Source organism: Gossypium hirsutum, chromosome A03 (assembly GCF_007990345.1).
Source record: "Gossypium hirsutum isolate 1008001.06 chromosome A03, Gossypium_hirsutum_v2.1, whole genome shotgun sequence".
Classification (NCBI taxonomy): domain Eukaryota; kingdom Viridiplantae; phylum Streptophyta; class Magnoliopsida; order Malvales; family Malvaceae; genus Gossypium; species Gossypium hirsutum.
Window position 1 is genome coordinate 93,357,214 of NC_053426.1, and position 69,451 is coordinate 93,426,664.

General features: G+C 33.6%; 2 protein-coding genes across 8 annotated transcripts; both read right to left on the reverse strand.

Annotated features, from left to right (window-relative positions):
• Positions 1 to 31,336: 31,336 nt before the first annotated feature.
• LOC107886515 (pentatricopeptide repeat-containing protein At3g04130, mitochondrial) lies at positions 31,337 to 35,286 on the reverse strand. Of its 3 annotated transcripts, none has more exons than XM_041098581.1 (3): positions 35,089 to 35,286; positions 32,817 to 34,383; positions 31,337 to 31,704 (listed from the first exon to the last, which is right to left on the reverse strand). In XM_041098581.1, the coding sequence occupies exon 2, from the start codon at positions 34,339 to 34,341 to the stop codon at positions 32,827 to 32,829; it is 1,515 nt and encodes a 504-aa protein (XP_040954515.1). In that variant the 5' UTR covers positions 34,342 to 34,383; positions 35,089 to 35,286; the 3' UTR covers positions 31,337 to 31,704; positions 32,817 to 32,826. The 3 variants fall into 3 exon arrangements, with proteins under 3 accessions (XP_040954515.1, XP_016665992.1, XP_040954506.1); XM_016810503.2 differs by lacking the exon at positions 35,089 to 35,286 and adding an exon at positions 34,812 to 35,064; XM_041098572.1 differs by lacking the exon at positions 31,337 to 31,704 and having other exon boundaries at positions 32,325 to 34,383.
• A 413-nt stretch (positions 35,287 to 35,699) lies between these two features.
• Positions 35,700 to 46,259, reverse strand: LOC107886514 (glyceraldehyde-3-phosphate dehydrogenase, cytosolic). 5 transcript variants are annotated; one of them, XM_016810501.2, is made up of 12 exons: positions 46,128 to 46,259; positions 45,479 to 45,834; positions 37,716 to 37,748; positions 37,507 to 37,607; positions 37,307 to 37,422; positions 37,115 to 37,214; positions 36,826 to 37,033; positions 36,636 to 36,739; positions 36,404 to 36,546; positions 36,226 to 36,309; positions 36,043 to 36,132; positions 35,700 to 35,950 (listed from the first exon to the last, which is right to left on the reverse strand). In XM_016810501.2, exons 4-12 carry the CDS (start codon positions 37,507 to 37,509, stop codon positions 35,899 to 35,901), a joined length of 900 nt encoding a protein of 299 aa, XP_016665990.1. In that variant the 5' UTR covers positions 37,510 to 37,607; positions 37,716 to 37,748; positions 45,479 to 45,834; positions 46,128 to 46,259; the 3' UTR covers positions 35,700 to 35,898. The 5 variants fall into 5 exon arrangements, 4 of the variants coding, with proteins under 4 accessions (XP_016665990.1, XP_016665989.1, XP_040954523.1 ...); XM_016810500.2 differs by having other exon boundaries at positions 45,479 to 46,023; XR_001680784.2 differs by lacking the exons at positions 45,479 to 45,834; positions 46,128 to 46,259 and adding an exon at positions 37,919 to 38,114 and having other exon boundaries at positions 36,540 to 36,546.
• Between the last annotated feature and the right edge of the window lie 23,192 nt (positions 46,260 to 69,451).

Genomic DNA, 69,451 nt, shown 5'->3' on the forward strand with positions numbered 1-69,451 from the left:
TATTACTTAATTATGGAGTCAGTCCACAAGAAATACCATGATTAAAAACTCCTTATTGTATACTCTATACGAAAACAATTCATCCAACATATTTCTCTAATGACCTCGTCATGTGGGTGTTACCCTCATATGATATCATTGATTCATTTGAGTTGAATCCGTTTACTCAATACAATTTTATTTTATCTCATTGTCACCATTATGTCTTCTTAATGATTAATACGATCAGTGCCAACAAATGACTGTGATAACTTGCTCGTTCGAGAACAAGCAATCCGTGACCACGTTTCATATTTATCAATCCACACAATGCCAATGAGAGGATATCATTAACTCTTTAATTGAGCTATGAATTCCACTGTTGCTAGTAAAGCTATGCCATACACAAGTCATGTACCCAACATACCGGCTATGGGCTCGATCATCTTTAGAGCATAAGCCTCCACTTATATCAAAGCAAATGGGTTGCATACGCATGGTCAGTGATTAACTCAGGATTTATGTAAATCATACCCTCAATGTCACAAGTGAATTAATTCACATACAGATTCAGAATTAATTCATCTTTGGTCCAATCAAATGTATCATTCAACCAATGAATACATCTATGTCTCTACTCATAGAGTCAAATGCTCCAATAGCAAAGACTATCCATCTCCCCAATTGGAAATGTAGACGGCATAATAATCTTTATCAGTATTTGAATCAAATGCTCACTTTGATTCTTTTACAGGATTACAGACTCATTTAGATTATCAACATAACTAAGTTATCTTTCTCGCAATGTAAACATTTTTTACAATGCCACTTATCTTCAGTTTGAACTTTAGACAATCAATGAGCTAATATTTGCTTATCACAATTTCATTATGCATGCAAAATATAAAAGACAGAAAATAAAAAAAAACATAATAGTGAAATGTGAAATTAACTTTATTTATTTATTCATCATTCAAATAAATAGAAAACAGTTACATGTTTACTACAATATGGGCACATTTCCTAACAATGCCTTATATTATGTTTTGGGTAGGGTCTCACAGTCTAGGTGCCATTCTTTTGATCATTATCATAAAAATGTATACCTTTATTTTGTTCAATTGATTTTGTTTTGTTCAAGATCATTTCGCTTCACAATCTAGACTTCCCAAGTTCATTGTAGTCTTATCCAACAAGTTCACTTGGTGTTTCGTCATTGTATATCTTTGATTTTTCGCAAAGCCTACCCTTTTTAACCTTACCTACGAGACCTTTGGTTGTCGAGTGAGTTAGATGGACATAAGGTGGCATTTTTATGCAATTTGTTTTTTATTTTCTTTCATGTATTTTATTCTAGAGGGGATTGGGAATTTAATTGTTAGGCTAAATGTTGTTAGGGTTGACTTGGTCTTTTTTTTCTATTAGTAGTCTCCCAAAGTTTGCATTGTACGCTAATAATTAGTCTACCACCATAATTCAACTTCTATTGTTATTGTAGCTCACTGTCACCCATAGTTATTGGCAACCTATTCAATTAAGCACTTTGATCAGTTGGTTTGTGCTGCCAAAAATGGGGTTCGCTTTTCATAATTTATCTTCAGGCACTCTTATTTATTTGAAGACCTGGTAATGTATTGTTTTCATTGTACTACTACCATCTATTACAATCCTTAGATGTGCTTACGAACAAGATGATGTGTGATTGAATTTATCTCTTAGAGTTGGAGGACACTCATTCCTCTAAAGTACATACGATAATGTGAATGACTCCCCTAGTGAATTTTTTCATTTCTGCTTTGTCATCTCTACCACATGACCCAACTTTTTCTTTTGCCCTCTTTCTATCCCTAAAATGTCTAATTAAACTTATTGAATAACTTCTTTAATCACGCATTTTAAGAATACATAGTCCTCTGTCCTATGACCCTCTGTCCTATGACTACATTAACCATAGCATTTGCACCATTATGAGGATTGCCTTATGTACAAGACTGGTCACATTAGTGAGGGAAACTCCAAAATACCTTCCTTCTCCACTTGATGTAGAATGTGCACCTTAGTAGCCTCCAAAGGCTTACATGTCTTGAATCTATTGTAAGGGGCTTTTGGTTATTGTTCTTGGCCATTTCTAAAGTGGAGCTGCCTTCTAAGCTCGTTTATGTGAGGCCTTTTCATTCGCCTTTGTTGGTAGGAGCTGGGAGAAAATTGACCCGTCCCCATGTTTACACGCAAGGTTAGATTCCTTTTATTTTGATCCTTTCCCTATTACTTTCCCCTTTGGGTTGGGTTACATCTCTACAATAGTGATAAAGAGCTTTAGTCAAAGTCAAGGCGAGTAACTCATGCTACATTTTTTGTTTCTATAACCTATTTGCTTTATCATAAACTTGTCTGAGCTACTTTGGCTTTTCATTGGTTATGATATACTAGAGATGCTTACATCTCAAACCCATTTTAAAGGCTTAGACACTATCTTTTTTTGTTAGGTTAAACCATTCAACTATTGTTGCATTGAAACAAGTGAAAGCCCTAATGAATTAACCATGTCGATGACTAATTTCCAATAATTTGGTAATTTTTTGCCGACTCTTTGTTAGCGAGAAAGTTCCATATGAATTCACCCATCTAACATCAACGAATATCAACTCTTGGCATGTATTCTTTAGGTTATTGGAAATATTCTACACTTTAATTTATGTAAAACCCCTAAAATTTCCATATAGTCACCATATTTCTCAATTTGTTCTTTAGGTTCCTTAATGCCAATATATTTTTCTTTGGGGAGCCTAAAAATGTAAGGAAAAAAGGTGTTGGGTGTTTAGGGTGCTAGGGGATTGTTAGCACTCAAAACGTAACTTGCTCTACCTAGTTGGGCTATTTGCATGCCATGAGGTGCTTTCCTTAGTTTTTATACTTTACTTTCTAAGTCATTGCTTTGGCGGAGTTATACTTAAGGGATGTATTCTTGGTCTTTGTGAGTTGGTCTATGCATTGGCTACTCCTACTCTTGATTGGACATCAGAGATATCCCTTCATCTGCACCTACCTGGCCTTACCTATAGGGAGATCATTGTGTTGTCCTCAACTCTTTTATATGCTTTTGAAAAATTCTTGTTGTTAATGGTCATGTTGGAATTCTTGTTTTTACAAACTACAAAGTTGTTCTCGGAGATATAAGACTTGTTGAGAGGTTGGGTTTTGGTTCAAGACCTAGTGTCCTGCAGCTAGTTAGGGGCTATTTAGGATAAGGGTTGTAGTATCCATGCTAGTGATCGTACTGGGGATAATATTATTGTTGACTGGACGGACTGTAAGGATTTTGGTATTGTTAGTTGAAGTTTTATTCTATTTAGTTTTGATAATTAGGAAGATTTTAGTTGTTGAGAAAGTTTAGGGAAGTTCTTATTGTTGGGGAAGTTGTTGGGAAAAGCTATCATTTTGGTCTTAAAGGTTGGGAGTGACTCCACGCTCATTACACTAATGTTGATACAAGACAAAGGTGGTGGTGGTTTGTGACGATTCACTGAAAGGATAGAGAGTTGTAGGGAGATAAGGGTGATAGAAATGTTGGTTGGCAAAAAGGATTGAGATCCAAAAAGAGTAGAAGAGATAGTTGAAAGCGTTAGAGGAGAGAAAGACGTATGTTTTTCTGCTCTGATATCCATAGGCCTCAAAAAGAGGCTTTTAGTCATTCCGAATATGTCACATGTCATCCTTGCTTTGGTTTCATACTCCTTAGAACTCAACCAACTTATCGGTGTCTTACCCTCATAAGTATGAGCTAGTATGTCAGGGTAATAGACACGTGTGATGTATGAGTGGCAGATATTTTGTCTATTTTAGGGGTGTGGTCCGCATGGAACATGTAAGACCTTGCGATATTAATAGCTTGAAATATCTTGAGCTCAAAAGGGTTTGACCTTGTCAATGCCCTTACCTTGCAATATCTAGGGCATTAACTCTCATGGTTGGTGGTATGCAAAACAGGCTTGCGAGGTGTAGGTATGATATTTCTATAAATATCATGTATGTTTACAAAGCTTGACTTGAAATATAAGTTTCAAGTTTTGTCCAAAAAATTTTAAAACTTATCTCATTTTATCTAGTATTTAGCAATTTGATATTTTTATATTTTATTAAAATTGAATCATCAACAACATAATATATTTCTAAATATTTATATTGTTGATTATACCTTAGTTCAGTTGGCACCCATTGTTGTTGGCGTATATTATCTTTTGATTTAAGAATTTAAGCTTATGAGTAATAATGAGAATTATACCAGAAAATTATATATGTTAAAACAAGACTAATTGAATTTGGGACTAAAATGTTAAAATCCAAATTTAATCTACATTTTAAATAGTTTTTTATATGGAAGCCCATTTTCTTGTTTGATATTTTTATAAGGGTATTCATTATTCGATTTTAAGCAAATAAACCAATCTAAATTTGATTTGATTTGGTTAATGGTAAACCATAAAAGAAAGATTTGAGTTAAAAGAAAATTATTTCTATTTGATTAATTTATCTATAACCAATTTTAATTCAATTAAGTGTTAAAAGATTTTAAATTTTAAATTAATTTAATTAATAAAACAATCAATTTAGTTATTAAGGACGGTGAATACTTAAACAGATACATCAAATCTTTGAAAGAATCTAAAGTGAATCAATTAAATTAAACCTGAAATTTCAATTTCTACTATTTTTATTCATTAAGTAAGATATGAAAGTGAATTTGCTTTATATGAGATGAGGGGTATTAAAGTATTTGGTGGGTTAATCTTAAATTAACAACGTTCCATATGCAAAGCTGCTGAGTGGTTGGTTTATTATAAATTATGATATGATGGCCCCATAAAGCTGCTGTGATCCTTAAATGTGAAATAGTGCCATATCATACTTTGGTTGTACCAACTTAAAGGAAAATACAGCTTGTGGAATATGCTAAAATTTACAGCTTGATGATTGTCCAATAAACTTTAATGTCGGAATTTAAGTATGGACCTTATAAATTTTTGGGTGAGCTGGGAACTAATTGGAAAACACTACTTCAAAGATGTAGAAAAAGTTGTTATAGTGTCAACTATAAATATGTATTTAAAATGAATATTTTATTTTTTTTATATATTTAGAAATTTATACATTTATATTATATTAATATTTAAATATATGTTAATATTATTAAAAAAAATAGGTGACATAACTTCATTCGGAATTACCCCATCTAAAGCACGTGCATAGTGTTCATTTTATCCTTTTTAGATTATGCATTAAAGGTAGAACTATGAGTGCAACATAGTGTTTTTACTGTAGTATTGTCCATTAGTATTAGTATGCCTATCATATTTTTTTTCTTTTTATATTCCATGCTTAAATTATTCATAATTTCATCCCTTTCTCAAAATTTAAATGGAGGATATAATGCACTCAAGTGCACTCAAATCCACATCATTTAAATTGTGCTAAATAAGGTAAGATTTTTCTTTTTCAAATTTCGGTTTCTTCCAAAATTCTAACGTGCTTTTTTTCTTGCTTTCCACCCTATTCGATGCTTCCAAATCCACTCTTTCTTTTCAATCTGTGTTTTCTTTTGCTCTTTCAATTCATGCTTCACTCCACAGGGATTGTTAATCGTCTTGGCAAGAGGGATGTTCTTATTCTGTAACTTGAAGTTTCTTTTCCAAACGTTGATTTGGGTTATATCTGTGTTTTGGGCAACAACTAGCCGAGGAAATCGAGATTATACTCCTACAGGATCGTAGTTTATACTTTGGTGTGTTGGAGTAAGCAGTAAGTGCTTGAGTTAAGTTGTGGTTGATTTCGGATTTAATGGTTGATTATACATCAATTTAATGGTTAATCATCATTTAGTAAAATTCTGTTAAAGCATTTACATGTTGTCATACATGTGTTTATTACCTATACTCATGTTACACCAAGTTAGACATTCCAATTCACATTCTACAATTGTCCATATTCAATCATTATCAACTTACTACCATGCCACACATTCATTCCATGGCCACGACCACCTCGAATGGTCTTAGAGCATTCATCATGTACATGAGTTATACTAATAATTCATAACAACCAATTATAAACACATCACAAACATTAACACATAGCAAGAATAATTAGGCTTACAAGCCATAACCATTTAAGCCACATCTCATGGCCATAAACAATAAATCAATATAAGTCGATACATTTGGCTAATCATAACAACATCTAACATAAAAACTAGTCCTTATACATGCCACTCACTTGAAAGTATTTAATACACATATGACAATACTCCGGAGTTGTTGGCTTGATAGTGTGATGCTGCCTCCGACGGTCTCCAACACCAAGCTAACTTGAGAACACTAAGGAAATGGAGAGGAGGGAGTAGGCTTAAAGCTTAGTAAGTCCATATGAAACTAATAAGCAAATCATCAACATGATTCCATGAAAATGTAATCATAATTACACTTTTGCTGATTTTCTAGTCATGCTATTTTCTCGAGTCATACTTACTTATTTATTTATATCCGGAACTACGAAACACAAAATTAAGATCCATTAATTTTTTCTGAAACTAGACTCATATATCTTCTTACCGTAAAATTTTCAGAATTTTTGGTTTAGCCAATTAGTACAGTTTATTCATTAAATATACCACTGTTTCACTATCTGAAAATTCTGACCTCTCTTGACTAAAAATTACTGATCTCATGGTACAGCTCTCAGATGTTGTTCCCATCAATTCCTCTTGAAAATAGACTTATTAAGATTTTAATCATGCAAATTATGACCCATAATTATATTTTTACAATTTTTAATTATTTTTCCAAATCAAAATAGGGGATTTCAAAATTATTCTAACCCTGTCTCACAAAAATCCAATTATCAGATAATATGAAATTCTTTTGCCTTCACCGTTTCTTTTATGAGAAAATAGACTCATTAATTTTTAATTTCATATCTTATTCAAACTCTAATTCAATTTTTACCATTTTTGGTTATTTTAGAGGTCACACAACTGCTGCTGTCCAAAATTGTTTTATTACAAAATTTACTTTTACATAATTTCACTTACTCCATTCTATCTTACCAAAAGATTCGCTCAACTATCGAGCACATTATTCACAACTTTTCACATAGTCATGTACATATGTATTTTCACTTAGTAAATTTCCCGTTGAACTCATCAGAATAATAACAGATACCCGGTGGCCTGTACATATACCACCCTCATAATCGAAGCTCTCTGGTACCCATAGTAGCCTACACTTAGTACTACACATGTGACCTATCAATCTGGTACACGTAGTAGCCTGCACTTAGTACTACATACGTGACTTAACCATCTAATGCACGTAGTAGCCTGCACTTAGTACTACACATGCGACCTATCAATCTGGTACACGTAATAGCCTGCACTTAGTACTACACACGTGACTTAACCATCTGATACATGTATTAGCCTACACTTAGTACTACACACGTGATCGAAGTTAACGGGTACGCATAGTAGCCTGCACTTAGTACTACACGTGCGACCTATCAATCTGGTACACGTAGTAGTCTGCACTTAGTATTACACACGTGACTCACAACGAATCATTTTTATCTCTTCTATTTCAAAGGTTCAATCGGGAAATTCTTCAATTTTCAACATTTTACTAACTCGTTCTTAGTCAATTCTAATTCGTAGTTTACATCAATTGATCATTCTATAGGCAGCCACATCTCATATAATAACAAAAGATAATAACATAAAAAAAATTGAAATATTATTTGCATACAAACTTACTCGTTTCAAAGAAACATCATATTCCATCAAACTTCCAAACCTTTACTGGACATACTCGAATTGTGGCTTCATTCACATAGCAATATCTTATAATCACATGGCATTACAACATTTTCATCATAATAGCAAAACATCAAGAACAGGTTATATCATCAAAATACTCACATAATATCAAATTATTCACATATATATACTTAAAACTCGTGTAATATAGAAGCATTAGCATTCAAATACAATATTGCATTATTAAAATCACATGAACTTACCTCGGGTACGAGTACGACTCTATATTCTGATTTAGTCTATAATCTCATTCATTTCCAATCTATGCCCGAATCTCATTTTCCTTGATCTATAATACCACATTTAGCTTACTAATTAGTCAAATTATTCATATGGGTCCAAAAATCATACTTTTACAAATTTTTATTTTGACCTGTAAACTTTCACATATTTGCACTTTGGCCCCTAGGCTCGTAAAATGATTTTTATTCACTTTCCTTGAATTTTAAGCCGAGCCAAATCATTTTCATAACTGTAGCAGCCCCTAATTTCCACTAAATCACACTTTTATGAAAACTTTTGTAACATTTACAAAACAGTCCTTTTTGACAATTTCATCGAAAATCACTTAGTAAAAGTCGTTTATTACACACCGAGCATTCATATTCTACCATTAGACATCAAAACACATGCATGTAATCCATGGTTAAATTTTTAAACACAAACCCTAGCTCAAAATATGGGTAGAAATGAGTAGATATTGTTACCATGATTTCAAAAACGTAAAAATTATTAAAAACGGGTCTAGAATGGACTTACAATCGAGCTTGGAAGCTTGAAAAACCCTAGCTATGTATTCTCCATGAAATTTTTGGCCATGGCGTAGAAGATGGACAAAAATTGGCTTTTAATTTTGTTTTTAATTCATTTTAATTATTAAATTACCAAAATGCCCCTAAATTAAAAATATTCTATTTCACCCATTTCATGTCTATTTTTTTCCAAAAAATTATTCAATGGTCTAATTACCATTTAAGGGCCTACAATTTAAAATTTCATAAAAATTAGACACCTTTAACATGTAGAACTCAACTTTTGCACTTTTTACAATTTAGTCTTTTTAACCAAATTGAGTGCCCAAACGTCAAAATTTTCGAATGAAATTTTCATGAAATCATCCCATAAATTTGTATACCATAAAAATATAATAAAAAACTTTTATTGTGTCGAATTTGTGGTCTCCAAACCACTTTTTTGACTAAGCCCTAATTTGGGATGTTACAGGGCCAGGCCGTGTGATCCACACGGGCAAGGCCAATCTGGGTATGTGGGCCCACACGGGCATGCCACGCGGGTGTGTGGGCCTATTCATCTATATTTTTCCCTAGGGTTGCACGGGTCGTCCCAAACGACTGTGGGCCTACTGTAGGGTCAGTAAGGGCTAACGAAACCCTAAACTGTGTGATCTATTTGACTGATATTCTATACTGAGCATGATAGTATATGCATGATATATCTATATGTAAGCATGTAAGCATGGTCAATCTGTATGTCTATAACTAAATATTTTGTATCTGATATTGGGGTTGGGATGATATATATATATAGATGAAGTGTTCTGCAAGGCGTTTATCGCCTATATTCTAGTAGCTTGGCTGCACTTAATCTGTTATGTACCGCATCGGTACAATATGGTATGTAGGGCTGGGTAGGTGTTTTAAACCCGACATGGCGTGTAGGGATGGTCGAAGATGGAGTGTAGAGGATGGGGGAAGGATATTTAATTTTTTATTCTAATTTATATATATGTAACTACATCTGAGATGGCCTTGGGCCCGAATAAGGATTGCCCCTAACATGTGGGCCCACACAGGCAGATCCACACAGCCAAGGCCAATTTGGGTTGTGTGAGCCATACGGGCGTGTGGGCCCACACGGGCAGATCACAGGGGCATGTGAGCCCAATTTACTAATTTGTTTGCTAAGGTTGCACGGTCGCTTGAGTCGACTATGAACCTACTGTGGGGTCAGTAAGCAATGCTTTGATTCCCTAATTGACTGAATGATATATGTATGACTGTTTACTAAGCATGATTAGAATATTGTATTGATTATATGCATGACACTATACAATAGCATGCATTGACTATATGTTGCATTGCATGGGGATGGGATGATATATGTGGAGGAAGTGTACAAAAAGGCTTTAAGCCTAATATACTGGCAGCTCAGTTGTAAATTACTGTCTAATGCCACTTTCGATACTATTTTGGAATGTAGGGATGGGTGGGTTGATTATATCCCCACATGGAGTGTAGGGTTGGATAGAGATGGTGTGTAGAGGCTGGCTAGGTAGGACTTGTTTACTTGATAATCTATTACTGTACTGATTACTGATACTATAATGGGCCAAGGCCCAAATGCATGATTGTTTTTGTACTGAGATGGGCTAAAGCCCTAACTGATACTATTACTGACACTGAAGAGGGCTTAGGCCCAGACTAAGTTTATTTTGTATACTATCTGTTTTTTTGCACGGGGAATTACACACTGATTTTACGTATACTCACCCCTTCTTCTTAATCTGTGAAAGTAATCCCCAGACTTGACGAATTAGTGCAACAGAGGACTTGATGGTGGCCACACGAACCTAAACTTTTTCTTCAACTTTGGGTATATAATTTTTGGTTATATTCTGGGGCAATTTTTTATGTAAATTGTGGACTTTCAGGGACTTTTACATAATTTGGGTTATTATTTATTTTTATGGATTTATAACTGCTAAGACATTTAAAAAATCAGTTTTTAAAAACGGCTTTTAAAAGCTTCCGTAATGAAATGTGTAAAAATGTACGACTAGATAAATAACGATTTTGGGGTTAACAAGTGTAAACAAATGAAAAATTATTTTATCGTAACAACCTAGTTTCAAACGCTATCATGAGACACCGCCAGATTCGGCCATAACGTCTAGGCTGGGTTTGGAGTGTTACATTAACAGCCAAAAAACCATTGTCTAATATTTTTCCGGAGCATCATGCTACTAGATTTCCAAGAAATCTAGAGCTAAAATTCCTAAAATACCATTAAAACTCCTAGGCTCAATTTCGGGGTGTTACAACACTTAAAGTAGTGGTTGTAGTGGTGCGCTTCACATAAATCCCTTCCAAGACTACAATGCAACATGGGTGTGATGAGGGAAGCTTTAAGACCTAGTTACTACATCAGCTTGGTATTGTTTTGTCTAGGTCATAGCTACACTTCTGTAGATGATGAAGAACAACTCTTTCATCATTGTGCACCACCCAATGCATCCAGTGCTAATCTTTGACTCATTGTAGCTTGGTGTAACATCCCTTGCCTATATCCGGAGCTAAGACAGGGTTTGAGGCATTACCAGACTTAAACATTCACAAACATGCAAAACCGAGCCATAAAATTTCATCCGAATTAAAACTTTTCAAACACATGTAAATCGTCCCTTATAAAGGCCTTCGAAGCCTAAAACATACATCGGGGTGGTTCGAGACTAAACCGAAGACTTTAGAAAGCTCTGGGAAAACTTAGAGAAATTTTCATGAAATAGGGTCACACGCCCGTGTGGACACAGGGACACGCTCGCGTGTCTTCAAAACGCCCGTGTCCTCAGGCCGTGTAACTCTCTGTTTATGACGTCAGCAAAACAAATTTATCTACACGGCCAAGCCACATGCCCGTGTGCTAGGATGTGTCCTCCACACGACTAAGACACATGGCTATGTCTTTGCCCGTGTAGCCAAAACTTAGGCTATTTTCCAAGCCATATGTTGTCCTTAATTCTCTCTCATACTTATACACATTATAGACGCACATTTTAACATCAATTTAATGGTTAATTATCCTTTAGGAAAATCCCGTTAAAGCATTTACATGTTGTCATACATGTGTTTATTACCTATACTCATGTTACACCAAGTTAGACATTCCAATTCACATTCTACAATTGTCCATATTCAATCATTATCAACTTACTACCATGCCACACATTCATTCCATGGCCACGACCACCTCGAATGGCCTTAGAGCATTCATCATGTACATGTGTTATACTAATCATTCATAACAACCAATTATAAACACATCACAAACATTAACACATAGCAAGAATAATTAGGCTTACAAGCCATAACCATTTAAGCCACATCTCATGGCCATATACAATAAAACAATATAAGTCGATACATTTGGCTAATCATAACAACATCTAACATAAAAACTAGTCCTTATACATGCCACTCACTTGAAAGTATTTAATACACATATGACAATACTCCTGAGTTATTGGCTTGATAGTGTGATGCTGTCTCCGACGGTCTCCAACCCCAAGCTAACCTGAGAACATTAAGGAAATGGAGAGGAGGGAGTAGGCTTAAAGCTTAGCAAGTCCTTATGAAAATAATAAGCAAATTATCAACATGATTCCTTGAAAATGTAATCATAATTACACTTTTGCTGATTTTCTAGTCATTTTATTTTCTTGAGTCATAGTTACTAATTTATTTATATCTGGAGCTAAAAAACACAAAATTAAGATACATTAATTTTATCTAAAACTATACTCATTTATCTTCTTACCATAAAATTTTCAAAATTTTTGGTGTAGCCAATTAGTACAGTTTATTCATTAAATATACTCCTGTTTCACTATCAGACAGTTCTGACATCTCTTGACTAAAAATTATTTATCTCATGGTACAGCTCTCAGATGTTGTTCCCATCAATTCCTCTTAAAAATAGACTTATCAAGGATTTTAAGCATGCAAATTATGACCCATAATTATATTTTTAAAATTTTTAATTATTTTCCCAAATCAGAACAGGGGATTTCAAAATCATTCTGACCCTGTCTCACAAAAATCCAATTATCACAGAATATGAAATTCTTTTGCCTTCACCATTTCTTTTATGAGAAAATAGACTCATTAATTTTTAATTTCATATCTTATTCAACCTCTAATTTAATTTCTACCATTTTTGGTGATTTTAGAAGTCACACAACTGCTGCTATCCAAAATTGTTTTATTACAAAATTTCACTTTTACATAATTTCACTTACTCTATTCTATCTTACCAAAAGATTCGCTCAACTATCGAGCACATTATTCACAACTTTTCACATAGATATACTTGCACTTATTCATCACATAGTCATGTACATATGTATTTTCACTTAGTAAATTTCCCATTGAACTCATCAAAATAATAACAGATACCCGGTGGCCTGTGCATATACCACCCTTGTAATCGAAGCTCTCTGGTACCCATAGTAGCCTACACTTAGTACTACACATGCGACCTATCAATCTGGTACACGTAGTAGCCTGAACTTAGTACTATACACGTGACTTAACCATCTGATACATGTAGTAGCCTGCACTTAGTACTACACACGTGATCGAAGTTAACGGGTACGCATAGTAGCCTGCACTTAGTACTGTACATGCGACCTATCAATCTGGTACACGTAGCAACCTGCACTTAGTACTACACACGTGACTTAACCATCTGATACACGTATTAGCCTACACTTAGTACTACACATGTGATCGAAGTTAACGGGTGGGCATAGTAGCCTGCACTTAGTACTACACATGCGACCTATCAATCTAGTACACGTAGTAGCCTGCACTTAGAACTACACAAGTGACTCACAACAAATAATTTTTATCTCTTCTATTTCGAAAGTTCAATCAGGAGATTCTTCACTTTTCAACATTTTACTAACTCGTTCTTAGTCAATTTCAATTTGTAGTTTACATCAATTGATCATTCTATAGGCAGCCACATCTCATATAATAACAAAAGATAATAACATAAAAAGAATCGAAATATTATTTACATACAAACTTACTCGTTTCAAATAAACATCATATTCCATCAAACTTACAAACCTTTATCGGACATACTCGAATTGTGGCTTCATTCACATAGCAATATCTTATAATCACATGGCATTGCAACATTTTCATCATAATAGCAAAACATCAAGAACATGTTATATCATCAAAATAATCACATAATATCAAATTATTCACATATATATACTTACAACCCGTGTAATATCGAACCATTAGCATTCAAATACAATACTGCATTATTAAAATCACATGAACTTACCTCGGGTTCGAGTACGACTATATATTCTGATTTAGTCCATAATCTCATTCATTTCCACTCTATGCCAGAATCTCATTTTTATTGATCTATAATACCACATTTAGCTTCATAATTAGTCACATCAATCATATTGTTCCAAAAAGCATACTTTTACAAATTTTTATTTTGACCCCTAAACTTTCACATATTTGCACTTTGGCCCCAAGGCTCGTAAAATGATTTTTATTCAATTTCCTTGATTTTAATCCTAGCCAAATCATTTTCATAATTGTAACAGCCCCTAATTTCCAGCAAAATCATAATTTTTTGACAAATTTGGTAACTTTTACAAAACGGTCCTTTTTGACAATTTCACCGAAAATCACTTAGTAAAAGTTGTTTATTACATACCGATCATTCATATTATACCATTATACATCAAAAAACATGAATTTCATCCATGGGTAAATTTTTAAACACAAACCCTAGCTCAAAATATGGGTAGAAATGAGTAGATCTTGTTACGAGGATTTCAAAAACGTAAAAATCATTAAAAACGGGGTAGAACGGACTTATAATCGAGCTTGGAAGCTGGAAAAACCCTACCTATGTCTTCTCCATGCAAGTTTCAACCATGGGGTAGAAGATGGACAAAAATTGGCTTTTAATTTTGTTTTTAATTCATTTTAATTACTAGATTACCAAAATGCCCCTAACTTAAAAATATTCTATTTCACCCATTTCATGTCCATTTTTGTCCAAAAAATTATCCATTGGTATAATTACCATTTAAGGGCCTCCAGTTTAAAATTTCATAACAATTAGACACCTCTAACATGTAGAACTCAACTTTTCACTTTTTACAATTTAGTCCTTTTGACCAAATTGAATGCCCAAACGTCAAAATTTTCGAACGAAATTTTCAAAAAACCATCACATGAAATTTTAGACCATAAAAATTTTATTGTTTCAGATTTGTGGTCCTGAAACTACTGTTCTGACTAGGTCCTAATTCGGGATGTTACACTTAGGGTTCAAATCGGCTATAAAATTTGTTTGTGGTGAATCATCACTACTTGTCTTCTCACTTGATGCAGACTCTGTAAACAAACAAAAAATGACAATAAAGAAGAATAAAGATAATACAAACCAAAACTAAGGCTTTTGGAACTCAAATCCTTGATTTCCTTTATAGTCTACTTATATAACCTTTACTTAGCCCAAGGGCTTAGCCTTGTTTAATCATCATAGCTCATGTCTCACTTCAAAAAAAGCATATTGAGGGGACTCCTCATCATCGAAGCTAACTTCTATTATATGGTTAGGAAAAGAGCTTGCCATGAAATCTCATTACGAGATTAACAACCCTGCATACCTCGTCATATGCTGTTACATGATCAGTAACAAAAACATTAAGTTGCACATTATAACCTTTGACAAGGAACTTACATTGCACCCCACCACTATTAACACTATTGGTGAGATCAACTGACACTAAAGAGCTCATGCCATTAACCCTTCAATACATCCTTTGTCATTCGAGGCAAAAGGCATAAAACACAAAGAATCTACCGACTCCTCCAATTGGATTATAAACATTCTTCTCAACATATCATCTCTATTAGAGTAATTAGGTTACATGTTACTGTAAGCGAGCTTTGCATCTTCTTCCTTAAACCACCTCTCCAAGTCCTTATCTTTATATCTATTGAGCTCTTCCCTCCAAGCAAAGCATATAAACACTCCTTAAAGTGATCACCTTCTCCACCTCCAAAGGGCTACCTAAGCACAACCTATGAAACTTATTCCTTACGAATTCATTAGCCAAAAGCAGCCTGAGTTCACAGGTACCATCGTTAAGGAATTGTCATCTCACGAGAAAAAGGGAACTCCTTGGCTAACCAATATCAAATTAGAATATACTTATCTTAATTTAGGCAAGGATTGATAGTATGGTTATTTAATATATGTTGAATTACTATTCAGTCTCTACCTTGTCCCTTTGTGAAATACTACATCTTTTGCATACCTCAATCCTCCCTCTAATTTGTCAGCATAAGTTTGAAAAGGTTTTATAAAGAAAAAAAGCGTAGGGGCTCTGTAATAATACCATAAAATACCATCAAGATAAATATGGGAGCTATCTAAAAGCTATGTGGTATGATTAGAACACTGCAACAATCTATTTTTCAGTGGGGTCAAGAATAGTGGTTTTGGGACCACAAATTCTGGCTAGTAAGTTAGTTTTTTTTTATTTAATATTTATAGAGTTTCTATAAAGTCGTATTACAAATTGGTTTACAAATTTTAAAGTTTAGATAGTAATTAAGTAAAACGGACTAATTCGTAAAAGCTACAAAGGTTAGCTTCTATTAGCTAAAAATGTTAAATGGTTAAAGTAATATGAATTTATGGACTTAATTGGTAATTGCACCATAAGTGTTGATGGTGGACGGTTTTGGACAATTGTTATATTGATTATTTAAATTATAATAAGGGCAAATTAGTAAATAACAAAAGAAAAAGAACATCTTTTTCTCCATTATGCTTCACCACCGAAAACACCATTGAAATTGGGCTTGGGATACTCAGTTCATGCTTGAGCTTGCATGTAAGTAATTTTGATACCCGTTTTTAGGAATTTTAATGTTTTTATGATCCTTGTAGTTTAATTTAACTAGTTTTTGTGATCCTTGTAGTTTAATTTAACTAACTCGGGTGTGAATCCATTAAATTATTAAATGTTTTGAAATGTTCCATTGTTGAAATTTTGCGATTTTTGAAGTTTTATGATAGTTTTGTAAGTTTGATAGCTAAATAAGATTGTTTTGTAAAGTGATTTTTAGTTATTTTGATGTTTAAGGATTTATTTGTTAAAGTTGTAAAATCTCATGAAAATATTATGAAATAGAAAATTATATGGACTTTTCATGGGAGATATGAAAATCGACTAGCTTAATTTAAGCTTAATTGTACTCAATTTCATAGTTTTGGGTTAAGAACTAAATTGTATAAAAGGTAAAGTTTAGGGGTAAATTTGTAAATGTGACTATAAGGACTCAAATGCATAAATTGATTTCTTATTTGATTTGAATGGATATAATTAAACTAAATTGTGTTTTAGATCAAGAAACTCAAATAGTGGGAGACATACGAAGAAAATGGAAAAACATCAATTAGTCCTTGTTAGTCAAATCACTTGACAAGTAAGTTCATATGGTTATTTTGGTTATAATTTATTATTAAATATTGTTATTGATGTTTATATATTTTTGAAACTGCTGAAATGAAATTGGTCTATGTTAATTAAACTGAATTTCTAAAATGATTTCAATGGATCGAGTAAAAGTTTCATACATGAGATTTTTGCCTGAATTTTAAATCTAGACCGAGCTCTTGCATGTGTTACAGACTCAGATATACATGAGACTCAGATTTAACATGGATTGGTAATTCGTTTTCATTTTACATGTATACATAGCTCTGGCCAGGCTAGTTTTTCTGTGTTGTCATTGGTTTGCTAGAATAGGTAACCTGACATATTTAATTTGTATCTGATTAGCTCTTGCGAGCATTATCTATTTTTGTACTTATGTATTAAATACATTTACAAAGATCCATCAGAAGAATAATGGTTAATTGATACAAAATTGTTTTAATGAAATAAATGATTTATGAATTCTATTTTTCGTACATTTAAATGTTATTGACATGAAATCGTTGGATTATGTTGTAATAAAGTGGAGGTTGAATTACTATGTACAAATAGCTATTAAATGAGTTTGGTATGTTAATGTGTTAAATTTTGGAAGCTTACTAAGTAATTCACATACTTACTTTTATTATTATTTTTTTGTGGATTTTGAACTTTTGGATCATGTTGATTGGATCATCAGAGCTCAAACATATCATCAACTATCATCAGTACATTTTGAAGTCCTAGTTGGTGGTTACATGTGGCATGTACACAAGATACTTCTTTTGTGAATGTTTGGACATGTTTGCAAATTATTGTTTATGTAAAGTTGTTTCATGGATTGAAAGTTTGGTTGTTTTGGCAATGTCTGATAAAGGTCAAGTTGAATTGGTATTTAGGTTATTATATGGAATCATGTTGTGATGAAAATGTTGTTACTTCTTGATGTTTGAATGATGAAATGTATGACTTTGTTGAAATTGAATGCAAATTTAATTGATATTGAATTGTGAGGGCACATTGGTCAGATTTTTAAGTGTTTGATTAGGTGATATTATTGTCTCTTGTGTGATAGGTTAATTTGGCATGAAATTAATTTTTTGAAGATGAGATTTTGCCATTTTTGAACTTAGGTATCGATATTTTGGCATCTACTATCGATACTTAACCATATAAACAGTTTTCAAACAAACAAGATGCCAAAATGGCATCAATCTTTATTTGATTATCGATGCTTTTTCATAAAATATTGATACCATAAAATAATTATCGATGCCCTTATTTTCCAAAGAAAACATAATTGAATTTTGGTATCGATTTTCAAAAAGGTATCAATACCAACTGCAGATTTTCGTTATTAACTTTAAAACTTTAAAACTTTGTAAACCTATCCTATTATATGCTTGGAATTTATGATTAGGTATTTATAGAGTTTAAATTTTTAATATGTTTTATTATATAGGATCTCAATTATATATAATTGAGTTTTTGTTTAGTAAAGTAATTATCGATTGTTGAATTTTGCCATAGCATCTTTTTACTCAGGTCCGGCGACTGGGTCGGGTAATAAGTGTTACATTTAGTGGTATTAGAGCTACAGTTTAGTCGATTCTAAGACTAACATAGTGTGTTTTGAGTCTAGAATTACATGTCACATTAACATGTAAACTGCGTGATGCTCATGATCCATTCTGACAATGTTTTCTTTTATAGATTTTCAAATGGCAAATAGGAATAATCCTGTTGATAATGATGAGGTTGAAAGTCATGCTTCAACTTCTAATATGGGAGCAATTCAGGATGTATCTGGATCTCAAACACTAGGAAGTGGGGATCATAGTGCCTTCTTCCAAATGTTGAATGAATGGTTTGCACAATTTGTACGGAACAATCCGATGGCTTCACAAACTCCACCCTCTCCTGTGCCTTCCTCAGCACATGTTCATCCTAAAAATATAAATCAAGTATCTGTTCATCAACATCCTACTGATAAAATTCGTAAATGTGGAGCTGAAGATTTTTGTAGGTTGTATAGTGAAGATCTGGCGAAGGTTGAGTATGGGTTAGAAAATGTTTAGCGTGTTTTTAATGTTCGCCTAATCATAGTTTGAAATGTGCTATTTCACTACTTAAAAAAGATGCTTATCAGTGGTAGGTTACTTTAAATTCTATAGTTCCAAAAGATTGAGCGATGTAGGAATTTTTCTAGATTGAGTAAAGAAGTATGTCAGACAACTATATATGGAAGACAAGAAACATGAGTTCTTAGATATGAAGCAAAGAAGCATGTTAGTTGTTGAATACGAGCATAAGTTTGTGAATCTAAGTAAGTATGCTCGGCAACAATTAACTTCTAAAATTGAAATATGTGCTAGGTTTGAAAGAGGATTGAATGAGAACATTTGAGCAATGTTGGGAATGCTTGAAATTAAAGAATTTGTGGTATTATCTGAACGTGCCCAGAAAATAGAGGCAATCTGGAAAGATAGTAATCAAGCTAAAGCTAAGAAGAAAACCTCAAGTAAGCATAATGAATTCAAAAACTCCTCTACACCTCCCCCAAAGAAAACGAGAGATTATAGTATTCAATATGTTCCTATTAGTAGGAATACAAGAAAATTACATTGAGACAGTTTCTTTCAAAGACTCAAGCTACCTCAGTAGCAAGTGCTATTAACATTCAAAATTCAGGTACGTTTGCCTGCAAATGATGTGGCAAGATTCATCTAGTGAGTGTAGAATCAAATCAGAGGCATATTTTCGATGTAGGTCACATCAACATTCAATACGAAAATGTCCAAATAAGACTGAATTTGATTCAGAACAAGTTGTTGATTTTGCAATTGTATCTCAAAAAAGGTTAGAAAACCAAGAGCTGGAAATACTTCTGGAACGAGCCATAATGAATTGTGCGATACAACTTTTAGATCTAAAGGTCGAGCACCAACTAGAACTTATGCGATTCGAGCTAAAGAGAAAGCTACTGCACCTAATGTCACTACTGGTACTTTCACTCTTTTTGATGTTATTGTTATTGTATTAATTGATCCTGGATCCACACATTCTTATATATGCACAACATTAGCTTAAAAAAAGAAAGTACTAGTAGAATCCACTAATTTGATGTTAGAGTGTCAAATCCGATAAGTTAGAATGTGATAGTTAATAAAATCTATAAAAAATTTCCACTGAAAATTTAGGGTTATGAATTTCCTTCTGATTTGATGTTGTTGCCCTTTGACGAATTCGACGTTTTTTAGGGGATAGATTGGTTAACAATTCATGATGATGTTGTTAGTTGCAAACAGAAATGAACTGTTTTAAAACGTTCGAGTACCGATTTGGTTAGCTTTGGAAAAAATGATTTGATTGTGCATCTAGTATGATATCAGCTTTAACTGCTCAGAAGTTTATCCAAAAAGGTGCTAAAGCTTTTCTGGCTTATATTCAAGACACTCGGGCACCTGAATCGAAAATAGATCTGGTTCCAACTGTATGTGAATTTGTGGATGTTTTTCCAAAAGAATTAACGGGATTACCACCAAAAAGAGAAGTTGAGTTTGGAATTGATGTTGTACCAAGAATTGTTCCAATATCTACAACACCGTACAGAATGGCATCGACATAATTAAAAGAATTAAAGTCTTAGCTCTAAGAATTATTAGATCGTGGGTTCATTAGACCAAGTGTATCACCTTGAGGAGCTCCTATTTTATTTATCAAAAAGAATGACGGCACTTTGAGATTGTGTATTGATTATCGGCAATTGAACAAAGTGGCAATAAAAAATAAATATATGTTACCGCGAATCGAAAATTTGTTTGATTAGCTGAAAGGAGCGACTGTATTTTCAAAGATTGATTTACGGTCAGGCTACTATCAATTGCATGTTAAAGAACCAGATGTTCCAAAAACAGCATTTAGAACCCGATACGGCCATTATGAGTTTCTTGTTATGTCATTCAGTTTAATGAATGCCCCTACCACATGGATTTGATGAATAGAGTGTTTCAACCACATTTAGATCGATTCATGAAAGTGTTTATTAATGACATTTTGATTTATTCGAAGAACAAAGCCGAACATGATCAGCATTTGAGAGTTGTGTTACAAACTGAACGTGAAAAGTAGCTTTACGCAAAATTTAGCAAATGTGAATTTTAGTTATTTGAAGTTGGATTTTTAGGGCATGTGTTATCTGTGGATGGTATTCTTGTTTATTCGAAAAAAATTTCAACAATTATAAATTGGAAATCACGGCGAAATATTACTGAAGTACATAGTTTTCTGGGTTTTACAGGTTATTACTGATGTTTTGTGAAGTGGTTTTCAATCATTGCTTTGCCGATGATGAAATTACTACTGAAAGATGTTTGATTGATCTAGATAAAAAAATGCCAACAAAGTTTTGAGCAGTTGAAAAAATGTTAATTGAAGCTCCAGTGTTGACTCAACCTAAATCCATGAAAGAGTTTACAGTTTACAACGATGCCTCGTTAAATGGATTGGGTTGTGTACTCATGCAGGAAGACAAAGTGGTAGCTTATGCCTCTCGTCAATTGAAAACTTATGAAAGAAACTATCCGACACATGAACTGGGATCCTGGTAAAGTGAATGTTATTGTTAATGCTTTAAGTCGAAAATCTTTATTTAATTTGAGAGCATTGAATACTCAGTTGACTTTAGCACGCGATGGTTCGATTCTAGCTGAATTGCATGTTAGACCCACTTTTATTCAACAAATTTCTGAGTTACAGAAAAATGATCCTAAGTTTAAATAAAGGCGTGAATTGGTGGAAAATGGTTAGATTGGAATTCAGTATTAGTGATGATAGTAATTTATATTTCAAAGGTCGATTGTGTATTTTGAATGATATAGTATTGAAACAAGACATTTCAAGTGAAGCTCACAGCAGTATATATTCTATTCATCCAGGCATACGAAAATGTATAATGATTTGAAGCAAATGTATTGGTGGTCAGGTATGAAACGTGAAATATCTAATTTTGTGACTAAATGTTTAGTGTACCAGCAGCTGAAAACCCAACATTAGGTTCCGTTAGGTTTGTTACAACTTGTAAAGATTTCAGAATGGAAATGGGAACATGTCACATTGGATTTTATTTCAAGATTACCCCTAACTCCAAAAAAGAAAGATGTTGTCTGGTTGTTGTTGATAGATTGACGAAATCAACACACTTTATTCTAGTCATAACAAATTGTTCACTAGAAAGACTAGCTAGGTTGTATATTTCTTAGATTGTCCAATTACACAATGTACCATTGTTGATTACTTTTTATCGGAATCCACGTTTCACCTCTAAGTTCTCGAATAAATTACAAAAAGCTCTGGGAACCAAATTAACTTTTAGCACATTATTTCATCCTTAGATAGACAGTCAGTTCGAACAAGTAATCCAAATTCTTGAAGATATGCTGAGATATTATGTTATTGATTTTGAAGGCAATTGGGAGAAATTTCTATAGTTAATTGAATTTTCTTACAATAAAAGCTATTAAACATGTATAAAAATGGCTCTGTACGAAGCTTTATACGAAAGAAAATGTAGAACTCTAAATTGGTTTGAATTGAGTGAAAGAAAAATAGTTGGTACTGATTTGATTCGAGAAACTGAAGAAAAAGTTTGAGTTATCTATGATTGTTTAAGTGTTGCCTCTGATCGATAGAAATCATATGTTGATTTGAAACGAAAGGATATTGAATTTTAATTCGAGGGTAAAGTATTCTTGAAAGTCTTGCCTTGGAGGAAAGCATTAAGATTCGAAAAAAAGCGAAAGCTTAGTTTGAAGTTTATTGGGTCATACGAAATTCTAGAGAGAATAAGACTTGTAGCATACCGATTGGTTTTACCACCAGAGTTGGAGAAAATTCATAACGTTTTCCATCTTTCGATGCTCCGTCACTACTGATCAGATCCGTCACATGTGTTATCTACGGACTGCAGTCTGATTTAACTTATAATGAGGAACTCGTTAAAATTTTAGCTCGGAAAGTGAAAGAATTATAGAATAAATGTGTTCCGTTGGTTAAAGTATTTTGGCATTGATATAGAATTATGGAAGCTACATGGAAAATGGAAGAATCTATGAAATCTCAATACCCAAATCTATTCTCAAGTAAGATTTTCGAGGTCGAAAATTTTTTTAAGGGGGAGAGTTGTAGCATCTCATTTTTCAGTGGGGTTGGGAACAGTGGTTTTGAGACCACAAATTTTGACTAACTAGTAAGTCAATATTTTATTTTTATTTAATATTTATAGAGTTTCTATAAAGTCATATTACAATTTAGTTAAGAAATTTTAATGTTTGGATAGTTAATTAAGTAAAAAGGACTAACTCTAAAAAGCTACAAAGGTTAGTTTCTATTAGCTAAGAGTGTTAAATGGTTAAAGTAATATGAATTTATTGACTTCATTGGTAATTACACCATAAAGTCTAATGGTTGACGGTTTTGGACAATTCTTAGGTTGATTATTTAAGTTATAATAAGGGCAAATTAGTAAATAGCAAAACAAATGAAAATTAACAAAAGAAAAAAAAGAACATCTTCTCCATTATGTTTCACCACCGGAAACACCATTGAAATAGGGCTTGGGATATTTGGTTCATGCTTGAGCTTGCATGTAAGTAATTTTGATACACGTTTTTAGTAATTTTGATGTTTTTATTATCGTTATACCTTAATCTAGCTAACCCGGGTGTTAATTCATTAAATTATTAAATTTTTTGAAATGTGCCATTGTTGAAATTGTGATATTTTTGAAGTTTTATGATAGTTTTGTAAGTTTGATAGCTAAATAAGATTATTTTGTAAAGTGATTTTTAGTGATTTTGATGTTTAAGGATTTATTTGTTAAATTTGTAAAATGTCATGAAAATATTGTGAAATAGAAAAGTATATGGACTGTTCATGGGAGATATGAAAATCGGGTAGCTTAATTTAAGCTTCATTGTACTCAATTTGATAGTTTCGGGTTAAGGACTAAATTGTATAAAGGGTAAAGTTTATGGGCAATTTTCTAAATGTGACTATAAGGACTCAAATGCATAAATTGATTTCTTATTTGATTTGAATTGATTTAATTAAACTAAACTATGTTTTAGATCAAGAAACTCAAATAGTGGAAGATGTACAAAGAAAAGGGAAAATCGCAAATTAGTCCCCGTTAGTCGAATCACTTAATAGGTAAGTTCATACGGTTATTTTGGTTATAATTTATTATTAAATATCTTTATTGATGTTTATATATTTTTGAAAGTGTTGAAATGAAATTGGTCTATTTTAATTATATTAAATTTCTGAAATGATTTCGATAGATCGAGTAAAAGTTTCATACATAAGATTTTTGCCTGAATTTCTGATCTGGACCGAGTTCCTGCATATGTTGTGGACTCAGATATACATGAGACTCGGATTTAGCCTAGGCTGGTAATCCATTTTCGTTTTACATGTATACATAGCCCTAGTTAGGCTAGTTTTTCTATGTTGTCATTGGTTTTGCCCGGACGGGTAACCTGACACATTTAATCTGTATCTGATTAGCTCTTGCAAGCATTATCTATTTTTGGACTTATGTATGAAATAATTTTGCAAAGATCCATCAGAAGAAAAGGTTAATTGGTACGAAACTGTTTCAATGATATAAATGAATTATGAATTCTGATTATTCGTACATTTAAATGTTACTGACGTGAAATCGTTGGATTATGTTGTAATCAGGTTAAGGTTAAATTACGATGTGCAAATAGCTATTAAATGAGTTTGGTATGTTAATGTGTTAAATTGTGGAAGCTTACTAAGTAATTCAGATACTTACTTTTGTTATTATTTTTTTCTATAGATTTTGAACATTTAGATCGTGTTTATTGGATCATTAGAGCTCACACATGTCATCAACTATCATCAGTATATTTTGAAGTCCTAGTTGTTGGTTATATGTGGCATGTATATAGGATGCTTATTTTGTGAATGTTTGGACATGTTTTGTACTTAGGTCGCAAAAGCTTATTTGTGTAAAGTTGTTTCATGTATTGAAAGTTTGGTTGTTTTGGCAATAACTGATAAAGGTCAAGTTGAATTGGTATTTAGGTTATTATATGGTATCATGTTGTAATGAAAATGTTGTTACTTCTTGATGTTTGAATGGATGAAATGTATTACTTTTTTTTGAAATTGAATGCAAATTTAATTGATATTGGATTGTGGTGTCAATGAGGGCACATTGGTTAGATTTTTAAGTGATTGATTAGGTGATATTATTGTCTCTTTTGTGATATGTGAATTTGGCATGAAACGAACTTTTTAAAGATAAGATTTTGCCATTTTTGAACTTAGGTATCGATATTTTGGCATCTAGTATCGATACTTGACCATATGAACAATTTTCAAACAAACAGGATGCCAAAATGGTATCGATTTTTATTTAAGTATCGATACTTTTTCATAAAATTTCGGTACCATAAAATAATTATCAATGCCCTTATTTTGCAAAGAAAACATAATTGAATTTTGGTATCGATTTTCAAAAAGGTATCGATACCAACTACGAGTTTTCGTTATTAACTTTAAAACTTTAAAATTTTTTGTTTAGTAAAGTAGTTAACGATTGTTGAATTTTATCGTAGCACCTTTTTACTCAAGTCTGGCGACCGGGCTAGGTAAGGGGTGTTCTTGTAGAAAAAAGATGCAAAGGTAGCTGAAATCCTACCTCAAGGATGTACAATAGAAGAATGAAGCTAGGAGCCCTACCAAGATTGTAAGGTAGGTCATTGAAGCGGTATATACCTCGAGGACAGACAAACTCAAACTTGTAGTTTTGAAAGTGCAAACCACTACATCGTGATAACCTCTCCAACTCTATATTGTGGTCCAAACTTTTCTTGAACCATCTCTTCACCCTCAGAAAATTTTGAATTCAAAACATTGATGTGAAAAGAAAGTGCAAGAAAACCATAAAATGGAAAAAAAGAGCAAGAAAACTATTAAAGCATGGAAACCCAATTCCAAAAACCTCTTTTAATAAAGGCTAAGGAGCAAAACTTGCTCTGGAAGATTTGTGAGCATTTCGTAATGCCTTAGCATGTGGTAACGCTCTCCCAAATCTGCCACTCCTCATACCAATAAAAGTGACACATTTCCCACCACTTAATAATAGTCCTTTCTCCCACTCCTTAAATTGGCATTTATTACAAATCTTTCAAATATTTGTAAACTTTAGAGCTCTTAAAATGTTCTTCAATTTTATCTAAGTTTAGATATCCACACTTCTCGTGAAAGATACACCTCATACCAGTAGGTACTTCGCATCATTACAAGTTACCTCACTACATCCAAAGAAATCCTTACAATCTCAGCTAACAACTCGTAGAAGTTTAATACCTCAGGGAAGGTCACTATACAACCTTCCCTTCAACTAGGGGGAATTATTATACCTACATCTCACAAGCCCTCCTCGTGAGCCCATGACCCCGCAAGTCAACACATTTGACTAAGAAGGCACTTTGTGAGCACAAGACCTCACAAGCCTAAATCGATAGGACCGCATGCCTAACACAGACAAAATATTTTCCATTCATACATATTTGTTCCCCAGGCCTGAGAGCCCACACTACAATGACAAAACATCAATAGGTCGACTACATTCCAGTGAGTTTGAAACTAATACATGGATGATATGTGGCTCTTGGGGAACTATCAGAAACAATCCTTTGAAGGGATTAACATGGGAAAAAAGCCAAAACATTCATTCCTCTAGCACATTCTACTCTCCCCTCTCTTCACCAACCCTTTTTGGGCATCCACATCTTGATTGTCTTAACCTTCTTGCGCCTCTCCACCCATTGGTTGAATCATCAAAAATCACCATCTTTTAGTATTATGTAGCCATGTTGGACTCCAATAAATCTCGAATAAAGTTAGGTCAAACTTTTAAATGGGAGGCAAAACTTTCTCGATCCTATTTTCTCCATCTACAAGACTTAAACTTAAAATCTTACTCAAGGGACATTGAATTTCTTATTACTTTTCTCAACAAATGGTGATTATATCAATTCTTTTTTTTATATTTTTTTACTTTATGTTTTCGTACAAAAATCTGAAAAATAAAGTGAATATGTAATCAATGTGACAATTTAGTAACTAAATTTTATATTATTTTATATTATTTATTTGTTAATGTTTGCATTTTGTACATATTTAGATAAAAAAATTAAAATAAATAAAAGTAAACATACAAATATATAAACTTATCTACTACTAATAACCTATAAAAGTAACATATTTTAATCCTATTTTTAATGCATTTTTGGGTGATTAATTATGCAAATTAGTAAATTTGATACTCTTAATCCTTTAAATTCATGTTTCTATACTTAAGAGAGCATTTAGGAGTGAAATGAGTAAAAAAAGAGCCAAAATCAGACCAAAAGAGCTATTTTCAGGATCCACATAGCCTGGACATACGCTCGTGTGCCAGCCTGTGTCTATTTCGCACCTTACTTCCCAAATACGCAAAAAAAACCCCATTTTTTAGGGTTTCTAAACATTCTAAAGTCTATAAATACCCATTAAAAGAAGACATAATAGGGAAATCAGAGAAGATCAAAAAAACACTCGAAGAACAACATCGGAATCAACTCGGAAGCAGATCTCCATCTCTCCTTTTAATTTTTTTTCAAAATTTTATTGAGTGTCTTTATGTGTGGTTATTCTGACTTTGAAATGTTTACATTTAGGATTATGAACAAATTCCCTAGATACCTAGAGAGTATAAAACCTATGATGAATCCTTTTATTTAATTTCTGATTTACATGATAAATACTTGATTATTGTTCTCAATTATGTATGCTTATTTCTTGTTTTAATATTTCTGAGATATTAATTCATGTTTAATGTGTTTATTTAAGTAGAGCAAAAGTCCTTGTTTAAGAGTAGATTTAGCATAATTGAGTGGAGTTGCATGTGATCCTAGAAATAGGACGACATAAATCTACCAGATTAGAGTCAAATCTAATAGGGGAATCCACAGGTCGAGTTAATGCGACAATGGGGCTTTTAATTAGATAAAGATTTCAATTAATCAACCTAGAGTCAGTTGTTCTTTCTCTCGAAAGAGATATTAACATAATTTAGGAATTTTTACGGTTTTTAATTTAGATTCATAATAACAGGAGAAGTCTAGGTGGATTCTTTCCTAGGTGTTTTCGATCTCATTGCTTAATTTTCAATTATTTCCTTGATTCTGTAATAGCCCGATTTTAGGCTTAGTTGAAACAGTGGTTTTGGGACCACGAATCCAACGTAGAAAAAAAAATTTATTACATTTTCATGGTCTACAGTTTTACGAAATGATTTCTTGAAAATTTCATTCGAAAATTTTGATGTTTGAGCACTCAATTTAGCAAAAAGGACTAAATTGTAAAAAGTGAAAAAGTTGAGTTCTACATGCTAAAGGTGTCTAGTTGTTATGAAATTTTAAATTGAAGGTCCTTAGATGGTAATTAGACCATTTATTTTAAGTTGGACAAAAATAGACATGAGGTAAGAGAATTTTAGTATTTTGAAAAAAGGGTATTTTGGTCATTTGGTAATTAATATTGTATGAATTACTTTAATATTGCATTGTTATTTATGTAAATAATGCATTGTTATTTATGCTTTAATTACTTTAATATTGTATGAATTATGATTGACCATTGAGCATGTTCGACAAAGTTACGACAATCTTGAAATCCCGATTGAATCTTAGGAATAGATAGGATACAAATGTCATGACATTAAGGTTACCGAGACTATGTGTAAGACCATATCCGGGATATGGCATCATTATGAGACTTTGTGTAAGACCAATCCTGGGATACGGCATTGGTGTGGTACTATGTGTGCGATATACCCCAGTATCCTTCAGTATTCCAAGTGGTTCAACGGGAAATGAAATAAAAATGTCAAAGTTGTGAAAGACTATAGTAAGTTGTAAATTGGTATAGGTATGTACATAAAACTCATACTTAATGAGCTTGATATGTGATGAATCCCTCGGTAAGGTTATGATTGAGTAAGTTGGATTGTGAGATTTATAATGACATTTATGTTAATTTACTTCAAGTAAATTGTATGTTAAATGTAAGTTTATAATGCTTATTATTTGCATGGGAACTTACTAAGCTTTAAAGCTTACTACCCTTTTCTTTTCCCTTGTCTTATAGTGTCACCAAGCCAGCTCAGGGATTGGAGATTGTCGGAGATCCAGCCACACTATCAACTTATTATTTTGGGTACCAAAGAATTTAGCATTTTGAGTTATGGCATGTATAGGGACTTGGTTATTTTGTTATGTGTCATAATTGATTTAGCCTAATGTGTTGGCCTATATTGGTTGATAATTCATTTTGTAAACGGTCATATGGTATTAGCTAATATTGGTTTAAGTATATATGCATACGATGATGTTTCCATGGATGTGGAAGTATGCATGATTGAAGTTGATAAGCAAGTGATGTTGATGTGTGGATATCTTGATTGTGGCTGAATTGGCTGAATGTATGTACTTGGAATGGTGCTATGTTTTGTTGTGTAGGTTTGTGCATGGAAAGGTGACAATATGACTTGGAAAATAGCCTTATTTTTGTCCACACGGGTAGACACATGGGCGTGCATCTAGGTCCTTATTTTTGTCCACACGGGTAGACACATGGTCGTGTGTCTAGGCCGTGTGTGACACACGGCTCGCCCCATGGGCTTGTGTTCCATCTGTGTGTCCCCTGCACCTTAATTGTTGCAAAACAGAATGCTCAATATTGAGCACACGGGAAGAGACATGGGCGTATGCCTCAGCCGTATGGATGACACGGCCTCAGGCACGGGCGTGTGCCCTGGGAGTGTGAAGTCTGCACCTATTTTATGAAAAATTATGAAAATTAAATCAACCACATGGCCTAAGCACACGGGTGTGTGTCTTGGCTGTGTAACTTTAATTTGTTCTTGGATGACAAACAGTGAGTTACACGAGTTAGGGACACGAACGTGTGTAACCACACGGCCTGCCCACACGGGCGTGTGACTCTTAAAACATGAAAATTTTTTTAAGTGTTGTGAAATTTTTCAAAATTCTCGGTTTAGTCCCGAACTGCTTCCAATGCATGTTTTGAGCCTCGTAGGCTCATTTTAGGGACGATGTGAATGTAAATGAAAAGTTTTAAATTTGGATGAAAATTTACGTCTCGATTTTGTATGTCTGCTTATGTTTAAGTCTGGTAATGCCTCTTACCCTGTTCTGGCGTCAAATATGGGTAAGGAGTGTTACTGATTCATTCTCTGTTGCATTCTTAGTTAGATTAGTTTAGTAAATTTAAATTAAAACACAATCACTCCAAATTGTCGGCTAAATAATAGAAAAACAGTAATTACTAGTACTTTTAGTCCTTGTGGTTACGATATTCCCTACTTACCATAGCTATATTATTGTTCGATAGTTGCGCTTGCCTTTGTCGTATTTATAGTTAATTTAGTGACCATCAACTATCCAAATAACAACTCGATTATTTCTATCTTTTTACCTAAGCTCAACTCAAGTCGAGATGTGACATTTGTTTTATAGAGTTTAATGAAAAATTAAATATATAAATAAATGAAACATTTTTCATATTTTCAACTATTACAAATTATATATCAAATAATTACCCATTAAAAACTATGCTGCTTAAGTTATAATTACATTTAAAGAGAATATCTTCATTGTTAAATAAATCAATCCAAGAAAATTTGCTAAAATTATACCTTTGAATAATTTTACTTAAATCACATAGATTTCTGTAACCTACACTCATTTCAGAGCGAAATGTCGTTCACTTCAAAGAACTGCCGCCGGATTTTTGGCTAATATTATCGGTGGCTTTTACCCTTAATAGCTCCACCTTGGACGTGCTGTTGTACCCATCTCTTGGCTGATTACCCTAATATGAACATCGCTGTTAGTCTCTTCTTTTCTTTTTCGATAATTTTATTGTAAAAGTACAGAAATGAGCCCCTATTTTAGCTTTTTATGACCAACCATAAATCTTGCTTTCTGCAATTTTAACGTTTCTTCGTTTTCTTATTTCTTTAACTTCGATTTCCACTACTAATGTTAAAACTGAATTGCACAAATTTGGACAACGCACACGATATGTTAGTAAATCCGAAAAAAAAAGCATAAAAAACATGACGTAACAGATTGGGACATGATTAATGATTCATGTATCATGCTTGTTTTTAAGATACATTTAATCACTTATTAAGTTTATATTTTACAAGATTGACATTGAAGAAGACTGAGATATAATACATATTATGGGTTGTAAAAATCATTGGTAATGAGAACTGAAGCCTAAAATGTAACAATCTCAAGCATTAAAACACTGTGAAAGGTGAAAGGACCTATTCACCTGAAATCACTATTCAGCATGATGTAGTATCGAGTCTACCGCTGGAAACCCGAAACTTAACTCGACTCGACCGGTTTACTCACTTCTCTTAAGAGATGAATTCTATCGAGGCTCAGATCGGATCCCGGATATGAATGCTTGCATCCTGCAGGGCCAAGAGTAGTGCTCTTTATTTTATTATACTTTTTTGTAGTAATTGCATTGGATCACGAGGTTATGATTTTCAGTAAAAGACTTACTTTATTGGTACTTAATGACAAAGCCTCCCCAATGTTTCCCACAGAGTCAAACTAAACTATGAGATCTAAAAGTTCATACATATCACAAATCACAAATCACAAAAAATGATTCCCTTCAATATCCAAGTTGATGGCTATATCAGCCCTAGATTTTGCTGCCACTATTGCTGAAGACAGCAATCGAGAATAATGATGGGAAGCTTATAGGATACAATATGGTAATGTGGAATTGGCAGACCTTCTAATACAAGGTAGACAGAGTTTCTCAATGGTACATAAGAGTCTGCAATCTAATACAACAATCTTACTATTCATTGATTATTCATACATGTGCAGACTCTTCGATTGTTTTGAGATTACAAAGTAAAATTGTTAAGAGGTATCTATTTCAAATGAAGTCATAGCTCTTAAGCACATATATCCAATCTGAACTATGAGCTAAATAATTCAAGCAAAGAGTTGTGTTAAAAAGTTTATCAAATTGTAGCTTTAGGAGACACAAAGTCGCAAACACTTGGGTATCAACTGAAAAAAGATTAAAAGATCACTTTTTATTCATTGGGCTCACAACAACGCAGTAACCAATACTAGGACTCCAAAGTGCCCAATTGACCCTGTCATTACCGTGGTAAGACGAGATATTGAAAGCTACTTCTCTAGACTATCTATATCAGCCTTAGGTAAAGGCAGCTGCATACCGACTAATCCAGAACCAAAATTCTAACAACAATTATTAAGCCTACAAACAAATTTAGCCACGTATGAACATGTGCAACCATTCAGAAATACATATAAACACCATCTCAGAATAGATGTATAAGTGTGGTACATCTAGTTCAAGCTGATTTTTTTTTTCTTTTTGTTTTGATTCTTTTTCTTTTCAGGTTTATTCTGTTAAATATAATATAATATGTCAGACAAAAACCACAAAGGCTTCAGTCAAATACTGACAGTTGTAAGTCTATTTTTGGGTGCTGGTAGAAGCAGAGAATTTAAGGAAAAATAGATAAATGCTCACTTGGAGAAGTTCATAATTTCTTCATGGAACCTTCAATTTTCTCAGCTGCATCGTACATATTCTTTGCTTTGACCTCATCTAAAAGTAAACGACATGTCCGATAGTTTGGTGTTATATCTTTTCTAATCATCTCTTCAAACAAGTTGTAAGCCCACTCACTTCTACTTGCTCTACAAAGTCCATGAATCAATAGTGAGTAGGCAGAACTATCAAGACTTAGATGATGCTTATTAACCATATCATTCAATAGTTTGCTCAACAGGTTATCTATCTTCCCAGTTTTAAAGCATGACTTCAGCAAGGGGTAATATGTCTGAACTTCAGGCTTGCAAATTTTCAAATTCCCCATGTCCTGAAGAAGAGATAGGGCCTTCTGTTGTTGAGCATGATGACAAAGCATGGCAATCATGCAATTATACGTCGATGTATTGGGGGAAACACCTGTCTTCGGCATCTCTACCTCAAAAACCTTAATAGCATCTTCAACTTGGCCTGCTCGCCCCAGCGCATGGATCAAGCAGTTGTAAAAAAGCGTATCAGGTCTACAGCCTGTAGCTTTCATTCTTGAAGCAATTTGCAAAACTTCCTCAAACCTCTCTGCCTTTGATAGTGAGCACATGACAGTGGTAAAAGTAACAACATTGGGAGGACAACCTTGGACAACCATTTCATCAAGGAGTTCATAAACTTTTTGAAAGTTGTATCGGCAACAATAGAACTGGATGATAGTTGAGTAGCTAATGACAGAAGGGTGACAACCATGTCCTCTCATCTCTTGAATTGTCCATTGTGCCTCTTCAACTCGATTGATTTTGCACCAACCATGAATGAAAATATTAAATGTGTAAGCATCAGGTGCGATGTGTGACTTAAGCAGCAAGAAAATTTCACGGGCCTCTTCCACATTTCTCTCTTTGCAAAGGGTGTCAAGAAGCAAGTTCATTGACTCTGTATTCTTCTTCAATCCGAAAGTTTCCAATTCATCAAATACCCTCACAGCATTTTCCCATTTCCCTGCACCAGCAAACCTTCTCATAACCTTGGTTATCGTGTTAAGCGTAACAAGGTGACCTTGACGCATTTCCTCCAAGAAGTCCTTCATTCGATCCATTTGTTTCATTTTACCGAGGATATCAACCATCGTATCATATGCCTGATGAGAGTGCTTATAGTCTGGGCGAGATGCTGCCCATTTAAAAGCACCCAATGCAGATTTCCAGTCATCCCTGAACCGGTGCAGCAACTTATCAATAAGATCATGGGAAAGCTGTATGGAGTTACATTCTCCATCATTCACGAGACACTGAAAGACTTCATCCTCACTGGTCCCAGCATGAACTTTACTTACGAGAACGTCAACGTCACAACGTCCTATGGCTCCGGAACCTGATCCAGTGTAGTGAGAAGATTCCACTGGCAGAGCAAGACTGGAACTTTCATGGGAAGCATGGAAAAGGGAACATAATATTGATGGTTTGACAAGGAACCAAATACTTCTAAGGCAGTTCTGTAAAGGGTACATCATGGAGAAGTGCCCTCAAAATAAAATTCAGTTTGGTCCTTACAACTGCATATCCAAATGAATAAAAGCATTAGCCTTTCTACTTAGTTCATCGATAATCCATAACAGCAAAATAATAAAATATGACCTCGACCTATAGAAAACTCCCCACTTAAGCCCTTATTCTTTTATTCAGTGCAATAACCACTTGTTATTTACTTATTTAGTATCAAGCCGAATTTGGGTAAGAAATGCTGGCATAGCTAACTACTCGGTTAACCCATATATGCAGGCAGCCATGATGCGGCAAACATGTGAACAAATTTGATGACAGAAAAAATACAATGCATAAATGAAATTAAAGAACTCCATATTGGTTTAGGCATTCTATCAAACATCTTCCATCCATATTGTTGTTTTCTCATGACCAGTGGCAAAGCCATGAAAAACATCATGCGCACAGAAAATGCAATCAACAATTGAAAGAGACAAACCTTCTCGAGTAACATGCAATATAAGGCTAAGACATTGCTCGGATTCCAAAAATTATATAGAAAATCTAAAATCATTTTCAAAAGTCTGGGTTCGTAAAAAAATAAAAAGTATTCTTTTAGCAATTATATTCAATAATTAAAATTGAGATTTGGGTTTTGCCGATTTGAATCTTAAATAGTTTTATAAATATATACATATAGGAAAAATATTAAATGTTAAATTTGCAGCTATACAAGTGAAAAATAAAATAAGAAACTAAAATGCAACATAGTGTACCTGATTAAAAAAAAGGTTTAGGAGGATGTTGGAAATCCATCACTTAGGCTGGACACTGGGAGATGTACTATCGAGGGGTAGATGTGTGTTTTGGGCCTATCACCAACTCTGTTGAGAGAATGAAAGGATGAGGCAGTTACATGGGCTTGCGGTAACGCTGCCATCAGCCCCAACTTTTCTCTTCATATGCATTCTCAGTTTTGGTAATTGCATATTGATAGTATCTCGATAGTAATTAGTATTGATAAATTTTGGATAAACTACATTCTTAGCCATCCAATTATTAGTGTACATTATGACCCAACTACAAAATTGGGCCTTGATAATTTAAGGAAAGCTCATTGTTCTCGCTTAACTTGTTTGCAAAATATTATTCTTTTAAATCATTAAAATTCGCAATTATTTTTCCGTAAAAGAAAAAACTTCATAAATTCACAATTATAATGAACATTCATATCTAATTCATAGTTTCTGCGATACTGAAATGAAATTGAGAAAACCGAATGGGTTGCCCCGAATCATTCGAAAACCCATATCCCTTCTCATTCAATTGGGTAAACTTGAAAGCAAATAGCACCAATTAAAAGGGGAAAAAAACGACAGCACTAATTTGATTGATGTATAAACATCATTTTACTTCATAACATCAAACTGGTAAACTTGTTCACTACATCTTCAAAACTGCAGAAATGTAAACATGCAAGGGGTAAAATCATTGGGTTTTTTATTCCATATAACAAGAAGCTTCTCTCAAACACCTCATATTCTTTAAACCAGAAACACAACTTCTTCACTGGCCTTCAAAAAACGTCAACATGCTTTGGTGGATGCCATGTGAACGATCAAATCAATCACACGAGAACTGCAAAAACAAGACAAGCTTTATCAAATAACCAGGATTTCAAAAAGGGCATAGACTTCAAAAAAGGAAATAAAGTGGAAAGCATTCTTTACCTGTAACCCCATTTGTTGTCGTACCAGGAAACAAGCTTCACAAAGCTCCCGTTTAGAGCAATACCAGCCTTGGCATCAAATATGCTCGACCTGTGTTCCATTTCAGGGAATTGTTATAAATAAATGCAACAAACACTAAAACTCATCATTGACAAACAATAAAAATAATGGTTTTTAACTTGCCTGCTGTCACCAACGAAGTCAGTGGACACAACATCTTCCTCAACGTAACCCAAAATGCCTTTAAGCTTGCCCTCAGACTCTTCCCTGAAATCATTAGAGATCATGTATGAGATATTTTATAATAATATAGCAGAAAAGCAATGGTGTCTACAGATGATGTTATTATGATAAAACTTGCTTGATAGCAGCTTTGATCTCATCATAAGATGCAGATTTCTCAAGCCTAACGGTGAGATCCACAACTGATACATCAACGGTATGAACTCGGAATGACATTCCAGTTAGTTTGCCATTGAGGGCAGGAAGAACCTTACCAACAGCCTACGTATTCACAATACCATCGGGTACATATATAAGAACTAGCATAGCAAAATAAGAAGGAACTGATCAAAATCAGATTGAAAATATACCTTGGCAGCACCGGTGCTGCTAGGAATGATGTTGAAGGGACTGATCAGAATCAGATTGAAAATATACCTTGACAGCACCGGTCCATCGACTTTCTTTTGGGTTGCTGTTGACCAAAATAACTTGTTTATTTAAATACGAGCATTAACCCATTTTGATATTAGTTAAATAAAAGGTAAAGAGCTTTATTACCAGTAATGGCATGAATGGTAGTCATGAGACCCTCAACGATTCCAAATCGGTCATGGATAACCTTAGCAAGAGGAGCAAGACAATTGGTAGTGCTGCTAGCATTGGAAACAATGTCAAGCTCTGGCTTGTAGTCTTTCTCGTTTACACCCATTACAAACATGGGTGCATCTTTGCTAGGGCCAGAGATCACAACTTTCTTAGCACCACCCTGTAAAACGAACAATCAATTCCATTCAATTTCAGTGAACACTCCAGTTGACTCAAGCAAATATATATAAAGAAGAGAAACCTTCAAGTGAGCAGCAGCCTTGTCTTTGTCAGTGAACACTCCAGTTGACTCAACAACGAACTCAGCCCCGGCTTCAGCCCATGGAATCTCCTCAGGGTTCCTAAAACCATACAACAATACAATTAAAAAAAAAGGGGGGGGGATAAACTGATAAACATAGATTTGAAATGAGATTCCATAGCTATCATTTACCTGATTCCGAAAACAGTGACGGGTTTTTCGCCGAAGAGGAGGGTTTTAGAGTCTTTGACCTTAAGATCATGGTGCTTCCATTGACCGTGAACGCTGTCGTATTTGAACATGTATGTCTGCATTTTCCCCGCCAATATAATTAATACAAAAAAAAAAGAATAAAAGTAGAGGCAAACAAAGCTTCTTGAAAATGTTAATACCATGTAATCGGTGGAAATGAAGGGATCGTTAACGGCGACGAGTTCAACATCGTTCCTCTGAAGAGCAACTCTGGCAACCAAACGTCCGATTCTTCCAAATCCTGCACCATTTTTTATTTTTCCCATGCTTAGCATCTACTCAACATTTTAATCATTGATTTAACCTATTTTCCCCCTAATAAAGTAAAATTATTAGATAAGAGAATTACCGTTAATCCCGATCTTAATCTTCTTGTCCGAAGCTGCTTAAATCAAGTCAACGAATGATCAAGAAAACTCAATGAAATAAAAAACATATTAACAAAACCAAAAAAAAAAAAGATATGAAATTAAGTAAATTACCCTAAACCCTAGACATAATTAACAAAACCAAATAATTGCAACCAAAAAAAAAAGAAATTAAGTAAATTACCCATTGACGATAACGAGGGAAGTAGGAGAGTGCAGATTCAAGATTTTTTAAGCTAAGCAGAAGGTTTAATAGTGAGAATTATCGCAGAGAAAAAAGGGCAATGTGAGGTTACTTAAAGGGTGGAGATGAAAGAAAAAATTTGGGAGTGAGACATGATTTAGCGCTATGGTTATTTAAAGGGTGTCACATGGAGATGGTAGCGGTTGTTCTCAGTCAAAGAAAACTACTTTTTGAAAGAGAAGTTTTGTTTTGGCGGAATCTTTTTACATTTTCTATCTCTCAAAATCATTTTACTTTTTTACCCCTCTAATAATATAATATTTTTAAAATATTAATTACAAATATTTAATGATTATATTTAAATATTTAAAATATAGTTTAAATATTTTAATTAAATTTTATAAATAATTAACATTTATTACTTAAAAATATTTAAAATTTATATTTCATAAATTAAAATATTAATAACAAGTTATAATAATTTTTTAATATTCTTACTAAAATATAATAATATTAACTAATTTAAATGCTAAAGTCCCTTTGAATACCAAGAGTGTTTTCCATAGAGTCCTAGAGAGAGCAGTAACTGCTGCAGCTTGGGATGGAGGATAGTGGTGGCTATGAGAGGAAGAGCAGTGAGGAGATCTCTTTGTTAGCTTAAGAACTTATCCAATTATCAGTTAAGAGATCAATGGTGGTGCCGAGTGTTAAACCGAGTTTGATATGCTCGGTATGGACAAAAAAGGCTTTCAATCAGGAGAGTTTTAGGGCACAGTTGAAAAGCCTATGGAAAACTAAGAAAAAATTCGCGATACAGTTGGTAGGGCAAAATCTATTCCTAATTGATTTTGATTTAGAAGAAGATCTAGAGACAGTTATGGAAGGGCGCCCTTGGTAATTCCTTAAATTTCTTATTTTATTTGATCGTTTGAGTAGACCGATTGAACAGGACCAGATTCGACTTATCTCTTCGCTGTTCTGGATCAAAATTGGATTGTGTTTCCCAGAATTCGACAAGAAAGATCTGTTGCATGCTATTGGGAGCACCTTTGGAGGAGTTATTAGGTCTGAAATTAATGGTGATACTTGTAGACTTAGAATCAACCTGGATGTGCAGAAACCCCTCAGGAGGGGTATTTTTGTTTCAAGTGACAATAATGTTAAATTATGGATTTCTTTCAAATATGAAAAACTACTGATCTTCTGCTTTGGTTGTGGCAGAATGGGTTATGGTCTTAATGACTGTTTGGTGATAGGACCTGCAGAAAAAAACAAAGTTAGAGGTGATCCTCCATATACTATAGCACTAAAAGCTGAATCAAATTGGGTTCGGAAAGAGAGTTTGAAATTTAATGCCCTCGCAAAAAAATTGGGTTCACAATGTTCTTACACAGGAAGTTTGGACCAGGAATTCAGTGGCACTGGAAAGTTCGCTAAACCTATTACCTCACAGGGAACCACACAGTGTGGAATGCAGCTGGCGAGTTGGGAAGCAGGGTTAAAGGACCATAAGATAGATTTTAACATGATGGAGATTGGTATGACGACTGGAAGCAATAATGTGGCAGGGAGTTTCTTCACAGCTCCTAAGAAACAGAGTTGGAAGCAGCTGGTTCCAGCAAAACTGCCAGAAAATAGGAAGAGCGAAAGAGTGGTGGGTAAGAGGAAATCTCCAGAAGATGCTAAAAGTAAAGACCATATTGGAATGTTGCATGAAGATGGATTGAAAAGATCAAAGAAAGAAGATATGGTCAGGCAAAGAGAGCTTTTAAAAGATGCAGTGACAGAAAATGAGGGACAAGATGGGGTTTCAAACAATTTAGGATCAGCAGCTGCCAATAGGCAAGCCGACCGGACATAATGAAAAGCATCAGCTGGAATGTCCGTGGGTTGGAGAGCCCACGGGCAAAAACGTAGGCTGCGGTACTTGCTAAAGTAGCACAATTCCCATATGGTCTTCTTGATAGAGACGAAGTTAGATGGGAAGTGTATGGAAAGGGTGAGGAGGAGTTGTGGTTTTATGAATGGAATTGACGTTGCAGAAGAGGGGTCTCGGGGCTGGCTGTGTTTAACTTGGAAATGAGACATCAAGGTAGCTCTGAAGAGCTATTCGAAGTGGCATATTGATGTTACTATAAATGAGGAAAGTGTCCAAGAAGAATGGAGGTTTACAAGATTTTATGGCTCACCTTATTTGAAAGATAAGAAAATGGAATGGAACTTAATTAGAAGACTAGGCAAAGAACAGACTCACCCTTGCTGGTTGGTGGCGATTTCAATGAAATCTTGTATTCTTTCGAAAAAAAATGGTGGAACGCCAAGGGATCAAAAGAGAATGGAGGAATTTAGGGAGGTTCTAGTGGAATGTCAACTAATGGATATTGGGTACTCGGGGGTTTGGTTCACATGGGAAAGGGGGAATCTGCCAGAAACAAATATTAGGGAGAGATTGGATAGAGGGGTTGCAAATGATAAATGGATAACATTATTTCCAATGGGCAGTATTCAACATCTTCCCTATTCAACATCAGATCACTGCCCCCTTCTCATCAGCACAAAGGGTGCTCCAAACAACATAGGCAGTTCAAGATTCCACTTTGAGGCCTGGTGGACCATGGAGGAGTCTATCGAACAAGTAATTAAGGAATTTTGGGAGTCATCCTCATGGAAGTTAAATGAGAAACTTGAAGGGCTCCAAGATCAATTGAAGGAATGGTCATGCAGAAATAGACGAAAATGGGAGGGTCTAAAAAGGAGGTTAACTGAGGAGCTGGAAATCTTATTGGAAAGGGAAAGGGACAATGAAACGTTGGCAAGAATTATTGACACGAAAATCCACCTGAACTTGGAAATCGATAAAGATGAGTTGTATTGGGAACAACAAGCTAAAGCAAACTGGCTCAAGTCAGGGGATAAGGAATCTTCCTACTTTCATAGGTATGTCTTAGCCCGTAAACGAGCCAACATAATTACGAAACTGGTGTTAGATGATGGGGAAGAAATTACCGATGGAACAGAGATTAACGAGAAGGCCACGATGTTCTTTCAGAAGCTGTTTTCAACAAAGGAAGCAGGGGATCCAGTCCATCTGTTAACAGGCATTGAAAGAAGCATCTCTCATGAGGTTAATAAAGGCCTCGTATCTCCTTACAGTGAGGAAGAGGGATGAGCCCCACCAAAGCACCAGAACCGGATGGGTTTCCAGCGCTATTCTTCCAGAAGTACTGGCACATAGTAGGGAAGGATGTCGTTGATTTCTGTTTAGGAATTCTGAATGATAGAAAGGAGGTTAAATCCCTAAATAAGACAGATATTGTGCTCATCCCAAAAGTCCCTAAACCCACAAAACTGGTAAACTTTAGGCCGATTAGCTTATGCACAGTCAAGTATAAAATCGTGGCAAAAACAATTGCAAACCGCTTGCAAGAGGTCATGGGCAGTTGTATTGACGAGGCACAAAGCGCGTTTGTCCCGGGGCGACTTATTTCAGATCATGTGCTTTTAGCCTATGAACTCCTACACACGTTCCGACAAAAGCGCACAGGGAAAAAAAGGCAAATGGCGGTCAAGCTTGATATGAGTAAGGCTTACGACAGAGTAGAGTGGGATTTTATAAAAGAAGTAATGTTAAAGATGAGGTTCGCAATAGAACTGGTGGAATTAATTCTGAAATGCATCACTACAGCTTCTTATGCATTAAATATTAACGGAAGGAAGGGCAAAATTTTTTATCCCTCTAGGGGACTTCGACAAGGTGACCTACTAAGCCCGTTTCTCTTTCTTTTTTGCAGTGAGGGCCTCTCATCCCTTATGAGAATAGCTCACAAAGAGGGTATATTAAAAGGTGCAAAAGCAAGCAGAAGGGGGCCAGAAATATCCCATTTATTATTTGCAGACGATTACGTACTGTTCGATGAAGCAACATATAGGGGTGCTCGAGTTTTGAAAGACATACTCAAGGAGTACGAAAGTTGTATGGGCCAATGTGTGAATTTTAGTAAATCAACGATCTTTTATAGCTCGAATACACCTGAAGAGAAGAAAGAAGAAGTATCATCATTGTTAGGAGTACGGTGCTCCACAAATCCTGAGAAGTATTTAGGACTTCCCAATATGGTGGGCAGAAGGAAAAAAGAGCCGTTTCAGAACTTAATCGATAGAGTCTTAGTACACATTGAAGGTTAGAGTAACAGGTTGTTATCACAAGGGGGGAAGGAGGTCTTCATAAAATCAGTCTTACAAGCAATACCAACCTATGCTATGTCTTGCTTCCTTTTACCTAACTTATTATGGGGAATGCTCGAAAGTACTATTGCTAAGTTTTGGTGGCAAAAAGGATTTGGGAAAAGATGTATACATTGGTGTCAGTGGCGGTACTTATGTCAACCTAAAGATGAATGAGGGGTGGAGTTTAGAAGTATGGCTTTGTAACACCCCTAACACGTATCCATCGTCGAAACAGGGTTACAGAGTGTTACCAGTACATACAGAACATTTACAGATTAATCGAAACATTACTATTCACTTTTTGAAATCATATATATAACGACCTTTATTTGGGCCCTCGAAGCCCAACATGAAGGTTAAAATCAAGTTGGAGCTCAACTGATTTCTCATAAAATTTTTCACTTAATTTTTTAATTTTTTTTAACACCCCTAACCCGTATCCTTCGCCGAAACAGGGTTACAGAGTGTTACCAGTACATACAGAACATTTACAGATTAATCGAAACATTACTATTCACTTTTTGAAATCATATATATAACGACCTTTATTTGGGCCCTCAAAGCCCAACATGAAGGTTAAAATCAAGTTGGAGCTCAACTGATTTCTCATAAAATTTTTTGCTTAATTTTTTAATTTTTTTTTAAATTTTACTTGTGAACAGTACCCACACGCCCGTGTGATTAGGCTGTCTGGATTCCACACGCCCGTGTGGCTTGGGACATGCCTATGTCCCTTGTCCGTGGAGCTTTTTGTTTATGACATCATCATCAATTTAGGGGCACACGGCCACATGGCATGCCCATGTCCTAAAGTCGTGTTCCATACACGGCTGAGACACACGGCCGTGTCTCTACCTGTGTGGTCAATATCTAAGCTATTTTCCAAGCCTTGGTCAACCTTAATCTCTTACACACTTATACAAAATCAAAAGCATATAACATGGTATTCATTTAATGATTAAACATTCTCAATTAAACTAAAAACATAGCATTTGTATGTCATCATACATGTGTCTCTCATACTCATTTTACCTTGTCTATTATGGTACCACTTATACTTTTATACCATGATTATCATCTTACCAAATATTTTCAGCTTAATCATCAAGCATTCATATTTAAAGCTAGATCATATCTTTATAAAATACTACATTTCAGATGCACGGAATAAAATACTTGCCTTAGACATTTCAATCCAACTTCATACCCAACAAGCATTATATTGAAACTAGTCATATATATACATGTCATGATATGTATCATTCTCATATTGTTTTCTTATAAACATATATCATTTGTTTTCCTCCTCCTCCTCTCCATTCCACATCCTTAATGTATATAACATTCTTGTAAGTACAATTTCACAATTTACTTATTAATGCTCACATTAAGCTGTTCACACGAGTCATAATCACTCAGTTATTTAAAATTCGAGCTACAGAGATCCAAATTAAGATCCGTAAATTTTCCCTGAAACTAGACTCACATATCATTCCACTATAAAATTTTCAGAATTTTTGGTATAGCCAATTGGTACAGTTTATTCATTTAAGTTTCCCTTGTTTCACTATCTGACAGTTCTGACCTCTCTTCACTAAAAATTAATTATATCACAGTACAGAACTCGGATAATGTTCTCGTTGATTTCTATTGAAAATAAACTCATTAAAGATTTTAATCATATAAATTTTAGCCTCTACTTAATTTTATCCAATTTTTGGTGATTTTCCAAAGTCAAAACAGGGGAACCCGAATTCATTCTAACCTTGTCTCACAAAATTCATTATATCTCATAATTTACAATTCAATTGCTTACACCGTTTCTTCTATGAGAAACTAGACTCAATAAGCTTTAATTTCATATATTATTCATTCTCTAATTAAATTTTTAAAATTTATGGTGATTTTTCAAAGTCAACCTACTACTTCTGTCCAAAACTGTTTTAGTTCAAGATGTTTATTACCATTTTTCCTCTAAATTTCACAGGTCATACAATTCAGTCCTTACTCAATTAGCCCATCTATTAAGCTAATTTTTCTAAATTAACATTTTATTCCATCATTCTAAACTATTACACAACCTTTGAAAATCATAATTTTAACACTAAATCTTAATTCATAACTTTTTCACAATTAGGTCCTAAAATCAATTTCTATTGAAATTACTTGATAAAATCATCAAACAACAAAATCAAAGCTTCAAATTCATTTTATTTCATCATAAAAAGCCAACACTTATCATTGATAGCTTTTAATTTTGTTCATAAAATCAAAAACTAATGAGTTAAACACTTGGACCTAATTGTAAAAGTCACAAAAACATAAAAATCTCAAAGAAAAGGGCAAGAATTGAACTCACAGATGTCAAAGTATGAAAAACCAGCAGCTTTCTGACTTCCCATGGCGTTTTTACTGAAGAAAAATGATGATATCTCTAGATTTTTCAAATTTGTCTTGTTTTGTATGTTTAATTTGCAAAATTTCCCGTTTTGCCCTTGTTTCTCCTTGTCTTTTTTGCTGATTTTCTTGCCCAACCGTCCGGCCCATACAATTTGGGTCCAATTCTTTTTAAATCCCTCATTTTTAATCACTTAAATTATTTAATCACAATTTAATAAATTTTGCACTATTTTCAATTTAGTCCTTTTTAATTAATTGACTAACCAAACGTTAAAATCTTCTAAAAACTTTACTACTAACTTAATAACACTCCATAAATATTTATAAAAATATTTATGGCTCGATTTATGAATCCGAGGTCTCGATACCTCGTTTTCAACCCAATTTACCTGATTAATTCTTTTAAAATCGCAAAATTCACTAATTAAAAATAATTCTTTTAAGTTAGTGCTTGGCCTATAATTAGTGCTTGGCCTATAATTATTATTTGTTAAAATTTCTAAACTTACTCGTCGGATTTAGTGATATCGAATCACTGTTTCTGACACCACTGAAAATTTTAGCTGTTACAGGCTTAGTTCAATTTAGCCCTTTTGGCAAAACAAGGGTAGAGACTCTTACTCCACCCGAACTCACTAGTAGCACAAGTTTTCAAAGCAAAGTATTGTCCGGAAGACGACTTCCTGAACTCGCGTTTGGGGAACAATGGCTCTTATACCTGGCGCAGCATATGGGCAGCTAAGGGTACACTGGAGAAAAGCCTGATTTGGAAAGTTGGTATGGGTACGAGCATTTCAGTTAGCAGTAATGTATGGATTCAAATTACAAAAAATTAAGATTATCTTCCGTTATTAATAATTTGCATTATGACAAAGTTTCTGAGCTTATCAATAATTATGCACGAGAATGGAATAGAGATTTGATTGTTCATACCTTTCCAGCAGCAAAAGCTGATCTGATCCTCAAAATACCACTAGCGTTGGAACCTCATGAGGATTTTAGGGCTTGGAGTGGCGAACATTCGAGAGAGTACTCCGTCCAGAGTGCTTATAAACTATTACAAAGCCTCGATCCTACAACTTATGCTTTACAAACAGTCTACAGAGATTTCTACAGAAAACTATGGCGCCTAGATCTACCCACAAAGATAAAAATTACAATCTGGAAAACCTCGTGGAATTTCCTTCCTACTCGGGCAAATATGGTGGGCAGGAAACTAGCAAATAGTCCAGCATGCCCTAGGTGTGAAGTGGAAGCAGAAACGATGAACCATCTCTTTCGAGAATGCTCTGTTTCAATTAAAGTATGGGAAGCATTGTAAGTATCAAATCTGTTACAGTTCTCAAATTTAGAGTTCGATCAGTGGCTTATAGAGATCTTCGCTCTTGTCTCTCTGGATCAGTGTAGAATTGTGTGTGCTGGGATATGGGCTATCTGGGAGGACAGGAATGCTCGAGTACATGACAAAACAAACAGATCTGGTCAGGAGATAGCGAGTTATGTTCGTCGTTATCTAAGTGAACTCGATGGGGCTAGAATAAACATCCTAAGGACTCTTAAGGAAGTTTTTAAATGGACTCACCCGCAGGGACAGGCAGTGAAGATTAATTTTGAGGATGCTTTTGATGAGCTGAACCACCAGTCAGCGTCGGGATAGTGGCCAGAGATAATAAGGGATTCGTTCTCATCTCCTGTTTAGAGATTCACAGGGATTCGTTCTCATATTTTTATATCTAGATTTAATTATATTGGGTGACCAAAAAAATTACTAATAGTTAAGTGATCATTTTGTTAAGTTTTTATAATTCGATAGCCAAAAAATCATAGTTAAGTGACTACTAATATAATTTAATCTAAATATAAAAATATGAGAAATAATTATTATCTTTTATGTATATTATATATTTCTATAAAAAAAACTTATTTAACATAATTATATATTATTTTTAAATAGATTATCTATCTAGTCAAAATACATCTGAAGTAAATCTTTTAGCATTCATTAGGTGATGGAAATTAAATTAAAATTAAGATTAAAAAATAATGAGTATAGTAAGATATTAAAAAATAAATATTTATAAAAAAAAGAGATATCATTTTTTTAAAATTACAAAAAAAAATATTATCTGAATACTAAATACTTACCATTTATTTATTAATCAAACATTCATAACATAAAATAAAATAAATAATAAAAGATTAAAAGTATAACTTCTAAATTGAAATAATGAAAAATTATTTAAAAAATTAGAATTGTATGGATATTAACTTCAAACATTTAAAATTGAATAGAAGGTTATTGCATGTACAATTTCAAATGTGCAATTTGTTCTTTTTTTTAATGATCATTTTGTATATGCTAACAATTCTAAAATACAATAAGATTAAAGATATCAAAAGGTAATTTTATAATATGAGAAAAAGTTAACAAAATATAAAAAAATATAATTTTTTTGTAAAAAAATTATAAATATAGTATAGTCTTTAATCTAATATTGTTAGTTAAAAGAGAAAGGAAACTCACATTATCTAGGAACAAGCTACAAACCTATTTATGAATCTATATATATACATATCTCACATCTCACGTTGCTTAAGAAAACAATGGAAATGAGACTTTAGATTTATATAAAAGCATATTTTGTAAGTTTTATTTCCACATTATTTGGTGGCACCAAAAAATTTAAAAAAAAATAAGTGTTCCCACTTTAGGTCTATATAAAGGCTCATTTTTGTAAATTTTCAAAAAATTAGTTTATTTTTGTAATATTTTAAAAATGACTTTTTTTGAAAATTTAGTTTAATGGTTAGTTTAAATAGTTATTGGAGTTGACCATTGGAGCATGGGAGAAGTGCGCCCACATATACGCTTTTTAGTAAAGCATGTTGATGTTGACACGTTTTTACAGGAAATAAGGAAAAAAAGTATTAAGTTGGGTACGCTTTTTTTAATTTCTCCTAAAAATAATGCTAGCTTAATGCATTTTTATAAAATTGGTCAATTTTATAATTTTTTTTTGAAAATAGGCTTTTTTTTCTAATAAATTAGTCGTGATTTAATTTTTTTTACATGAGGGGAAAATTTTTGGTTGAAAGTGTAATATGCATAAATAAATGCATTTTACTATATAAATTATGATATTTTATTTATTTTGTAGTTAATAAAAATATAGTGTTTAATTTTGTGGGGGTTTTTTTTATCAAAAATTTATCTTGAATCTAGTATTACTGTGTTAGCCGCAGTATTTTATCCAATTTTGTGGGGGTTATGTTTCACATGTCACGTGACGTCTCTTCTTTTTCCTTCATTTTGACGCATGTTTTTCTTCATTTTTGAATTTTGGGCAGAATATTCACTAAATCATCTTGTTCATACGTTTAGAAATAAAATTATCGAACTTTCGAAATAGTCTTTTTTTCTTCTTCTTTTTTCCAATTTTCGATAAAAGGAAATTTTGTTTGTCCTTTTATCATTTATCATCTATCATCTATCACCAAACAAAATTAAGATTTTTAGAGTTGAATTTATAATATTATCGATTTAATTAAATGAGTTATTAAAAATATTAAAATAGGAAATCAATTCAACCGATATAATTGTTGATTCAATTAGTTTTTAGTACAATTCAACTAGTTTGTAAATTAGTTAGTCTAACCCAGACCTGTTCATGGATCAGGCCATCCGGCTCAGCCCGAAGGCCCAACCGAAATACGGTAGAGTTTGGGCAAAAATATAAACTCGAAAAATAAGTTTAGGCAAAAAAATAATGCTCATTTAAAAAACAAGTCGGGCTTCGAGGACGCCATTTTTTGCTCAAGCCTAGCCCTGCTCGAATCCACTATTTTGTTTTTTGTTTTTTTTCCTTATTTTGCTACCATTTTACTATTATGTTGCTATTATTTTATTGTTATTATTTAGATATTGTATAAAACTTGTTTTATTGTTAATTTTTTATTATTTTAGAGGCATTTGTTAATTTTGTTATTATTTTAGAGGTATTTGCTTGTTAAGTTGCATCTATCTAAGTGTTAATTTAAGTATACGTTTTTTTTAATTTATTTTCAATTTGTTGGGAGATTTTTATTTTACTGTTTTTAGTACTTTTGATGTATTATATATATTTAGAAAATATAAAAAAATTTAATACAGGTCGAGCCCGAATTTTAGCATTTTTATCTAAACCAAGCTTAGGCAAAATTTTAGGCCATTTTTCAGGTCGGGCTAATCTTGGGCCTGACAAACGGGACTAAATTTTTTGTTGGGCCCGGCTCGACCTATGAGCACCTCTGAACTCTGGCCCCAAGGGCAAAGCCAAAAAGACCATACAAACTCATATTTAAAATAGGGGTAAACTACCTAGTTGGTCACCCAACTTTTAAAATGATTTCATTTTAGTCACCCAAGCACTAAATCTCTGATAACAATTGACTGTGCATACCAGATCATGTTTACACTTTCATTTTGATCACTTAACTTCTAGGCCACTTTCATTTTGATCACCCAAAAAATCCTTCAAGTATTGACCATGGTTAAAACAACATTATGTGACACCCCAAACCTGACCGGAATGGGCTGACCTGAATCTAAAGCGACACGTTAGCCATCGAAGTGACTCTCCAGCACAAAACCACCCTAAAATACACCCCAACCTTATAACACTCAATTCTAACTAATAAATATCTAATATTCTTGCGAAAGCGATTTGTGAACTATCTTAAAACTATTTTTAATAATTTAATCGTAAGGGTATTTTGATCATTTTACCACTTAAAACTAAGCAGTTCTGATTTTAATTCTGAATGATTACCAACCTTCTTTTAGTCAATTTATGAAACCCCTAAAATTCATTTTAATTAACCTTTTTTCTTTAATCCATTAACTATTAAGGTTATATTAGCTAAGTTTTATTACTTTAATCATATATACAATTCTAATTAATATACCCATAACTAATAAAAAACATATATTCATAATTTAAACATTCAAAATCATGCTTAACAAACAACAATTAAATCATACAATGAACTTACCTTAGCCACAAAGCTATCCACTTCTTGACAAGCTACAATTAAAATGTATTAGTGAAAATTTCATGCTTCAGTCACCAGAATTTCAATCACTATGATATCACTTAGCAATATACCATAATCCACACAACATTTAACCATAAAATCAACATAAAAAAAACAAGTATAACATTTCAAAATTAAAATTCCAAATAAAAGTCTCAAATATCCATTACAAGTATTGTAACACCCCTAACCCTTATTCGTCACCAGAATAGGGTTACAGAGCATCGCTAGACTTTACGGACTAATTACTAATATTTCATTACCTTTATTATACAGATCAAGAATCAATCATATAATACTCATATTGTTTCTTAGATGGGCCTTTGAGGCCCAAAATACACTTTAGGAGTGAATCAGGACTAAACCGGACACTCAGGGAATTTTTCTTAAAATCTTAAAATTTTTCTTAGAAACAAGGGATACACACCCGTGTGGTCAGGCCGTGTGGCTCACACGGCCAGGTGACATGCCCGTGTCTTAGGCTGTGTGGGCATTCAATTTAGGGCACGCAATCGTGTCCTAACCCGTGTTCAAATTAGGGTAGCTACTGACTTAGGTCACACGGCCAACCACATGCCCGTGTACTAGGCCGTGTGCGAAGTGCAGGGGTCACATGGCCAAGCCACATGCTCGTAAGCTAAGCTGTGTGTAAAAAACTTGAGAATTCTGTTTTGAAATTTTAAAGTGTAGGGGACACATGGCCAGACTACACACCCATGTGCCAGACCGTGTGTCACAAACGGCTGAGACACACGTCCGTGTCTCTGTCCATGTGTATGAAAATAGGCCAATTTAGGGCCACTTTTCTCACCCTTTTTAACATCAACCTATACACAATATTTCAATATATCAAATAGCCCCAATCAAACAATCAACACAAGCCAAAAATCATATTTTAAACATAATATATCATCACAAAACTCAATTGGCTAAACATATTAGAATAACTCCTTTCGTTGATTTACCAAAAATCTATTACTAAATACATGCATACTAACATATATATGTGTGTGTGTGTGTGTGTATGTGTGACACCCCTAAAGTGACCCTAGTCGGAAAGCGGTTTCAGGACCGCTAAACCGAGTCACTAAATTATTTGAATGTGATATTTATTGTCTAAAATATGTGATTATGAAGGTGTGAAAGTTTTAGGCTTCGATTTAGTAAATTGCATGTGAATTTAGTCAAAAGGACTTATGGGTGACATTTTTGAAATGTGATAGGCTAATCTACAAGGACCTAATAGTGCATGTAATCAAAAGGGAGGACTTGCATGTCAATTTTCCCCCCCTAATATGTAGTGGCCGGCCATGACAAGGGATGATGGGCAAAACATGTCATGAAACATGTTGTGTTAATGGAAAAATAAAATAAGAAGCATGGGCAAAACATGTCATGAAACATGTTGTGTTAATGGAAGAATAAAATAAGAAGCATGGGCAATAAACTAATAAGAAATTGAAGGAAGAAAACAAAGAGAAAAAAAATGTGTTCATCATTCTCATGCATGACCAAAAAAAAAGAAGAGAAAAGCTCTCACGTTGTTCTTGGCCGAATAGGAGAAAGAAAAAGAAGGAAAAAGAGCTTTGAGGAAATCGGCTATGGTGGTTTGATAGACTAAGGTATGTTCGATGATGTTCCATGAGATGCATGCATGTTTTAGTAGTTAGCTTGAGTTCTAAATAGCCCATGGTTCAAATCTTTACTATGTCATGGAGATGATATTCGACCAAGGTGGGTTGGTGTTGATATCATTTGCATGCTAAAAGTGAAGCTTTGTAATGGTGCATGTGATGGTGGATTGATGATTCTTGAATCTTCTTTTTAGCATTTTTGAGTGAGACATTAAGTTCTTTGTTTAACCATGACCAAAAATTGAAATGGTATGGTGTTGTGATGCAATCGGCCCCAACATAGACATGTATGTTCGGCCACATGAATAAGTACATAAGTTATGTGTATGTTCGGCCATAGGTAGCCTATTGATGGCTTTAGCTTGACTTAGAAAATTCGGCTAAGGGGAAATATTAGCTAGTATGTTGAATTTGATTCGTGATTTCGTACATATGTGACTCTAGTGTCTAATGTATATATGGGCTAAGTACCTTGAGCTTCTCTTTTGATGTTCGAATGAATTGTATTAAATTGCTTGATGTGATTAAAAATGCGTATGACCATTGTGTATTTGAGCTAAAAGGTGGCCATATGACCTATCAAACTCCTTGTCATATTCGGCCATAAGCTAGCAAAATGAGACTTTAATGAGTTAAATTTGTTTGAATTAGCTCAAGAGCTTAGAGGACCAAAGTTGGATAAAGGAAAGGAAAAAGTGATCGAATAGCCGCCGAAATCGTTCAACAACATCCGAGGTAAGTTTTAAGTGATTAAACGTTGAGTAAATTCGATTATAATAGGACATGATGAGTTGATTTAATAAGATATGATGTGGCCATGATATGTTCTAAGCTCAAATGGTAAGTTCTTAAGTGTTTAAGCTTGGGAATTTAAGGGTAATTTGAAATAGTCTGCTTAGGACAGCAGCAGTAACGTGACTTTAAAAAATCACCATAAATTTATGGATTTGATTTAGAGGCTGAATGAGACATGAAATTAAATCTTAATGAGTCTAGTTTCTTATAAAAGAAACCGTGTAAGCAAAGGAATTTCCGATAATGAGATACTTAAAGTTGTGTGAGACAGCGCAGAATGACACTGTAATCCTCTGTATTGTTTTTAGAAAATCATTATAAATTGTACAAAAATGGTTATAAGATAAAATTTATATTCTTAGACTCCTTAATGAGTCTAGTTTCAAATGAAATCAAATACAACACATTTTGAATTCTGTAAAATGAGAAATTTGATTCGTAGTGAAGAGTGGTCAGATTAGTCAAACAGTGAAACAGGGGAAACTTTAAGAAAAATCTGGTATTGATTGGCCAAACCTAAAATTCTGGAAATTTTATGGATGGAAGATATACGAGTCTATATTCAGGAAAAATTAACGGAAAGTGATTTGGAGTTTTGTATCTCCAGTTATAAATAATTTAGTGACTATTGCTCAGGAAAAACAGCTTGTGCTGAATTTGAGATTGTGTTGTAAACCTTGATAAACTTGTTTTAGTTGCTCATAAGCTATTGATTAAACCCATACGTGAATTCTAAATTGTGATATTGGAAAATGATAGATGTAGATTCAGCCAAGACAGTGTGTATACGTGAAAGTATATGTGGTATGTGAAGTATATTTGGATAATTGTGATGTGAATACATGAAAATCTATATTTTGATTTAGGATTCGATGTGATGAATGTGAAAGTGTATATATGTGAAAAGGCCTAATGGCCGATGTGATGAATGTGAAAGTGTATATATGTGATAAGGCCTAATGGCCGATGTGATGAATGTGAAAGTGTATATATGTGACAGGGCCGAGTGGCCAACGTGATGGATGTGAAAGTGTATAAATGTGATAAGTCCCGAAGGGCATTTGTGTCAGTACTATATCCGGGTTAAAACCCCGCAGGCTTTATGCGAGAATATTATCACTGATTAATGTCCGTAAGCTTCGTGCTCGTACTATATCCGAGCTCTAAAGACCCGATGACTACGTGTGGGGATTTTGTCCGGGTAAGACCCGATAACTTCGTGTGGAGATTATGTCCGGGTAAGACTTCGTAATAAGAATTGCTTATAAATATATTCAATGCGAAAGGTTAAACAGGTATGTACTTCAAGTTTATATGTGAGCTTGATTTGCACTAAATCATAAGGTAGTTATGTGATGCATACGAGAGCAATCTATGAGACTATTCCTATGATTATGTGACATCGGATCAGTGTGAGAGGTTATGTGGAATCATACGATATATCTATGTCACATGAGCTCACTTTTATGTGAAAGTTTATCTGCCTATTGTATATGATGAGATGTGCATATTCGGTAAAGGGATGGTATGCCCGAAGGAAGAGTGAAATAAAAATACGAACAACTATGTTATAATTTGATTGTTATCTGTTGACACTGCTTAAAACTTACTAAGCATTGTAATGCTTACTCCGTTTACTCTGTTTCCTCTGTTTTATAGATCTCATTTGGAAGCTACAGGCTCGGGGATCATCAGCAACTAGTCACACTATCACTATCCACTGTTTGGTACTGCTACGTTTTGGATTATCTTATGGCATGTATAGAATAGACTAGTGGCGGAAGAATATTTTTGGTTAATGTATTTAAGCCATGCGAAAATGGCATCTTTTGAATGTTTACTTAGAGAAGTTTAAATTTTATCCCTGGTTGTGCTTAGTACTTATTTAAATGAATGATCTTTATTTCAAGAAAAAGTTCAAAATTTTACTGTTCTGACATGAGTTACAAGTCCGGTAATGCCCCTTACCTATTCCGGCGACGGTTACGGGATCGGGGTGTTACAGTATGTCATTCACAACTATACTTCAAATTTAACTCTTTTCCAATCCAGCCCTATAAATGCCATATAAACCATAAAGTGTATAACAAAATCTACCGTAACAACTGGATAGTGTGACTCGAAGTGTTAATCCAATCTTCCAAACTTCTTGAATATAACACCCTATACTCGTAACCCACGCCGGAGCGGAATACGAGCCATTACCTAACTTGATCTCATGCACACAAACGTTTCCCAAGTCACCAATACTTGGTCCAATTTAGAACTTCTTCAATTTCTACTTTAAACTTCTTATTATGGGCCTACGAGCCCCAAATCGACCATTGAAAACTATTCGAGATCAACCTGGGTCCTTAAACCATCTATAGAAAATTTGATTTTGAAATAGGGCACATGCCCATGTGGGCATTCTAATGTGGTTGTGTTGATAGCCCGTGTGGCTCACACGACCTAAGCAATACAGGGACACACCCGTGTCCTCCACCCGTGTGGAATTAATTCTAAATGCACACCTACAGGGGTTTTTATACGGCCTGGCACACACCCGTGTCCCTGGCCCGTGTCCTTCACACGACCATGACACGCCCGTGTCCTAGCCCGTGTACAAAAACATCTATTTCTGACGTAAGCATCCCTAAAATGTCACACAGCCAAGGCACACACCCATGTGCTAAGCCGTGTCCATCACACGGCTGAGACATACGGCCGTGTCTCTGCTCGTGTGTTTACTACCATGTATACTGACTTGAAATTTTTACGTTCAGGGGACACATGGCCCGACCACACGCCCATGAGGGAAACAGTGTGTCACACACGGCCTAGACACACGACCGTATGTCTACTCGTGTGGACGATATAAGGCTATTTACCAAGCCTCCTTGCGACCCTTACTTACACAACCTACACAAAAACAACCAAACCAATACAAGAATAACTTATTTAAACCAATCAGCCACAATAGACTACATATCACTTAAGCAATTACTTATTCATGAGAGTAACTTCATTTGCATATATCAAAATGAATATTTGCCATCATTCAACGATTAATACAAAATGAAGGGTTTCCAACCCAAGCCAACACGTTTGGCCAGTTCTCAATGACATAAAAATAGTAAAGTCTAAGCCCTATACATGCCATATTTAAAAAATATAAATCAAACTATACCGAATGCTTCGATTGATAGTGTGATCGATATCTCTGACTTCCTTTAGTCCTTGAGCTAGATAAGCGACACTCTAAGAAAATAAAAAAGGAGAGGGAGTAAGCATAAAGCTTAATAAGTTGCACATAAATAAATATACAACATAACTTTACCATTCATCAACAAGGATCATAATACACAAATGGCATAAGCAAAACTTACTCATCATTATTCAATACACCTCATATAGTATATATTGAGCTCACATTTCATATATACCATATAAGTACCTGTACCATTCACAATACGGTTATACTTTCCTTGTTAACTTGAAATCATACTTTCACCGTTGAACCATTTGGAACATTATCGGATACTCATTTAGCCTCAAACATGGGGCCAGGTGCCGATGCCATGTCCCAGACATGGTCTTATACAAGTTCTAACATATTTTTGCCGATGCCATGTCCCAGACATGGTCTTACACTGACACATCTCGTAGCCGATGCATGTCCCAGACATATCTTACACAGGCTTACGTCTCGAGGCCGATGCATGTCCTAGACATGTCTTACACTAGCATTCGTCTCAATATCGATGCCATGTCCTAGACATGGTCTTACATTGGCTCTCATAATGTGGCCGATGCATGTCCCAGACATGTCTTACAGTAGCTCACAACAAGTGACCCAAACGTCATGGCATGAATATCCAATTTATTTCCTAAAGTTCAATCGGGAATTCCACTATCTCTATTCTCATCACATTTTCTCATTTCCACAATCAAGCAATTTATTCTATAATAATTTCAATACAATTCAAATACATATATTATTAATGTAGTTTTACTATTTACATACAACTTACCTTGGATTACAAAATGTGGTGACTAGTCGATTTAGTCGATTTGCTTGGCTTTCCCCTAGTCTAGGTTCGAATTTGGTATTTCTTGATCTATAATAGAAAAATATACTTATTTAGTCATTAATTAAAATTAGGCAATCGAAAATTCATATTTTTGGTAAAAGGACCATTTTGCCCCTAGACTTTGACAAAATGACCATTTTGCCCCTAGGCTCGAAAATCGATTTTTATCGAATTTCTTCTTATCTTAAATCTAGCCAAACCCTTTTTACTCTATAGTAACTCCAAATTCCCACTATGTAACACATTTATCATCTATTGTACAACTTATGCAAAATAGTCCTTTTAGGTGTTTTCATGCTAACACCTTGTACGAAAGTTGTTTATTAGACATCTAAGACTCATTTTCTTCCTTAAAAACTCAGAAAACATTACAAATCTTTTCATGTCAAAACCCTAAGCTCTTAATCATTTTGCAAAATAGTACCCTCATTTGAAAGCTCATGCTTCAAAGGTCTCAAAAATGTAAAAATCATCAAGAAAAACTATCAAAATCACTTACTTGTGAGGATTACAAGTTGATGAAATTTTAAAGCTTTCAAACCCCCTTCAATGGATGATTTTCGGTGGAGAAAGAAGATGAAAAATGGATGATATCATCTTTCCTTTATTTACTCATATTTTAGTCAAAATAAGCCACCTAACTTACCAAACTTTGAAAATTTGACCACCTTTGTCTCCTATGGCCAGCCATGCCTCCCTAAAGGGTCTAATTGCCCTTTAAAGACCCCCAATTTAGGTTTTCTAGCTATTTGACACTTTTAGCTATCAAAATAGAACTTTTGCAGTTTATGCAATTTAGTCCTTTTTCGCAATTGGGCTCACAAACGTCACAATTAACTCACCAAATTTTTCATGCACTCTTAAAAACATGTTATAACATCTAAATAATTATAAAATAATTTATTCGACTCTATATTTGTGGTCCCGAGACCACTATTCTAACTAGGCCCTAAATCGGGCTGTTACATTGAAAATCTACAAAGAACATTAAACGACACAAGTAAGCTTAATGAAGCTTAGTAAGTTCATTAGTTTAAAACATAAATCTTATCGAAAAAACTATAACAATTCATTTAATTAAATCATTCAATATACAATCTCTTCCAATCACAGCTCAATTGATGAATTCACTTATTTGAGCCCAAAATCATTAATAACTTTAAGGCTCTAATCATCAATTTCAAATGTCACTTACCAACTTTTATCAAATCGGAGAACGTCTTACAGATATGAGTACATCGTATACGGAAGCTTGAAAGCTACACAGAAGCACATAAGTGCTAAACAAAAACCCATAAGGGTTAATCTGAAGCTTGTAAGAGCTAAACTGAAACCTAGAAGTGTAACAACCCGTTTTTAGTCAAATTAGAATAATGATTTCGGGACCACAAATTTGAGGTCAAAATAATTATTTTTTAATTATTTTAATATTTACAGCATAATAGTATGATTGTGTGAGAATTTCGTTAAGAAATTTTATCGTTTTAATGCTTAATTTGATAAAAATGACTAAATTGCGTAAAGTGTAAAAGTGGTGTTCTAATAGCTAAAGGTGTCTAATAGCTATTAAACCTTGAAGTAGAAGTCCTTATGTGGTAATTAATCCATTTTTCAGATAGTGGATGATAGTGGCTTGGTATTTGGTGTAATTAATAAGTATTTTAAAGGTTAAATTAGGAAATTATCAAATTAAGGTTAATTAAATAAAATAAAAACAAATTTTCATCTTTATTTTCCTATATCGACCTAATATAGAAGAAACCCTAGCCATTTTTGAGCTTGAAGTTTCGACAATCTCTTCCTTGACAAATTGGTATGTATTTTGTCCCGTTTTTAATGATTTCTATGTTTTTGGAGTCGTTGTAACTTAATCTAGCTAGCCCAGGGACTAATTTGCAAAATTATTAAAGGTTTAGGGTTTTTCCATTGATGAATGAGCATGTTTTTTTATGTTTAATGGTATAAAATGTATGCTTGTTGTTAGATAAACAACATTTGTTAAGTGATTTTTGACAAAGTGTCATTTAGGGATTAAATTGATAAATGTTGAAATTTTGTGGTTAAATTGTGAAATAAATGAAAAATATGGGCTGGTAGGGACTTAATTGAAATTCATCTAGCATGGGCATAAATTAAATTTCATGAATTTGTATTTTTATGAGATAAGGACTAAATTGTAAAAATGTTGAAATATTAGGGGCAAAAGTGTAAAATTTCGTTAATGTGTATTTTGGATTAAATTGAATAGAGTGATAATTAAATAAGTTAATTTTTATTACATTTAGATTAAAAAAAGTGAAATTCAGATTTAGATCAGGGGAAAAATAAAGTATCGAACTAGTCGATTTATTTCGTCGTTTTAGCGATCGAGGTAAGTTCGTATGTAATAAGCATTGTTATATTTGTGTTTTAAATGCTCTGATATTGTATATATTGTGATTACAACCTCGCAGACGTATTCGATGACAATTCAGCAAATGAGAAATCTCAGTTGAACCTTAGGAATAGATTAGGATACGAATGACATGTCGTTAGGGATTATGTAATTTGGGTACTGGTCCATACGTTCTACCTTTGGCTGAGTTATCCAGCATGTGTTACGGATTCTCATCAGCTTGTGTAAGCAGCACCGTGTAGCTTTGTCATGACCGTCAGCTTGTGTGAGCACACCCGTTTATAGCTCGAGAGTGAGCATTATATGTGATATGAGATTAAGATAGCTTCGGCTATATATGTGGCACTTAGGGTGTGAGTTTCTTGGGTATCCAATAGTATTCCAAATGGTTCAACGGGTATAACGAAGATATGAAATGGTGAGAAATAGACATCTATCAGTACAGGTGTAACACCCCTAACCCGTATCCGTCAATTCTCATTCAAGAGTACCCATTAGAGCACTTTATCAAATGACACACTCTCAAGCCACATATCGTATTACAGGATTACCAGTCCAGGCTAAATCCTTTATGTAATGTATGCTCAGAAGAGCTCAATTGCTGTGCGGCACAAGTAGAAGAGTTATACGGGGTCGAACAAGGCCTATAGCACGGGCGTGTCCAAGGGTCACATGGGCATGTCCCTTGGACTACAAGGGCGTGTGAGCCCTGCACCTTGGTAAAGTTTTTAAAATTCATGAAAAATTTTTAAAGCTTTCAATTAAGTCTTGACTCGATTCCAATGCTTATATTGGGCCTCGAGGGTCCATTTAAGGGATGTTATGAATAACTTTGGTAAATGAATAGTAATTAACGTGAATCATTTGTAAATGTTCTGAATGTTTTGGTAATACTCCGTAACCGTGTTCCGGTGACAGATACGGGTTAGGGGTGTTACAACAGGTATGTACAGAAACTATATAAGCATCGAATCTATGGAAGTTGTGAGTTTATGGTAAATTATTTGATTGAATATATGTTAACATTGTGGTTAAATGTTTCATAGTATGTTATGTTCGTATTTTGAATGTTACTTGAATGGTGAGCTTTGCTTATTATTTCATACAAACTTACTATGCTTTATAGCTTACATTTTTTTTTCTATGTTTTATAGTGAAATCAAAGCTAGCTCGGATTCGAAAATCGTCGGAGACCTCATCACACTATCAAGCTATCACTTTGGTACTTTTGAGTTTATGTTATGGTTATATGGCATGTATAGGAGCTTTGGTCATTTCGGCATATATTTTGGTAATGAATTTAGCCATTTAAATTGGCTTGTAAATGTTATGTATATGGTCGTGTTAATAGCCATAAGAGTTGGCTTATTTTTGGCATATTGATGATGTATGTATATATGTGAAAAAGGATCTTTAATATGTTGTGCTTAATTGCCAATTATAGGCTTGTTGTGAATTAGTATTATGAATGCCAAATTGTTGACATTTAAGTTTGGTTTGCTTGTGTTTCTAGGTAAAGTAATGCATAATTGTAAGTTACCATTTAGGTAATTTGTGATTGTGAGTTTAGCATGAATGAATGGTCAATTTGATATTTGTGTGCATTGTGGTTAATGGTATGGAATTAACATGAATTATGCTTGGTTAAAGTTGGATGAATGCCTATTTATGCCATGTTTTGGTGCCATTTGGTTTAATGCAGGTATGTGCTATTTGGGTGGCAAAATAGCTTGGTAAATAGCCTATTTTTTGTCCACACGGGCATGTGTCTTAGCCGTGTATGATACACGGTCAGGTTACACGACTGTGTGTCCCCTGGTGTTGAATTAAAAATCAAGTCAGTATGCTCCACATGGCTTAGCACACGGGAGTGTGACTTTGCCGTGTGGCATAAGGCAGTATACCCTACAGGTTTGGCACGGCCTAGCACACGGCTTGGTACACGGGCGTGTGAGGCCATTTTGAAGGGCACACGGGCTGGTCACACGGGCGTGTGGTTAGCCGTGTGACCCAAGTCAGTGAGTTACACGGGGTCGAACATGGGCTAAAACATGACTATGTGATCCCATTTCAAATGTTTACACGGCTTGTGACACAGGCATGTCTTTGGCTGTGTGAGACACACGGCCGGGCCACATGGATTTTGGAAAATTTTCTCTGTGTTTCAAAAATTTCATAAGTTATCGGTTTAATCCTGAACCACCCCGAATGCATGTTTAGGGCCTTGTAGGCTCATATTAGGGACAATGTGAATAATTTTAAATGATGATTACATGAAATTTGAAAATGTTTGTGTAATGTATGTTTAATTGTATAATAAGTCTGATAATACTCCGTAACCCTATTCCGATGTTGAATACGGGTGAGGGGTGTTACAAGAAGGGTTAAACTAAAACTCATATGAGTTGATTGAAGCTCATAAGAGCTAAACAGAAAGTAAAGACGAAAGTCTGCAACAAATGCTGAACCTCGGTTTACTTGGTAATTTACTGTCAATTCTTCATTTGCACTGAACAACTGTACTAAATCCTGTGTTCTGTTCACTTTGAACATTTGATTCAATTTCATAATTCTTACAATAATTTTATTTTCAACAAATAATATGAATAAATACATTCTACCATTCATCAATTTAACAAATAACATTAAAAATTTAACCATACGAACTTACTTGAGCTAATTTGTAAGTTTGTAGTAGTTAGGGACTATTCTACTAATTTCCCTTTTTCTCGTTAACCTACGGGCTCTTGATCTAAAATATAAAATTATTCATTCATTAGCACATATTTTAATTCTAATTCACTTCACAACTTATACCTCTCAATTTTTGAAATTACACAATTACCCTAACTTTTACAGTTTTTACAATTTAGTCCCTCACTAATTAGCCCACCAAATAAGCTAATTTTTCTCAATTAACATTTTATATAAATATTATAAGCTATTACACAGCCTTTTATAAACAGAATTTAATACAAAGCCCTAAGTTTTAATCTTTTTCACAATTTGGTCCTAAAATCAATTTCTATTAAAATTACTTGATAAAATCATCATATAACAAAATTAAAGCTTCAATTATATGTTAATTCATCATAAAAGTCCAGTACTCATCAATGGTAACTTTTGAAATTATCCATAAAATCAAAAACTAATGAAATAGACAATTGGACCTAGTTGGAAAAATCTTAAAAATACAAAAAATTTCAAGAAAAGAGTAAGAATTGAACTCACTTGTAGCAAAATATGAAAAACTAGCTTTTAGACACCTTCTATGGTGTTTTTTTCTGAAGAAATATGAAGAAATATCTAGATATTTCTTTAATTGCTATTTTATTTGTTTAATTTTGCAAAATTTCCAATTTTGTTCTTAGTTCGTATTGTCTCTTTATCTTTTCTACGCTTATGTCGTTTCAACTTCTTCACTTAGGCAAGTTACTCATCAAGTCCTTCCTATTTACTATTTAATCCATTTAATCATTATTTCTTTAATTAACAAGTTTTGCACTTTTTTCAATTTAGTCCTTTTTATTTAATTAACTATCTAAATGTTAAAATTTTCTAACAAACTTTAATACTAACTTAATGACACTTCGTAAATATTTATAAAAATATTTACAGCTCAGTTTATAGAATTGAGGTCTCGATACCTCGTTTTCGAAATCACTTTACCTAATAATTCCTTCTAAAACAAAAATCACTAATTTAAAAGTCTTCCTAAAATCAAATTTAACTCGTAAATAATAAATAATATAATTTTCGAACTCTCTTGTCAGATTTAGTGGTCTCGAACTACTGTTTCTGATACTACTGAAAATTAGGCTGTTACAAGTATATCAAACTATCCCAATTGAGTGCCAAAATGCCCTCTAATGTTTCTAAAGAAGAGACCTTAATATATACTACCAAATAACCTTAAACTTGGACCAGCCTTGCCCTTGCTCCTTAACTCCCCAAAGTTGAAAAAACTCTTCACAAAGCTGTGAGGGTGTGAGTTGAAAAAGCTTAGTGAATGGCCATAAAGTCAATAAGTAAATCACACCAAAACATACTTGACCCAAGGTAAATCATGTATCAAATTTTAAGGATATGAATCATAATTTTAATTATATTTTCATGCTTAATTATAACATTCAATTGACTGAAATTTCCAGCAACAATGCAACATCATAACATCATAATTCTATATTTTATTCCTCGAGTAAAAATCTCATTTATTATGGCATATGGAAACATAATTTAATTAGCAAACAAACATTTATATTGGCAAATGACATCCATGGAAAAATATAAACATGTGATCATGCATTGGATAAACGGGTCTCCTATAACACCCATATTCTGTTTCCGTTGCTGGAATAGGAGACGAGATGTTACCAGTCAAGTTGGAATAATTAATAATGCATTACATTCAATAATCAATTTAATTCCATAAATTCAAGTAATAATCAATATGGAAGAGATCATTTAGTTTCGGGTCTTAAATCGAGCTTTTGAAGTTCTAGGAATAAGTTACAGACATCCAGTAACCAATTCAAAACAATTCAAAACATTCAGGGAGAAATTGAAAATTTTCAAGTCAAGGGTCACACGGCCGTGTGGCCAAGCCGTGTGATAGAGCCCAGCCCATGTGGCTCCAACATGGCTGTGTGGTTATCCTACACGCCCGTGTATGACTTCATATTCGTATGTGCATGGACCGTGTAACTCTCTTATTTGGATCACATGACCGTGTATCAAGTCGTGTGCTAGCTCGTGTAACAATTGAAATATACTCACGAGGCCGTGTGTCTGCCCGTGTGAAAACTGCACCTATATTGTTTTTAAACACACTTTGAGCACACGTCTATTTGGGTTCCATGTGTGTGCCCCAAAATGACCAAATCCAAGCTTAACTTTCATCCCTTTTCCTTAGGTACCTAAACTCATTCAATTATACAATTTCAGAGACCAAAACCAACTTCAAACACACTCAAACATGTCAATAAACTCAACCTATGTATCAAACCAATGTGTCATTATTGACACCTCAATATATTTCATCACATTTCACTTCTATATAAATACAATCACATTATAAAAACATACCATAATAACCATTTTATCACAAACTTTAAGTTATCACATAACATAGCATCTCATACTTTAACCATTAAGTCATATCTTGATAACATGAATGTCCTCACAAGACATTCAAGAACATATCATAAGTATAGCATCTTACTCAACTAAGTAATTGACACAACTTATACATAGGGGTCCTAATACATGCCATATAAACCAAAACCGAGAATCAAAATCTACCAAAGTCCTGAATAGTGTGATTTCTGGTGTATTTAAGCTTTCAAAACATAATCTAAAAAATGAACTAATTACAGATAAGACTTGAATAAAGCTTAGTAAGCTTTTTTTATAATTTGATAAACCTTCAAATTAAATATAGAAATCAACTAATATTAAACAGAGAAATTTCCATAATACGTAATCTATATCAGCAATTAACAACCAGTTCGGTAGTTCAGTATACTCAGTAGATAATGCTCGATTGAGCCTTATTTTAGTATATCTGTATATCTCGCTCAGTTGAGCTCTCTTCAGCATATCTGTAGATTTTGCTCGTTTGAGCTTCATTCAGTATATCAGTAGATTTTGCTCATTTGAGCTTCATTTAATATATCGGTAAGGTTTGCTTGTTTGAGCTTCATTTAGTATATGATGTCATATTCAATAGCAGTGTATCAATAGAGAATTCAGAGATAATTTGAATCATAATGAATATACGAACTTACCAGACTAATTTGCAGAAATTTCAAAGTACAGAGACTGCTCCACAATTATTCCTTTTTCGCAATTATCGACATGTTCTTGATCTAAAATAATTATTTTCATTCAAATGATTAGAATAACAACACAATTTGATCCTTTTTGGGAAATTTACCTAATTTTTCCTCAACTTTTCATCTTTATTCAATTCAATCCCTAGGCCCTGATCATGCAAACATATTAGTCAATTTTTCTATATCTTCATATCAGCCCCTATTTTCTATACTTTCACCCCAACTAAAATAAATTTATCATTTGAATCAATTTAGCCCCTAAACATTAAAATCACAAACAATGTAACAACCCGATTTTGGGTCTAGTCGAAACAGTTGTTTCAAGACCACAAATTTGACGTAAAAAATGTGTTTTTATTATATTTTTATGGTCTACATTTTTATGAAATTATTTTTTAAAAATTTCGTTCGAAAATTTTGACATTTGGGCACTCAATTCAGTCAAAAAAACTAAATTGTAAAAAGTGTAAAAGTTGAGTTCTACATGCTACAAGTGTCCAATTGTTATGAAATTTTAAATTGGAGGTCCTTATATGGTAATTAGATCATTGGTTAAGTTGGTGGACAAAAATGGATATGGTTAGGCATGTTTCCAAAGTTTTTCGTTAAGGGCATTTTGGTCATTTGGCTATTAAAATGAATTAAAAACAAAACTAAAAGCCAATTTTTGTCCATCTTCAACCCCTTGACCCAATTTCACATGAGAAAGACATAGCAAGAGTTTTTCAATTTTCCAAGCTCGATTATAAGTCCGTTTTAGCCCCATTTTTAATGTTCTTTATATTTTTGAGATCATCGTAGCTTGGTTTACCTATTTCTGCCAATATTTTAAGCTAGGGTTTATATTTAAAAATTTATACAAGGATGAAATGCATGTATTTTGATATTTTATGAAAAAATATGAATGTTTGGAGTGTGATAAATAACTTTTACTAAGTTATTTTTTATGAAATTGCATAAAAGTACTAGTTTGTAAAAAGTTGTACAATGTGTGTAAGTGTGTGATTTAGAGCAAATTGTGGACTGCTATAGTTATGAAAATGGTTTGGCTAGGCCTAAAATACAAGGAAATTGAATAAAAATTATTTTTCGAGCCTAGGGGTAAAATCATAATTTTATAAAACTTTAGAGGTAAAATCGTAAATTTTGCCATAGGATGTTTTTGGGCTAATTTGAATAATGTGAGCCATTAATAAGTCAAATGTGTTATTATAGATCAAGAAAGACATGGAATCGACCTTGATCGGGGAAAGGAAAAGATATCAGACTTAATTGCAAAATTACTATATTTGCACCAAGGTAAGTTTGTATTTAAATAATATATAGATTCTTTTTATGTTATTATATTTCGTTATTATATGAGATTTGGCTGCCTATAGAATGATCAATTGATGCCAATTACGAATCGAAATAGACTATGAATGAATTTGTTAAATGTTAAAAAGTGAGGAATTTCCCGGTTGAACCTTCAGAATAGAAATGATATGAATGATCCATTGTGAGAACACATGTGTACAGGGGCGTAGCCAGGGGGGCCTGGCATGGGCCCCGGCCCCCTCTAAAATGGAAAATTTCATTTTAGGCCCTTGAAATTTTTTAAAAATTTTAAATTAGTAAAGGTAAAATTGCACTTTGGCCCCCTCTAAAATTATAAAAATTCAATTTAATCCTTTACAAATTATAAAAATATAAACTATAAAAAATTAAAATTTCATCCGCCCCCCTAAAAAAATTTTCTGGCTTCGCCCCTGCATGTGTAGTACTATGTGCAAGCTACTATGTGTTTAAGAAAGTTTTAGGTCATGTGTGTAGTACTAAGTGCAGGCTACTACGTGTACTAGATAGTTAGGTCGCATGTGTAGTACTAAGTTCAGGCTATTATGCGTACCTGACAACTTCGATCACGTATGTAGTACTAAGTGCGGGCTACTACATGTATCAGATGGTTAGGTCACGTGTGTAGTACTAAGTGCAGGCTACTACGTGTACCGGATTGTTGGTCGCATGTGTAGTACTAAATGCAGGCTACTATGCATACTAGATAGCTTCGGTTACAAGGATGGTAATATACGCAGGCAACCGTGTATCTGTTATTATTCTGATGAGTTCAATGGGAAATCGACTAAGTAAAAATACATGTGAACATGACCATGTGATGAATAAGTGCAAGTATATGTTTGTGAAAATTTATGAGCAATGTGCTCGATAGTTGAGCGAACTTTCAGTAAGATGGAATGGAGTAAGTAAAATTATGTAAGAGTGAAATTTGTAATAAAACAGTTTTGGACAGCAGTAGTTGTGTAATTTTGAAAAATTACCAAAAATTGTGAAAATTTAATTAGAGATTGAATAAGATATGAAATTAAATATTATTGAGTCTATTTTTGTATAAAGGAAACGATGTAAGCAAAAGAATTTCATATTATGAGATATTTGAATTTTTGTGAGACAGTGTCAGAATGATTTTGAAATTCCCTATTTTTACTTGAAAAAATCATTAAAAATTGTACAAAAATAATTATGGGTTATAATTTATATTTTTAAAATCCTTAATGAGTCTATTTTCGAAAAAAACAAATAGGAATATTATCCAAATCTTGTATGTAGAGATAATTAATTTTCAGTACAGAGGGGTTGGAACTATTGGACAGCAAAACAAGGGTGACTTTAAAGAATAAACTGTACTTTTTGGCTAGAAAAAAATTCTTAAAATTTTATGGTAAGAAGATATGTGAGTCTAGTTTCTGGAAAAATTATCGGATCTTAATTTGGAGTTCTGTAGCTCCAGATATAAATAATTTAGTGACTATGATTCAAGAAAACTGCTTGACCTAAACGTGTGTATATATACTATTATGATTGTTTTATCTTCAGAAATATGTTGATAAATCGTTTATTATTTACGTACTTACTTACTTACTAAGCTCTATGCTTACTCTCTTTTATTTCCTTTGTCTTATAGTATCACCAAGCCAGCTCAGGATTCGAAGATCGACGGAGATTCATCCACACTATCAATACTATTTGGTATTTTGAAAACAATATTTTGGAACATGGCATCTATAGAGGGCTTGGTTATTTTGTTTTATACCATAACTAATTTGGCCTAAAATGTTGGCCTTCAATATTTAATAGCTCATTTTGTATATGACCATTGATATTAATTAATATTGTTCAAGCTATAAGGTATGATGATGCATGATTAAGTATGAAAATTGAATTATTTTAACTTGGATATAAAAATAAATAAATAAATATCTATATCATGGTTTCGTACGATTGCATGTATTATGTTCTGATAATGTCTCGTACCCTGTTCCGGCATAGAACACAGGTAAGGGGCATTACAAAAAATCACTTTACAAAATAGTCCACCCAAACAATAAAGTTTCATATTCCATCATAAACTTTAAAGAATAGCTCAACTCATCAATGAAAACATTTGTAACATTTAACAGTTTCACAAATTGATCCTCGGGTTAGCTAAATCCAACTAATACGAACTCAAAAATAAAAAAAAATACTAAAAATTGGCTAGGATTCACTTACAAATCGAAGCTTCAAAGCTTGGAAGCTAAAACCCTAAATTTCTCTCTTTGTCGTGAAGAGGATGAGTCAAAATCATCTAATTTCATCTTTTAATTTTCTAATTTTGTTTTATATAGCTTGGTATTTTTATAATTATTCCAACTTTTATAATTAATTCCATTGTTTAATTATCCTTTTAACCCCTTTTAATTTAACTATTCAACTTTTATAATTTTTACAATTTAGTCCTTTTTACTCATTAAACTATCTAAATGATAAAATTTCTCAACCAAAATTTAATAGGACTCTAAAGACCTTGTAAATATCCTAATTAAATCATATTTATGAAATATTTTGTCGAAATTATGGTCTTGAAACCATTGTATTTGACACCACTAAAAATCGGGTTGTTTCATCACCTATCTCCCAAATATCGAATACAACACTCCGATTGAGTGGTGTGTAGCCATACACTCCCTTATATCGTCTCAAAATCGTCAATAATTGAGTGGAGAGAAAGACTCAACACTCCCTTATCCACTCCAACAAAATCAATACTCCTAGAGTCATATGCTCACATATAACACATATAGTGGCGAGTACTCACTAATCCTATGGCATGCCATCTATGTCTAATGGATCCACCATGCAATGTTGCCAATATAACCAACATGCAATGTTGCCAATATAACCAATTATACATGGCATAAAAACTAATATTTAAGCACTTAATTCATGTTATAAAAATTCAATTTAAAGAATGTCACTTAGCAATTTTAGTACCAATATAAATAAGCACAATAAGTGTCATTGTCCATAGATCTAAAACCAATCATAAAACTATCATCTAGTGATCTAATATACAGTAATCCATGCTCCAATCATTAATCAATACAATCAATACAATCCAAATCAATCATACCAAACACACGATTCACAATTTCCATAAATTATTTACAAATATGCTTATATAAAATTAAAATCAATTTTTTGAAATCTAAAACTTTTGATATACAATTGAATCATTAGAAACACAACTCAAAACCTTAATTTAGAATGTAAATAGGCATGTTTACCAATTGCCTTTAAAAACCACCCACTTTCACACTTGCCTTCTCAAGCCAAAGTGTATCAAGTAGCTATGTTTGGACCTCAATTTTGATTAACAATGGCCTCTCCTTGTTGTGGAGCTTAAATAGAGATAGAATACATGTTACAAGCTATCATTAATAACAAGAAAATCAAAAAAGTCATGAACTACATGATCTAAAACGCCTCTCCAATCTACTTTACCAAAAGCTTACGGTATAGCCGAAACACAAAATTTAGCCCCCTAAATAACCTTCTCCGCACCAAAAACCGTTTTGAAACATCATTCCTAATCTATCAACACAAAACCTAAGCATCAATTTCATCAAACAAACCGTTCCATAATTTTCCAGAAAATTAACTCATGTTCTTAATAAAAAATGGATTTGTCAAAATTGATCAATCAAACGAGTTTAATCTTTTTTTTATCAAAAACCTCTTACTAAACACGATTTGAGCTTAGATATCCATTTAAACTTGGATAT

Coding starts and splice junctions, on each gene's coding strand:
- LOC107886514 (XM_016810499.2), bottom strand. Junction 37,034..37,114: donor AGGCTGCTGCTCACTTGAAG/GTTTCTCTTCTT, acceptor TTCGTTTTACAG/GGTGGTGCTAAGAAAGTTGT. Junction 36,133..36,225: donor GACTTCGTTGGTGACAGCAG/GCAAGTTAAAAA, acceptor AATGGAACACAG/GTCGAGCATATTTGATGCCA.
- LOC107886515 (XM_041098581.1), bottom strand. CDS start 34,341: ATGATGTACCCTTTACAGAACTGCCTTAGAAGTATTTGGTTCCTTGTC.